General features: G+C 36.0%; 4 protein-coding genes across 4 annotated transcripts; 1 reads left to right on the top strand and 3 right to left on the bottom strand.

Moving 5' to 3' along the window:
* The first annotated feature begins 29,447 nt into the window (after positions 1-29,447).
* LOC132630068 (uncharacterized) lies at positions 29,448-36,814 on the top strand. Its single transcript, XM_060345587.1, has 8 exons — positions 29,448-29,745; positions 31,105-31,599; positions 32,826-33,000; positions 33,510-33,795; positions 34,605-34,677; positions 34,750-34,840; positions 35,504-35,583; positions 36,077-36,814. The coding sequence occupies exons 1-8, from the start codon at positions 29,647-29,649 to the stop codon at positions 36,326-36,328; spliced, it is 1,551 nt and encodes a 516-aa protein (XP_060201570.1). The 5' UTR covers positions 29,448-29,646; the 3' UTR covers positions 36,329-36,814.
* A 2,120-nt stretch (positions 36,815-38,934) lies between these two features.
* LOC132630069 (uncharacterized) lies at positions 38,935-49,378 on the bottom strand. Its single transcript, XM_060345588.1, has 11 exons — positions 48,819-49,378; positions 46,501-46,812; positions 46,311-46,419; positions 46,123-46,216; positions 44,583-44,670; positions 44,405-44,488; positions 42,696-42,789; positions 42,525-42,612; positions 41,286-41,391; positions 41,106-41,198; positions 38,935-39,832 (listed from the first exon to the last, which is right to left on the bottom strand). The coding sequence occupies exons 1-11, from the start codon at positions 48,999-49,001 to the stop codon at positions 39,449-39,451; spliced, it is 1,635 nt and encodes a 544-aa protein (XP_060201571.1). The 5' UTR covers positions 49,002-49,378; the 3' UTR covers positions 38,935-39,448.
* Positions 49,379-54,322: 4,944 nt separating this feature from the next.
* LOC132630070 (fasciclin-like arabinogalactan protein 12) lies at positions 54,323-55,310 on the bottom strand. Its single transcript, XM_060345590.1, has one exon. The coding sequence runs from the start codon at positions 55,235-55,237 to the stop codon at positions 54,503-54,505; it is 735 nt and encodes a 244-aa protein (XP_060201573.1). The 5' UTR covers positions 55,238-55,310; the 3' UTR covers positions 54,323-54,502.
* A 3,514-nt stretch (positions 55,311-58,824) lies between these two features.
* Positions 58,825-60,464, bottom strand: LOC132630073 (fasciclin-like arabinogalactan protein 12). Its single transcript, XM_060345593.1, has one exon. The coding sequence runs from the start codon at positions 59,856-59,858 to the stop codon at positions 59,115-59,117; it is 744 nt and encodes a 247-aa protein (XP_060201576.1). The 5' UTR covers positions 59,859-60,464; the 3' UTR covers positions 58,825-59,114.
* Between the last annotated feature and the right edge of the window lie 676 nt (positions 60,465-61,140).

Consider the following 61,140-nt stretch of genomic DNA (forward strand, 5'->3'; position numbering starts at 1 on the left):
CTGCGTGAATTTGTCAACCAATTCCAAAGGGAACGGATGGAGCTCCCCCCGGTTCCAGAAAAATGGGCTGCACAAGCTTTCACAAAGGGGCTCAATGTTCAGAGCTCAACGGCTTCGTTCAAATTGAACGATAGCCTGCTCGAGTACGAGGCTGTGACATGGGCTGATGTCCATAACCGATACGAGTCGAAGATTCGGGTGGAGGATGATCAATTCGAGCTTCCCCCGGGGCCAATAAATGTGAATAAAAGTTTTGAGAGACCAAGGAAGGGTTACGGAACGAAGGCTGAATCGTCGAGGGAAAGGTATCGGCCATACTCCCATTCGGAGAAGCAAAGCTTTAGGCCGGAGAAATCGAGGGTTAGCCCAAGCCATTTCTCCGGTCGAGGTAATAAACGGGTTGAGCGCCCGTCGAACAGTCGGGGTCTCTCATTCAGGAGCGATGCTGGAAGCCCTGCCTGCAGCAAGGACTTACCAAATATATCAGAGTACAACTTCAACGTCAGTACCTCGGGCCTCGTCTCGGCTATTGGTCGTGTCCCGAATGTAAGATGGCCAAGACCTATAAGGTCGGATCCGGGCCAACGGGACCCGAGCATGGTGTGTGAGTACCATGGAACCCACGGTCACAGAACCGAGGATTGTCGCCAGCTAAGAGAGGAGGTAGCTCGGTTACTGAAGAATGGTCACCTCCGAGAATTGCTGAGTGAACGTGCCAAAAGTCACTACAAGGAAAGGGAGGCTCACCGAAGGGCCGAGCCAGTAGAACCCCAGCATATAATCAACATGATAGTTGGAGGTACCGATGCCCCTCGAGGGCCGGTGATGAAACGGGCCAAGGTTTCTGTTGTTCGCGAAAAGCGCAACCGGGATTATTTACCCGAGGGCTCTATCTCTTTCAGCAACGAGGATGCAGAGGCATCATTCAACCGCACAATGATGCATTGGTAATTTCTGTACTTATCTTTAAAACTCAGGTTAAACATATTTTGATTGACCTAGGTAGTTCGGCCAACATCATCCGGTGGAGAGTGGTCGAACAGCTAGGGCTGCTCGATTAGATCATGCCAGTAGCCCGGGTACTCAGCGGGTTCAACATGGCGAGCGAAACCAAAAAAGGGGAGATCTCGTTGCCTGTGAACATCGATGGCACTATCCAGCAAACGGTGTTCTATGTAATTGAAGGGGACATGAAGTATAATGCATTGCTGGGTAGACCTTGGATACATAGCATGAGGGTCGTTCCCTCAACATTGCATCAGTTGCTGAAATTCCCAACCCCGGAAGGGATAAAAACCATCCGAGGTGAACAACCCGCTGTAAGGGAGATGTTCGCGGTCGAGGAAGCGACGCCTCGGCCTAAAGAATCGGTTCACAAGGAAGAAGATCTAATCGGAAAAGCGAACACCAAATAGCAATCAAAGTACACCGAGTCGGATCCGGGGTATGAAGAGGATGATTTCGATGTACCCAGATCATTTGTCATGCCGGATGACTCGGATGCAACCAAGTCGGCTGTCGAGGAGCTGGAGCAGATCATCTTGTTCGAGTAGCTACCGGACAAAAAGGTATACCTGGGCACGGGGTTAACCCCGGAGCTCAGGAACAAGTTAATCGAATTTCTTCGAGCTAACGCAGATTGCTTCGCATGGTCCCATATAGATATGACAGGTATATCACCAGAAGTAGCAGCTCACAAGCTTAGCTTGGACGGGAAGTTTCCCCCGGTGAATCAGAAGAGAAGGCCCGTGGCGGAAGCAAAACACGCCTTCGTAAAAGACGAGGTAACAAAGCTTTTAAAAATAGGTTCTATCCGGGAGGTAAAGTACCCGGATTGGCTAGCTAACGTGATAGTGGTGCCCAAGAAAGGTAATAAATTTCGAATGTGTGTTGATTACAAGGATTTAAATAAAGCATGCCCGAAGGATTCATTTCCGTTGCCTCACATTGATAGAATGATCGATGTAACGGCCGGGCATGAGATGTTAAGTTTTCTCGATGCTTACTCCGGGTATAACCAAATTCGGATGCACCTGGAGGATCAAGAGAAAACATCCTTCATTACCCGGTATGGGATTTACTGTTATAATGTCATGCCTTTTGGATTAAAAAATGCTGGTGCAACTTATCAACGCCTAGTTAATAAGATGTTCGAAGAACAAATAGGAAAAACAATAGAAGTTTATATTGACGACATGGTAGTCAAGTCCCTGGAAACAGAGGACCATTTAAAACATTTGCAGGAAACCTTCGACGTGCTCCGCAAGTATAACATGAAGCTCAACCCGAAAAAATGCGCCTTCGGGGTAAGGTCTGACAAATTTTCGGGTTTCATGGTGTCAAACCGGGGGATCGAAATCAACCCGGACAAGATCAAGGCCATCGAGGATATCGAGGTGGTGAATAACGTCAAAGGAGTACAGAGGCTCACCGGAAGGATAGTGGCGTTGAGTCGCTTCATATCGAGGTCCTCAGATAAGAGTCATCGTTTCTTCTCCTTACTAAGGAAGAAGAACGACTTCGTTTGGACACCGGAGTGCCAAAGAGCTTTGCAAGAGTTGAAGAGATACTTGTCCAGCCCACCGTTGTTACACACACCAAAAGCGGACGAGCAGCTTTTTCTCTACCTCGCTGTCTCCGAGGTAGCGGTAAGTAGCATTTTGGTCCGAGAAGAATCAGGTACGCAGTTCCCTATCTATTATGTAAGTAAAACTTTGGGGGATGCAGAGACCCGTTATCCCCACTTGAAAAAATTGGCATTGGCACTGGTAAGTGCTTCTAGAAAGCTCAAGCCCTATTTTCAATGCCATCCAATATGTGTAGTAACTACTTACCCCCTGAAAAACATCATGCATAAATTGGAATTATCGGGTAGACTAACTAAGTGAGCCGTCGAGATTAGCGGGTATGATATCGAGTACAAACCTCGAACGGCCATCAAGTCCCAGATTTTGGCCGACTTCGTGGCCGATTTTACCCCGACTATGGTCCCCGAGGTCGAGAGAGAACTTCTGCTGACCTCGGGGAAGGCCTCGGGTATTTGGTCGCTACATACGGACGGGGCCTCGAACCTCAAAGGTTCCGGGTTAGGAATCATCCTTAGAACTCCGGCCGGGGACGCTGTTCGACAGTGTATTAGAACTGCTAAATTGACTAACAATGAAGCCGAGTATGAGGCTATGATTGCAGGTTTGGAATTGGCCTGAAGTATGGGGGCCGAAATAATCGAGGCAAAGTGCGACTCGCTCTTGGTCGTAAACCAGGTGAACGGCGTCTTCTAGGTCAAGAATGAACGGATGCAGAGGTATCTTAAAAAAATCCGAGTGATACTACATCGATTTAAATAATGGACCATGCAGCACATACCGAGGGAGCAGAACAGCGAAGCCGATGCATTGGCAAATTTGGGATCCTCGGTCGAAGGGGAAGAAATCAACCCCGAGACTACGGTGCACTTGTTGAACACGGCGATAGAAAACGGATATGCCGAAATAAACACCATGGGTTTAACTTGGGATTGGCGCAACGAGTACATCGACTACTTGCGTGATGGGAAGCTCCCGAATGACCCAAAAGAATCACGATCTTTAAGGACCAAAGCTGTGCGTTTCTGCTTGGTAGACAGACAATTGTATCGACGCTCTTTCTTCGGCCCCTGGCTAAGTGTTTGGGTCCCGGAGAGACAGAATATGTGATGAGAGAGGTGCACGAAGGAAACTGCGGCAATCACTCCGGTGCTGATGCTCTGGTCCGAAAGATTATCAGGGCCGGTTATTATTGGAACCGGAGGGAGAAAGACTCAAGGAATTTTGTCCGACAATGTGACGGGTGTCAAAGACATGCTCCGATGATTCATCAGCCCAGGGAGTTGTTGCATTCGGTGGTGTCACCCTGGCCTTTCATGAAGTGGGGAATGGACATTGTCGGTCCGCTACCATGGGCACCAGGTAAAGCCCGTTTTATTTTGTTTATGACTGATTATTTCTCCAAATGGGTTGAAGCGCAGGCCTTTGAAAAAATCAGAGAGAAGGAAGTCATCGACTTCATATGGGACCACATCATCTGTCGTTTCGACATCTCTGCTGAGATAACTTGTGATAACGGACCCCAGTTCATGGGTGGAAAAGTCAAAAATTTCCTCGAAGGGTTGAAGATCAAGAAAATTGTATCAACTCCGTATCACCCGTGTGCGAACGGACAGGCGGAATCCACGAACAAGACGATAATCCAAAATCTGAGGAAAAGACTTGAAGCATCGAAGCATCATTGGAGAGAAATATTACCGGAGGTATTATGGGCTTACATAAACACATCGAAATCAAGCACGGGGGAAACTCCTTTCTCGTTGGTCTACGGGGCTGAAGCCCTTATTCCCGTGGAAGTTGGTGAACCGACCCTCCGGTTTCGATATACGACCGAGAAATCAAACGAGGAGGCCATGGCCGTAAAGCTCGACCTCACAGATGAACTTCGCGAAAATGCGTTAGTCCGTATTGCGGCCCAGAAACAGAGGGTGGAAAAGTACTACAATCAGAGAGCCAATTTTCGTCATTTCCAAGTTGGGGACTTGGTGCTTCGAAAAGTTACCTTGAACACCAAAAATCCTAACGAAGGAAAACTGGGTCCGAACTGGGAAGGACCATACAAGGTGACCGAGGTAACGGGTAAAGGATAATACCAGCTGGAGTCCATGGACGGGCAACGTTTGCGCAATAATTGGAATGTGGCTCATCTGAAAAGATACTACTGCTAAGGTATGAACTCCCCATTTTTTCTATTTGACCTATCTTTTTTGCAGGAAGCTGAGTACTGGGCAAAGAAAAGAAATCTAAATCTGAAAACACGTGTTGCACTCTTTTCCTTAGTGCGGTTTTGTCCCAAAATGGGTTTTCCGACAAGGTTTTTAATGAGGCAACAAGTACAACGTGTTACTCGAGGTCGCACAATGCGAGTGGGGACTCAATAGCACTCACCCGACCTTGCAGCTCGGATAAGCGCTAGGGGACTATAATACCCACTTCGAAGTTCGCCCCGGTTAGCGAAAATCGGAGGAGCACTCAAACAAAACCGGACCTAAAATATTAAGTTCCGAGGACCAAACGATCAAAATGAATCGTGTCCACGCAATATTTGCTACGGCAAAACAAATAACCGGACCTTCTGCACCAGGTTCCGATGTAAGGACCAAACGATCAGAATGAATCGTGTCCATTTAGTATTTGCTACGGCAAAGGCAGGCGGAAAAAGTTCAAGTTCATTCTCATGTATATAAATACTTGCAATACAAAAGTTATCGAAAGTTTGGATAACATTATCTCGAGATGTCTTACTGGTAAAGCACTTTACCCCGATGATAGTAAAGCACTCTACCTCGATGATTACTGCCGTATTTCGGCACCACTTCATTCAAATACCCGATACCGGGCGCTACGGTCGAAATTCGACAAAGGCAACAAGGTCATAACAATTCGAGCCAAAATTGTTAATGTAATATCCCATATTTAAGTGTAGGTATTTAAGTAATTAGCCAAAAAAAAAAACAAATTGATGTAAAGACCAAAAAGAAAAAAGAAAAAAAAGAATAAAAGTCAATGGGCTTAGCCCAAAAGAGGAGTCTGACGTGAAAAACGAAATAGGGGTAAAATTACCTCAAGTGAAATTCCCTCAAATTCAAAGATACAGAAGGTGCAGCAAAACCAAAAAAAAAAAAAAAAAGGGGTTTGGCAAAGAAAAATCAATGATTCACTTCCCAAGCTTCTTCAAAGTTTGTTAAAAAGTTCTGGCATCTACTTGGAATTGAACTACCACGATCAAAATTCAAGGTAACGATATGTTTTTTTTTTTCATGATTATCATTCTAAATGATGGATGATTGGGGTCGGATTAACGGATGTTGGTAGAACTAGAGCATAGACGGACTTCCAGTAATTTCCTTAAATTGGGTAAACAAAGAAAACAGAGAATGTTTGAGCTATAGGATCACTTCGGGTTTGGGTGTTCTAATCTAGTAATGACTTAGCCTAAATAGAAGGATTTAACACGAGATTGATATGATGTGATTATAGATTGATCGAAGGAAGTCATACGGGTTGCTCGAGGTGACGAGTTTGGTACTTCGACACGAGTACTGTGAGTAGTAATCTTACCACAATTTGTATTTTCATAACCTTCATGGTTTATACATGATTTTGAAAATAAAATGTGTTACTGATGCTTTGAAATTGCATGTGGGACAAGTCCTTTACTTGATATAGTACCGAACAGTTTACTTGAGATGGTTACCGGTTATTCTAATTATTTTCACCGTTACTAGATATGTTTTACCGTTACTTGAGATATGATTACCGTTTCTGAAATGAAATTACATGATTTGATAAGAATTGAAATGCCCTATATTGTTTGAAAATGCTTTCATATGAGTATTTATTATTTACACAGAAAAGTATTAATGGGAGAAGACTTTGAAGGATCCCGTAGCTAACGGCGGGTTCGTTAGACCTGGTGCACCTTGTATTTACAGGTTACAGTTACAGTCCTCTCTAGTGGGAAGGTAGAACTAGCATACATGCACAGTTTTCCCTCGAGTAGGGACCTACAGTTATATTTGACTTCTTTTACGAAGGGGTCCATATGATATAGATTACATGATCCTTTCTTGGAAACCTCCCAGATATAAGAGTTGATATGACAGTGTTTACTGAGTTTATTATTGAATTGTTAAATGATTTCTGCTTACATGAAAATAGAGAAGATTGGTTATTGCTACCGTTTTTACAAAAAGGGCATTTATTTCGTGATATTTTATGAATATTATATGAGCATGTTTTCTGACTTGTCCCCAATAAAAACGGTTGTGGTTAAGTGTTATTACTCACTGAGCAAGCGTCTCACTCCTCGCTATTTTTTTTACAGAGACCGCAGGTGACGTTGGTGAGGATTACGGTAACTAGAGAGCACGAGTTGAAAGTTCCTGGTGAGCCCCGCACTTGTCCGCGTGGGTGAAGAGTCCATTATTTATTATAGTATTTCTTTTGAACTCTTAGAGTTGCTCCACAGTCATTTGATTTATTCCATGAGTATTCTTTATTTATTATAGACTGGTGACCAGTATTAGACGTTTTTTTCGTGTTTCAGAGATGTTTTAGTATTATTACGTTGAAAACGGGTTGATTGAGGATGATTGCATTTAGTTTGGTTGAGATTGGATATTTTTGTTGTTGATTTTGAGACAGGAAAGTTTTGGATAGTCATAAAAACAGGGGAAACTCTGGCCGATTTTCTGTAAAATTTCCATTAAGACTTGCTTTGGGAATCCTACCCCATAGCGCCAGTCATGGTCCTAAATTGGGTCGTGACAGTTAACCCCACAAACGGGGACTTTTACATCAAAAACCGGCTAAGGCTGAGACTCAGGTGTCCGAAATATACCGGCCCTAAAAGATAAAAATAGCCGAGAAATTCCGGCCCTAAAAATGCCCGTCGTGATTCGGAGACGTCTGAATTCACAAAGCATAAGATAAGTCCCACGGGCAAAAACTCAATGGATTCTCGGACAAAATGCACCGGATGAAGTAAGAAGCCGATATTCAGGCATAGTCAGCAATAATGATTCTTTAAGGCAGACCGGCAATCCGGTCGGAAATCACAACAAACATTAGAACAAAGGCAAAGAGTTAAGGAAAACACATGTTATATTCATACGAAGGATTTTACATCAAGGATTCTTACAAAGGCAAAAAGAAAAATCAAAAAGGTCAAATACAGGCCCTAATCTATCCGGCATGACTGGATCCAGAGGCTTCGGACACTGTCCGCTCGGAGTCGTCAGACTCAGACCCGAGGGCACCCCTGGCCTCTTCCTCAACTCTTCTAGCCTCAAGAATCAGGGCCGGAAGATCCGCAAAGCCGTGCTCGGCTTGCTCAAGGGTGATCCTCCGAGATTTCCATTTCTCGTATTCAGCGGCAATGGTAGCATGAGCCTCGACGGCCTCCACGCTCTTCAAAGCCTCATTCAAATTGGCCTCGGCCTGGGCTAACTTTGCCGCCAGAGCATTCCGAGCCTCTCCGAGGACATTCTGCATTTGGATGGCCGACTCGAGCTCGGCCTTGAGGGCATCATTATCATCGGCCGTATCCCGGAGCTCGGTTCTCAGAGCATCGCATATTTGGCCCCTTTTCTCCTCTTTCTCCTCGAGCACCCTCATACGCTCTTTATCCCGGGCAATTTCAGATTCGAGCAGCCGATGCCTCTCGATCATGCTTGAAGCCTCGGACTTGGCAGTGTCTAACTCCTCCCGGAGTTGAGAAATGGCGGTTTCGAGCTCGCCGAGTTTTAAAGAGAGGCGATTGTTGTCTCAGGTAAGGCCTATCTTGTCCGCTTCAAGGCTCCGGTTATATTCGGCCATCGCGGCCAGCTCACCCTTTAACTGTTGGTTTTCGGCCTTTGTCGCATCGAGCTCGGGTCGGAGGTTGGAAAGAGAAACTGCTTGGTTCAACTCCTCCTCCCTGGATCTTTTTGTCCTTTGTAGGGGGTCTCCTCGGAGGAAGCGTCGCTTGAAATATCGATGAATTCAATCGACCTTAGAGGAGTTGGGAAATGAATTTCTTCCTCACCTTTGTACAATACGGGAGCCGAGGCTCCCTTCCCGATTGAAGGAAGGGGCGAAACAGTGACCACCGCTTCCAGAATAGGGGCCACGGAAGGGGCCTCACTGATCCTCCGAACGAGGAGCTCGGGCTCTGCTTCGTCCCTTAAGGTCCTAACGACGCTCCTCGCCCATTTCTTTGGTTTCTGCCCTTTGTCCGAGGGCCTTTTTCTCTTGGAAGCAGCAGCAGCGAGGATGCGAGATGCACCTGCTGAATCGAACTCCGGTGCCAATGTTGTGGGTTCAGCTGCCGACTCTGGTCTGGGATCAACCAAGCCCTTGGGCAAACCTGAAAAGCAAAGGCGCAATGAGTACGGGTAATGGAAGGCGCAGTGAACACGGGTAGAAGCGAAGTATTACCGTGGTTCTGGGCGACCCATCGGCCGCGTGACAGGTGGCTCCACGACCGGTTGTCGTGGACATGCTGGCTAAGGAGTGCAGTGACCTACTCATTCAGATTCCGAACGACCGGAGGAATCCATCCGTTGGCTATTATAAATAAGAAAATCAATGAGAAAGTAAGACTGAAGTGTGACAAAACATACAAAGGCAATTACTTAGAGTTCGGGCTTACGTTTGTTGTTCCACGTTTCCGGAAAAGGCATGTAATCGTCCGGAATGATGTCCGAGGTACGCACCCGGACGTATCGCTCCAACCAGCCCCGATCTCTGTCTTCATCCATTTTTGAGAAAAATGGATTCCAGCTACGCTTTGTGAGTTTTATTACGCCACCCCGGAACAACCTCGGGGAATATAAGCGTAACAGGTGGGCCAGCGTGAACTCCTTCTCGGCATTGTTGGCCAGCAACCGGAGGCATGCCACGACCCTCCAAACGATCGGACCAATCTGTGCCAAGGTCACGTTATAGGTCCGGCACATGTCCAAGATGACCGGATCGATCGGAGGATCGAGCTTGAGAGTGAAAGGGTACGTATAGACATATAAGAAGCCCTCCCGATGGTCGGTGACTGACTCGTCCGGCCCAGGGGCAAAAACTTGGACTGAGCGAGTGTCCCATCCACAGTCAGACCGGACCAGGTCAAGTTTATCCTTGGTAATGGGGGAGGGATATCATCTCACGTCATACCCTCTGTCGGATACCGAGGAAGGTTTTTCGACCTCAAAATCTTTGTTGAAGTTAGGCTTGGCCGGTATAATATCCAAGGCAGTGGGCTCGGGGGTGCTCTTTGCTTTAGTTGGAGAAGCAGGTTCGGTTCCTTGAGATGAAACCGAGGGAACATCATGGGAAGTGGTTTCAGACATTTGGAGATTACGAAGAGGGACTTGGCAAAATTCGAAAGGAAAGTTAACAAATGGAGTAGGAGAGCAGATGGTTCAAGAAATGACAGAATGAGAAGCAGCAACACTCAAACAAGAGCAGCTAGTGAAGATGTTGGCAAAGTTGTTTCCTTTCACGCGACATAAACGATGAATCAGCAACAAACTTGATTTAGAGGATAACCAGAAGTGGTGAAGATGAAGAAATGCAGTAGAGAGTGAAAATAAAAAGAAATGAGTCGTAAAAATGGGAGAATGAAGAAGTTGAAGACGTTTTATAGGTGTGGCCTTCAGGCGGTTACGGTTTCCGGCCAACCGGGGTGCGCCACGTGTCCCCATAATTAATGAGGAATGACTTGAAATGACGTGCGTACGGCGGTTGTCAGAGGGGACCATCCAAGATAGGACGCGTGGCCGATGGCAGAAGAACATGGCGCAACTGTTCCCACCAAAAATGAAAAGATGGCAACGGGTAAATGGAGTCACCGGTTTCGAGATTCATCCACTCCCCGTCACTCCGACAAATCTACGATCCGGGAAGTGTGGGGACTATCTGTATACGGTAAAAAACGGATATATGTTAAACCGATGAGACCAAAGACCGAAGGAAGAAAGGAACAAGAACGTGCGCGAAGGCTCCCGTTCTAAACCGGAGGAGTGTTTGGACCGAAGCAAAGGAAGGGCATCATTTGGTCCGGTTCCCCCATGAACGGGTTGATCGTTGTAGTTAGTCCGTTTGGTCTAGGCCGTTGGTCCGGGAGATCCGTTGCGCGGTTGCCACGCGTCGATAACGTCCTGCCATGTTCAACTGTCAATCGTACGAATGTCAGATCGTACGGTCAACCTAACCTAACCTACTCCAACTCAGAGCTCTCTCTTTATTATTTTATTTTTCATATTGTATGAAGCCCATGGGGCAGTACTATAAATAAATAAGGGGCATTGTCCTCCTTTTAGAGGGTTGGCTTCTACATTTTCAAGAATTCTTGTAATAGCAAAAACTATATAAAATCTCTCTCAAATAGCCGATTTTGGTCCTCAGTTGCAGTGTTCATCTCTTACACTTCTTAAATCAAATAACGCTTATATATTAGCGGATATACGAGTTTATAACAAACCATTGGTTATTAGTTGCTTTGTAACTATTTGAAGACATAAGTCGTTATGTTTTCTTTGAAAACCCTTCGGAATGCCAAAGTCCATTAAAGTGACATATGTAGAGATATATATATTTAAGGGTTAGTTGATTTAACTACATTACTGAGTCACCACATTGACTTGATAGAAAAGGATGTTTTGAGAGAGGCAATAATTGGTACGAAAGAATTGATATAATAATAATAATTAGTAAGTGAACAAAAAGAAAGAAAGAAAGAAAGAAAGAAAATAAAAGTGTAAACACAATAAAACAAAATGTGGTTGAAATCTAGTGCTATTATGAAATCGAAAGAATTAAATAAAGGATACGCAAATAGTTAAGTCTAGTATACAAAACCTTTTTTATTTAAATCCAAATTATGTATACTTGGGACCAAAGCTAAAATTTGTGGGAGTGGTGAGAAAAATTCTCTTTTTTCTCTTTTCCTATTACTATCTTTTTATCTCTTTTAGACTAATCTATATTATAATAAAAGGAGGGTAGTCTACCTTAATATTAAGTCAAGTGGCATAATATGAACAAGCCACTTGGCAACAAATTCTATTTGTATTAATTTAAAAAAGAAATTATTAATTGCAATTCAGATATTACCATATGAAGAATCATGTCATATAATTTAAAAAATATTCATATAATATTATTCCTTATATGAACTTTAGAATATTTGTCATTCAAAAATTTTCATATAAGAGATAATATTACATGACAAAGAATATGCAGACAATATTTTTCCTTATAAGGAAATTAGAACATTTTCAATTCATGTTATCATATAAGGAATACTAGGATATTATCAGCACAATATCTATATATCTATATTATAATAAAAGAAAGATAGTCTACCTTAATATTAAGCCAAGTGACATAATATGAACAAGCCACTTGACAACAAATTCTATTTGTATTAATTTTAAAAAGAAATTATTAATTGCAATTCAGATATTACCATATGAAGAATCATGTCATATAATTTAAAAAATATTCATATAATATTATTCCTTATATGAACTGTAGAATATTTGTCATTCAAAAATTTCCATATAAGAGATAATATTATATGACAAAGAATATGCAGACAATATTTTTCCTTATAAGGAAATTAGAATATTTTCAATTCATGTTATCATATAAGGAATACTAGGATATTATCAGCACAATATCAATATCTATATATATATATATATATATATAAGCAGAGTAGTCTAGCTTAATATTAAGCCAAGTGGCATAATATGAACAAGTCACTTGGCAACAAATTCTATTTGCATTAATTATAAAAGAAGTTATTAATTGTAGTTCAAAATATTACCTAATTTAATAATCTACTACTACTACTAATAATAATAATATATATATATATATATATATATATATATATATATATATATATATATATATATAAAACGAGAGTAGTCTAGCTTAATATTAAGCCAAATGGCATAATATGAACAAGCCACTTGGCAACAAATTCTATTTGCATTAATTATAAAAGAAGTTATTAATTGTAGTTCAAAATATTACCTAATTTAATAATCTACTACTACTACTACTAATAATATATATATATATATATATATATATATATATATATAAAAGGAGAGTAGTCTAGCTTAATATTAAGCCAAATGGCATAATATGAACAAGCCACTTGGCAACAAATTCTATTTGCATGAATTATAAATGAAGTTATTAATTGTAGTTAAAAATATTACCTAATTTAATAATCTACTAATAACAATAATTAATAATAATAATGCCTAATTTAATAATCTACTAATAACAATAATTAATAATAATAATAATAATAATAATAATAATGAACTCACGCAATATACTCATATGATATTATCAACACATAGTAGTTGTAGTTGTTAATAATAATAATGAACTCACCTAATATACTCATACGATATTATCAACACATAGTAGTAGAGTTGTTAATATAATAATAATAATAATTAAAAAAAAAGTTATTATTATTATAATAATGAACTCACGTAATATAGTCACACGATATTATCAACACATAGTAGTAGTAGTTGTTAACAATAATAATGAACTCACCTAATTTACTCATATGATATTATCAACACATAGTAGTAGAGTTGTTAATATAATAATAATAATAATAATAATAATAATAATAATAATAATCTATATCTATCTATCTATCTATCTATATATATATATATATATAAGGAGAGTAGTCTACCTTAATATTAAGCCAAGTGGCATAATATGAACAAGCCAGTTGGCAATAAATTCTATTTGCATTAATTATAAAAGAAGTTATTAATTGTAGTTCAAAATATTACCTAGTTTAATAATCTACTACTACTACTAATAATAATTATTAATATATATATATATATATATATATATATATAAAAGGAGAGTAGTCTAGCTTAATATTAAGTCAAGTGGCATAACATGAACAAGCCACTTGGTAACAAATTCTATTTGCATTAATTATAAAAGAAGTTATTAATTGTAGTTCAAAATATTACCTAATTTAATAATCTACTACTACTAATAATAATAATTAATCTATATCTATCTATCTATATATATATATAAAAAAAAAAGAGCAGTCTAGCTTAATATTAAGCCAAGTGGCAAATATCAAGAAGCCACTTGGCAACAAATTCTATTTGCATTAGTTATAAATGAAGTTATTAATTGTAGTTCAAAATATTACATAATTTAATAATCTACTACTACTACTACTACTACTAATAATAATAATAATAATAATAATAATAATAATAATAATAATAATAATAATAATAATAATAATAAACTCACGCAATATACTCATATGATATTATCAACACATAGTAGTTGTAGTTGTTAATAATAATAATGAACTCACCTAATATACTCATACGATACTATCAACACATAGTAGTAGAGTTGTTAATATAATAATAATAATAATTATTATTATTATTATTATTATTATTATTATTATAATAATAATGAACTCACGTAATATAGTCACACGATATTATCAACACATAGTAGTAGTAGTTGTTAACAATAATAATGAAAATAATAATGAACTCACCTAATTTACTCATACGATATTATCAACACATAGTAGTAGAGTTGTTATATTAATAATAATAATAATAATAACAATAATAATAATAATAATAATAATAATAATTTATATCTATATCTATCTATATTATAATAAAAAGAGGGTAGTCTCGCTTAATATTAAGCCAAGTGGTGTAATATAAACAAGTCACTTGGCAATAAATTCTATTTGTATCAATTTTAAAAAGAAATTAATTGACATTATTAAATGTACTTACCTAATTTGATAGATTTAATTAGAGAAATAAATAAAATCCCACTTTAAAAGGGATTGATTATCAATATATGTGACAAATAATCAGAGGAAGTTAGGCGACTGATTTTAAAGCAAAGGTGAAATGAAGTTAGAGATTAGATCCAATTAAATATTTACGTTGTTAATTTAGAGAAGTTAGGATTATTCAATTTAATTATTTTCCATTAATTAGCATGGGTTCAAATCATAAGTACTATTTAGAAAAGTTTGGGAACATTCAAATTCTTTTTTTCCCCTTAATTAGCGTGGGATCCTCATCAAATAATTAGGCTATTACATGCGAGGAAAAAACTGACGTAGTTATGATTTTCTTTATTATTTTATACAGATATAAAATATATACAACAACAACAACAACAACCCAGTGAAATCCCACATCATGGGGTCTGGGGAGGGTAGAGTGTACGCAGACCTTACTCCTACCAAGGTAGGACGGCTGTTTCCGAAAGACCCTCGGCTCAATAAAAGCATAAAAGCCTAAAAAGAAGTCAGATAAGGTTAAGAGAATCAAAGCGATATGAAATGAAATAATGCAAGCGACACAGATAACACAGGATAATCAAAGCACAGGAAATAACAGATAATAGCAGAAATCTGAGCAGAAGAAATTATATTGCGATAATGCAACTACTAATAAGAACGGAAAACGAGACTATCTACTAGCCTTCTACCCTAATTTGGGTCCTCCAAACCCTCCTATCTAAGGTCATGTCCTCAGTAAGCTGTAGTTGCGCCATGTCGTGTCTAATTACCTCTCCCCAATACTTCTTCGGCCTACCCCTACCTCATCTGAAACCATCCATGGCCAACCTCTCACACCTCTGCACTGGGGCATCTGTGTTTCTCCTCTTCACATGCCCAAACCATCTCAATCTCGCTTCTCGCATCTTGTCTTCCACCGAGGCCACCCCCACCTTATCCCGAATATGCTCATTCCTAATCCTGTCACTCCTGGTGTGGCCACACATCCATCTTAACATTCTCATCTCGGCAACTTTCATCTTTTGAACGTGAGAGATCTTAACTGGCCAACACTCCGCCCCATACAACATAGTCGGTCTAACCACCACTTTGTAGAACTTGCCCTTAAGTTTTGGTGGCACCTTCTTGTCACATAGCACTCCGGAAGCAAGCCTCCATTTCATCCACCCTGCCCCAATACGATGTGTGACATCATCGTCAATCTCCCCGCTGCTTTTCATAATAGACCCAAGGTACTTGAAACTACTTTTCTTCTGGATGGCCTGGGTACCAAATCTCACTTCCAAGCTAGCCTCCTGAGGTGCTTCACTGAACTTACACTCCAAGTACTCTGTCTTGGTCCTACTCAGCTTAAACCCTTTAGACTCCAGAGTATGTCTCCAACTCTCCAGCTTAGCGTTAACTCCGCTACGAGTCTCGTCGATCAGAACTATGTCGTCCGCGAACAACATACACCATGGCACCTCACCTTGAATTTGCCGTGTCAATTCATCCATCACCAAGGCAAATAAAAACGGACTAAGAGTTGATCCTTGATGCAACCCCATCACAACTGGAAAGTGCTCTGAGTCTCCTCCTACTGTCCTTACCCTGGTTTTGGCTCCCTCATACATGTCCTTGATCACCCTAATGTACGCCACAGGTACACTTTTAGCCTCCAAGCATTTCCATAGGATCTGTCTTGGAACTTTGTCATAAGCCTTTTCTAGGTCGATGAATACCATGTGTAAGTCCTTCTTCCTCTCCCTATACTGCTCCACCAACCTTCTCACAAGATGGATGGCTTCTGTAGTTGAGCGTCCCGGCATGAATCCGAACTGATTCTCTGAAATAGACACACCTCTCTTCACTCTCATCTCCACCACCCTTTCCCACACTTTCATAGTATGGCTTAGCAGCTTGATACCTCTATAGTTGTTGCAACTTTGGATATCTCCCTTATTCTTGTATAGAGGGATCATTACACTCGCCCTCCATTCTTCGGGCATCAATGCCGTCCTAAAGATGACATTAAACAACCTAGTCAGTCACTCCAAACCTGCCGGGCCCACGCTCTTCCAGAATTCCTCAGGAATCTCGTCAGGTCCGGTCGCTCTTCCCCTGCGCATCCTACGAACAGCACCCTTAACCTCGTCAGCCTTAATACTCCTGCAATACCCAAAATCGTGACGCCTTCCTGTATGTTCTAATTCTCCCAACACAATGTCTCTGTCCCCTTCTTCATTTAAGAGTTTGCAGAAGTATGACTGCCATCTCCGTCTAATGAGAGTCTCCTCTACCAATACTTTGCCATGCTCGTCCTTGATGCACTTTACTTGATCCACATCACGTGCCTTTCTCTCCCTCGCCTTGGCTAGCCTGAACAATTTCTGGTCCCCTCCTTTCTCTTCTAGTTCAGCATACATGCGTTCAAAAGCTGCCGTTTTTGCCGTCGAAACCGCCAACTTCGCCTCCTTCCTCGCCATCTTATAAAGTTTTGTATTCGTCCACTTCTCCACCTCATCCTTGCTTTCTATCAAATTCGCATACGCCACCTTCTTTGCTTCCACCTTCCCTTGAACTTCTCCATTCCACCACCAGTCCCCTCGATGCTGACCACGACTACCTGTCGAGACCCCCAACACTTCCCTTGCTACCACCCTAATGCAACTAGCTGTCTTATCCCACATACTGGTCGCATCCCCACTACTATCCCAGGCCCCCATATCCTTCAATTTCTCTCCCATCTCCAGGGCACTAATCGTGGTCAAACTCCCCCATTTGATCCTAGGTCGGTCCTCCACGACCCTCTTCTTCCTCGTCATCTTGATCGCTAAATCCATCACCAAGAGCTTATGTCGGGTTGTAAGATATTCGCTCAGAATGACCTTACAATCTTTGCACAAACCTTTATCATCCTTCCTAAGGAGTAAAAAGTCTATTTGAGTCTTAGCCACCGAACTACGGAAGGTTACCAAGTGTTCCTCCTTCTTTGGAAAACTCGAATTGGCTATCACCAACCCAGAAGCTCTTGCAAAATCCAAAAGTGAGACTCCTCCTCCATTCCTGTCCCCGAAGCCAAAGCCTCCATGCATATTGTTATATCCCGTATTTTTTAACGTCAGATTATTTGCTGAAGTGGGGCCCACACATCGAGATTTTTTTTGGGACATCTGAAAAGTCATATGAATCACATATGTGAAGTTAAACACAACTCAAGAAGGACCCTTGGGCCAAATCAAAGTGGAAGTCTTCCAAACGAATATTTTTAAGAAAACGTTTTCGGGTGATCTGACTTTTAGGGGCAAAAACGGTATTATAAGTTTGGAATTTGGAAAACTACCAAGAAATAGAAGTTGTAGATAATTGAATTAGCTTTCCAACCATAGGTCGTGGGTTCCCAGGTGACGTCGGTACAAGGAGATATGAACATTTTAAGGCAGAAAGGTCGAGATGAACAGTGAATTCGGCCCAACCCGACTTCAAATCGGGTCAGGCCCATTTCTATTGTCATTTAATGAAAATTTTCGGTCTTCTCTCCACATTTCAGACCAAAACACACCCATAAACATTTAGAATATTCTAGAGAGAGAAAGGGAGGAGAAACTTAGAGAAAAATCAATTTTGACCAAAATCTAAGCCCCGGATTGCGAAGTTCATGAAGAGAAAAACGTCGTACGTTGCGTTGCCTTCAATTTGAGCTAAATATTGGTCTTGGGGGATGAAATTTTCGTGGTGGAGCTGCTGCTAAGGTATTTATAAGATTCATTTTATTTTATTAAAGTGTTTATTTAGAGTTTTAACGAATTAGAACGGAGAAAACAACATTATAAACTCGTTTGTTGTTTTGTTGATATTTATGGATTAGGGGCTGTTTTAATTGAAATTGATGGACTGATTTGAATTAATATTTTGGTTGTTATAATCAAAGATTATGTGAGGAGAATGAAGGAATTTAATGGTTAGAGTTGGAGTTAAAATTGCTGTGGGTTGTTGTAAGGATTATAGAGATAATAATGTGGTTTTCTTGCATATGAGTAGATGATGTGGTGTCGTGTGGCTGCTGTTGTATTTCCCTGAAATTTGCTGAAAATATTGCATGAAATAAGGTATAAGAAGTGTATATGGGCTGCTTGGTGTATTGTAAGTGTTCGTTAGAATTTCGGGCATCGTTATGTTATAGTTGGGGGTTGTTTTGATATTGTTGTTGGTATGGTTGTTGATATTTGAGCCGAGTTAAATCTCGGGGATGTTGTATTTATAGGGGAGATGCTGCCCAAATTTTTGTAGACAAGTATTGGTTAAGATTGAAATCTTAAAGCCTTACAATTAACATTTGGTAATTGTGACCAAATTGTAGATTTTGGCGAATTTGAAATTTGATTTTGGAGACGTGTATGAAGCGGAAAAGGTATGTAAGGCTTCACCCTTCTTTCTATGGAATGTCTTAGACGTAATAAGTTGGGTACGAGCCTCGGGGACAATTCTATTCCCCGGAATTCGCACCTAAAGTTCCCCCTTTTTCATTCAGTAGAATTGAACTAGAAAGTGTGCGAAATGTTGGAAAAACCTCCTAAACCCCTAGAACTTGCATAAATGGGACCCGACTACCCTAAAACCCTCACAAGTAACGCCATGACATGTAACATATGAAAATCGTATACGCTACCTCATTCGGCCCGAGGTGGGCCCCATTGCTCTCGGATTTTCCTTATAGTTCTGTTTGACTTACTTTGAGGATCGAATCCAAAGAAAACCTTTGATCCTAATTTCGTTACCAAATGACAAGTACTATAACTACTCTAACGAGAATACTTCTATGACGATAATGATAACGACGATGTTAGAAAAGAGAATATGCCCATGACAAATATGACCAGAATGATTCCATGACTAAGATTTTTAAGCTAAGGATTCAATGTGAACTTGAGGGTGATAAACTAGTTCTTGAACCTTATTTCTATTTCCTAGTTGTGACACTATTTCCTAAGGATTCCAAAGCCTATGAGTTGACGTCTATGATGCCCATGATTTCATTCTATGTTTACTTCTAATGTTATTCTCCGTTGGTAGTCTCGCCTTAAAATACTTGTTCCTTCAAGGAGAGACAAAGCGATCACGATTGTTCCATAATGTAATCGGAGTTCACCGAACTTACGTCACTCCGATGGCTACATGATTTTTCTTTGGGCTCTCTTGCATGCCTATATGATATATGTATATAAGTTATGTAAATGTATATAAAATATGTATATGTATATAAGATATGTATATGAACATGGGATGGGGGGAAGGGATACATGGGGGAATGGGAAGGGAAACATGTTTCATTGCCACCTGGTCAGCTGGCTTATCATCCTGGACGCGGGATGCCCGGACGCGGGATATATGGGCGAGCTGGTATTTCGGCGCTATGTGGGCGAGCCGACATTGCTCGGTGCTATGCTATGACATGACATTCTATGCTATGACCTGATACGCTATGACATGCTATGCTATGATATGATACGCTATGACATGCTATGCTATGATATGATACGCTATGACACGCTATGCTATGACATGATACGCTATGACACGCTATGCTATGACATGATACGCTATGACACGCTATGCTATGACATGATATGCTACGACATGATATGATACGACACGCTATGAGATGATAGGATATAATATGATAAAACACGACATGATATAAACCTTATTTTCTATGCCTATGAAAAAGGAACGTTTTAAAAAGGGAAAGATAAGCATGCACGGTATCCGGCCTGAAAGGGGCGTTCCTACGTACAGGTCACTTTCTAGCCTCATTATATGTCCTACGACCTTATGATATTGTTAATCGTACTCTATGTTCCTGCTTGTATTATCTTTTATGCCTTACATACTCGGTACACTATTCGTACTGACGTCCCTTCTTGTGGACGCTGCGTTTCATGCCGCGCAGGTCAACAGACAGACGGGTTTAATCCCTAGGAGCTTCACCAGCTGTTCCTTGAGAGTGCTCCAGTTGATCCGGAGCTTCAGCCTATTGGTACTACTTTTGTGTATATAATCGGGCACGGCAGAACCCGGCCCTTCCTATGTATATATGCACTTTGTTTAGAGGCTCGTAGACAGATATGTACAGTTAGATGTGTTGTATTTTGGAATGTTCACGTCGTCGTATAACGTGATAGCAAAGTTTACTAGTCTATGTTTACGATGATGCTACTAATGTTAATGTTCAGTAACGAAAAAAATATATATGGCACAGTTCCTACGGCCCGCTGAGAAGTAAAGGTAAAACGATAGATAAGGGGTGCTCGGTACAAGTATCGGGTACTCGTCACGGCCCCTAGTTGGGTCGTGACACATATCATCATAACCTCCCGAAATAGGCCCGATGTGTCCATTGAAATCACCTCCCACAAATAGCTTCTCAGTAGGCGGTATGCCTCCCACTAATTCGTCCAAATCCTCCCAAAAGCGCCTTTTCTCCTCGTCGCCTAAGCCCGCTTGCGGCGCATATGCACTAATAATGTTCAAAGTGAGTCCTTCAACGACCACCTTAATCAAAACAAGTCGATTCCTACGTTTTTTAATTACTCGACATCATCCTATCAGTGGCTCTCCTAACCTCTACCACCTGATCCCTTAATTCACCATCTACTAAAATGCCCACCCCATTTCTATACTTCGACCTACCAGAGAACCACAGCTTATACCCGTCTACCTCCTTAGCTTTAGGACCTACCCATTTGGTCTCTTGGATACAAGCTATATTAATCTTCCTCTTCTTAAGAATCTTAACTAGCTCTATGGACTTCCCCGTTAACGTCCCAATGTTCCAAGATCCTACTCTCAACCTAGACGCTCCTCTAACCCACTTACCCCTCCTAACCCTCGCCCCCGTCCCCGAACGAGAACATGACCCTAGTTTACCATCACTAAGCAAAGCCACGAAAATGAGTATGAACTAATAAATTATTCAAAAGTCTAAAGTTAGCAAAATGTAACTACAAGTGTATGGACAAATAATGGATGTGGCAACCAGAGGTACCAACTCCAGTTGAACTGAACCTGGTCGCCGCCGGAAAACACTGTTCAACGTCCGAGTTACTGTTCACACTATTCACTGTTGAGTTACTGTTCACTGCCGGAATTCTGCTCACAGAGACCTGAAAAAGGAGAAGAGAGGGGGGGGGGGGGGGGGTGGAAAGAAAAAAGAACAAGAAAAGAAAAGGAAAAAAGGAGAGAGAGAGGGCTGGCCGGAAAATGGTGCCGGAAAAAGTCTCCGGCTGTGTTCTGGCAGCGGCAGAAGCAGCTAAAAAAAGGAAAAAAGGAGAAGAGAAGAAGAAGAAAAGGAAAGAGAGAAAAAAGTAGATCTGGCCGGAAAAAAGTAGATCTGGCCGGAAAAGTGGCCGGCGTTACCTGGTCGCCGGAGTTACCTGAATAGTGATGCGGTCTGGTCGCTTGACGGGGTGGCGGGTGGGGTGGGGTGGAGTGGCGGGTGGGGTGGAGAGTTGGAGGGCAGAGGAGAGAGTTGAAAATTTGGAGCTAACAAAATTTAAGGTAAGAAAAAAATCGTGTCAGTAAAAAAAAAAAAAAAGATTTAGTTTTGGGCTATTAAAGGAAAATTGGTGATCCATATGATTTCCTCATTAAATGTGACATTTAATAATTAGGTTATTAGATGTATGGAAAAAGGTTGTGATTATGATTTATTTCTCAAATTTAAAATGAGACTTGGTGGTTCCAGGCTTAACCTCCTATATATACCCTTCCGGCTTCCGGAAATACATAAGTCAAATTAGGTTTTCTCCTTAAAGTAACTCTTCTTACCACCACAGTTTCATTCAAAGTTATTTTTTCTTCTTCATCCCCGTTTTATAGAAGGATCTGCCATTATATATGTATATTGGTTAAAAGAGTCTTCAATTATATCAATTTGGTTTTTGATTTTCAAAGTGTTTTGATGTATAATGCCACAAATGTATCGAAAAGGATAAAGATATAATTTTTTTGTGTGAGGTGATTGAAGAATTTTGTTTAGTTCTGTTTTTAGATGAATGGTTTTATGTGGCTATATCATGTGACTTAATGTTTTATGATCTAATTTGCATTATTTCTCTATCATTTTGTTGCATAAGTTACTTTCATGTTTTTAACTTTTCATCTATATCTCCGGATCGTAAATTCTCTTCTTTGTAAATCTTTTATGTCAATGCAAGTCATATTACTTAACTATTTTTCCTATCATATTAGCAAAAAAGAAAAGAAAATTATTAAAAGAAAAAAAAACTTTATTATAAGCATTTAGTTTTTCTTAGTTGTTTTTTGGATTTTAGAAGCATCTCATAATACTTCGGATTATAGAAAGCATTAAACTTTTTTTAATAGCGCTTGAAACTTGGATGGAGGATAAGAAATGACAATGGTAGTGAAAAATTTGATAACAAATTTCTTACAAAATCAACAAATCATTGGTAACCTAATTTTTATCATAGTTTCACTTTCAAAGAAACTTATTGTGTCGGAATGTATTATGTTGCTTTTAATGGTTAACATTTTCTCCCTCTCCTTATATGCAGTTGTGCAGAAATGGTAAATCTATTATCTCTCCCTCTGTACGTCTATAAATAAATTTCCTCTATCAATCTTATAAATTATTTATTTATAAACACGACGACAATTAATATTATTTTCTTTTGTGTTTATAATTAATATTACATCTACTTTTCAGAGATATGATATATATCAATATCTCACAAATACGAAATGAATATTTGAAAAATAAACAAGTACAATGGAGAAAAGAAATATATAAAGGAGTTTTACCAAATTGTCAAGTTATATTTTCAAGCTTGATTTTTAACTTTTTTTTTTTTTGTTACAATTAACATCATCTATCTTTTGTTGTAGATGTAACTACAGAATCTGAAGTTTCCATAGATATGTTATATATAAATCTCTCAGAAATGCGAGATGAATATTTGAAAAATAAACAAGCACAGTGGAAAAACGAAATATATAAAGGAGTTTTGACCAAATTATCAAGGTATATTTTCATAATGTTGGATTTAAATTTAATATTATTATTTTGCTTTTGTTACGATTAACATTACATATATATGTTTTATCAGAGATGTAACTAAGGAGTCTGAAGTTTCCATAGATATGAAGTTTCCACAGATATGATGCATGTAACTAAGGAATGACTGAAGATATTATAAATGTACTAGAATTTCTTTTGGCATTATCACAATTTTAGGAGTACCGAGCAAATAAAAGCTTATGTTGTGTTATGTTATTTTGTTTGCTTTTATTTTTCTCTTTCGAATACTAACTTATATGTCCATTATGATTACACATATCTCTTTTTCCTTATTTATATATATATATATATATATATATATATATAGAGAGAGAGAGAGAGAGAGAGAGAGAGTAGCATTTAATAAATAATAAAGTTGTATCCATTGTTTTGGTACATGCAATCCAATTTAATAAATAAAAAGAGAAAAGGTAGATTGGAAACAACTGAAGATATTAAATCAAGTAACAAACTAATAAAAAGTCATTGACAATTTAATAGTATCAATTGGTGAAAAAGTAATAAAGAAAAATGGAGAACAGAAAAAAACTATTGGATGACTTTTTGATATATTTATTTACTTTAAACAAAATAAAAAATTAAACACTTTGTTTGAATATTATGATCTATTGTACTTTAAAATTATAACGTTTCAAAAAAGAAATCAGTTGTCAAATAGATTAAAAGAATTCCAACATTATGTATAATGCAGCTGTTAATGTAGGCACTTATGGTAAAAATTTATCCACACTTGGTGTATACACTAAATCATGCGAATTTACTTTGGTTAAGTTATAAATTAAAGAGGAAATGAAAATTATTTATTATTTGGTGATAAGAATGTATATATAAACATATGCCAAGTTTAAATTTTTACCATTTGTTTTTTATAATGTTTTATATAATTAAATTTTTATATCGACCGCGCATCGCGCGGGTACAAATACTAGTAAAATGTAATGAGCAAAAAGCTGATGAATCAATTTAACCGCCAAAAATTTAAAATATGTGCATCATTATCGAACCAGAAATCTATGTAAGGAAATTCCAAAAAAAAAAAAAAGGAAAATAGAATATCACACCTAGAATTTGAATTGTAACCTAATATAATTTTCAGTCCGTTTTATCATCACACTTAAATCTTTCGTTATGTTAAAAGAAGTTAATAGTTTATATATATAATTAAAATATCGTTTAACTTATTTATGCAATATAATTTTTTGACAAATGAACTCCTAATTGAACATTCTGTTCTAAGTAGCTTCGCTCCTGCCTGCTTGACCATAGATAGACGTTCCATTAAGAAATTTTCGGTGGTAAAGCTTTCATATACATTGAAATTATTATTAAGGGGTGATTTCAGATACATTGAAATTGTTATTATGGGATGACTAATTGATGGACACAGAGCATAACAACAAAACATATTTTAAGTAGGTTCAAATTCAACTACAATATTCAATGTGAGTATATCCGATCCCTCTATAAATTTGGCTGAATTAGTTGATGTGCAGGTATATTGACCTGATACATACATAACAATTTAACAAAAGGCTTTTTGCATAATTATTTTGCTTTTGACGTAAATTGTAAGTAGTAACAAATTAGGGTTCATTTGGTTTGTGGGATTATAGTTAACACTTCGCAGCTAAAATACGAAATTATTTTATTCCAATTTAATTGAACGTTTGATTTCGTAATTATTTATACCACAGTTCTAATATACTATTTTTGTACCACAGTTAACATGACCAATCATGAGATAAAATTTCAAAATAACAAAGATACCCTTCTCAAGGCTCTTCTCCCAAAGTTCTTTAAAAAAAGTCAAAGTTAGAATTGCAAACAAAAGTTTATCTCAGTAAAACATTCTTCCATCCATTCACTTTTACTTATTCATTATTTTAAAAATTTACTCGCCGCTTTTAGCATATCAAGATTAGATAATTTTTTATTCTATTTTACCCATAATTTTAAATACTCACTTTAAATCATTTTTCAAATTCAATAAAAATGTACACCAATTAATATTGATACATTGGTAAATTATGCACTTCATTTATTATTTCTTTATGGTGTGCATAGTCAAAAGTTGACAAGTAAAAATAAACGGGAGAGTACATACTTATTTTATAGGGAAAAGGTGTAAATATACCCTTCAACTTTGTGATTAGAGCAGATTTACCCCTCATTAATAAAGTGATGCATATATACCCCTACCGTTACACAAATGGTGCAAATATACCTTACAGATTTTTAATGAGAGATATATATGTTCTAAATCGCAAAATTGAAGGGTATATTTACACCTTTTCCCTATTTTATATTGAGAACAACAACAACATATCTAGTATAATCCACAAATGAGGTCCAGGAGAATAAATAATATACACAATGATACACTAATAAATTATTTTTACTTATGGTGAGAGGATTTTTTTTTTTTTTTTTTTTGGCTTACTTTGAGGTTTCAAACCCCACATATTAAATAGATTTATATGGCTGTCCTGTAAATATCATACCGACGACCTGATAGTGTAAAGTCTGATTTACATTGATAATGTCTAAAACTTGAAACTCTTTTTATAATAAATACTTATATTCTATTGCTAGCACAATAAATTATACATATATATTCCAAAAAAATAGTGGGGTTTTAACCCTTTAACAAACTTAATTTTAGTTTGATGTCCTTTTTATTTTACCAGAGATTCATTGAAAATATCTTTTTCTTCTATTTAATTTGCTTTCATTTCTTCAAGGAAAAAAAAGAGAGTAGATCTGTTAAGTAGTTTTATTATTATTTGCATAATACATAAATAGGCCTTCGAACTTGACCTCTGCCGGCAAGTATGTCCTCAAATTTTGGATGTGCACAAGCAAACACCTCAACTTGTATAAAGTTGAACACGTAAGCACAAATGCTGACGTGACACATAAATTTTGAAGGTATCTAGATGATCATTCTCTAAGTTGGAGTGTTCAACTGACAAAAATGAAGACAAATTGAAGTGTGTACTTGTGCACACCCAAAATCAAAAAATCAAAAATATACTTGCCGGCTGAAGACAAGTTTAAAGGTCCGTTTATATATTATGCCTATTATTAATCCAGTAGATAATGTAGACGTTACAATAGACTAGAGCTTGTAAACCAACCGAATGTCTCCTTATAGTAAAGTCAAAAAATTGTGCAAATTGCCCTTCTTTTAGGGTGGTCTTTAAATATTGTCCCTCATATTTGTGGTCTTTAAGTTTTGCCCTTTGCTTGAAAAATGGCCTTATAGTCTTATACCTGAGGTTTTGAGTTCGAACCCTCGCTCAGGCATAAATTAAAAAAAAAAAATCGCAAGGCAATGCTTGAGTCGCGTGTATGCCGGACCCGACATACACTTGTTAAGGAATAACCAAAGTTATGCCGGACCCGGCATACTTATGCCTTATGGGCAAACTTTTCCTTAAGAAATAGTTTAGTTATGCCTTATGGGCATACTTTTAGTTAAGGCATAACTTTTCCTTAAGGCAAATTGCCTTATAAGGCAAATTTTAGTTATGCCTTAAGGAAAAGTTCCGCCTTATGGGACATACTTTTAGTTATGCCTTATGGGGCAGACTTTTAGTTAAGGCATAACTAAAAGTATGCCCCTAAGGCGGAACTTTTCCTTATAAGGCGGGACTTATAGTTTTGCTGGGTCTGGCATAACTTTAGTTATTCCTGATCCGGCATAACTTTAGTTATTTCTTAAGAAGTGTATGCCGGGTCCGGCATACACGCGACCCAAGCCTTGTTTTGCAATTTTTTTTTTAAATTTATGTCTGAACGGAAGTTCGAACCCAGAAGCTTATGATTTCTATGCAAAGCTTAGAATTGCAACGTGAAGGGCAAAAATTAAAGACTAACATTTTGAGGGGCAAAAACTAAAAACCATCCCAAAGGAAGGGTGCGAATTGCCCTAGTATAAGTCAAGTACGAGAAGTAAGAAATAAACAGAAAACACAAAGAAACAACACTAATACTACTTATAGCCGTACGTTGTTTGTTAACCATAATTCCCAAAAGCAGTGCTTCCCCATTACTTTCTTGTCTCTCTTTCTTCACTATAATTCACTTCCCAAGATTTTCTTTAGGATTTTTAGTTCCTTTTTTTATTTTATTTTTTAATAGCCATTTTCCCTTAGAAATGTTATGCATACATTCATGGAGACTAATAACAAGAGATGTTTAGTTGAAGAGGATGATAAGAATAATTGTACTAATAACATCAACAACAGTGTTAATCCTTCTCTTACTATTGAAAAGGTTGCTTTTTTATTGCTTTCTTGAAAAGTGTCTATTTATGCAAATTTTTCTGCTCCCATTTCTCAATATGAGCTATGGTTTTTTCTTTTGTTGTTCTTGATTTCTTGTTATTTTGTGTGTGTTCAATAATTTGGGTACTGGTTGTTACCTGGTCAAAAAAATAAAAAAATCAAATTATGTGCTGTATATGGGTTTTAATTGTGCTAATTTTTCTGCTTTTACCCATTTCTCAATTTGAGCTATGTTTTTTTTTTCTTGATTAGTTGTTATTTTGTGTGTATTAACTAACTTGGGTGCTTTGTGTGTGTTATAATTCTGCTATTTTTTTCTGCTTTAACCCATTTCTTAGTTTGAGCTATGGATTTTTTTTATTTTTTATTTTTTGATTTCTTGTTATTTTGTGTGTTTTTACCAACTTGGGTGCTGTATATGGGTTCTATTTCTGCTACGCATTTCCTAATTTGAGCTATTTGGATAGTTGAAGGGTATTTTTGCGTAAAAGACACAACGGTGAGGGCATTTTTTAACAAAAAACGTAGCAAAGATAAACTTGACCATTTCAAATAGTTCATGAGTATTTTTGACCCTTTTCCCTATTATATAATCCGGACGTTACATTCCACTAGAACTTGTTATCCAACCAAACGTCCCCTAACACTCTTTTTTGATGGTCGTTACCTATGGTTTCATAATGTATTGTATCGTATCGTATTAGTGAATATAATATTTAGATAGACTTTATTGTTTGTTGTGGTTTAACAACATTTGGTTTGACAGAATGATATTGTATAATAACATGTAAGTTTATTAGAGTACCCTTAACAACTCTAACTATTAAAAATATCAATAATTACTAGGATAACCCTAATTAAAAGACAGAATAAGAACTGACCGACTAATAGCCTGTTTGGCCAAACTTATTTTCCCCCTAAAAGTATTTATTTTTTCAATAAGTTCTTATTTGAAAAAAAGTGAGGTGTTTGGTCAAGCTTTTGAGAGAAAATAAGTGCTTCTAGGAGTAGCAGAAGCAGTTTTCAGAAGCTAAAAAAACAGCTTTTGCCCAAAAGCATTTTTTTGAAAAGTAATTTTGAGGAAAATACAAATAGAAGCACTTTTTAAAAGCTTGATCAAACACTAATGACCGCTCAAAAGTACTTTTTTAATTAATTGGCCAAACACAAACTGTTTTTCATCAAAAGTGCTTTTTTGAAAAGTACTTTTTAAAAAAAGTATTTTTTTAAAATAAGCTGATTTTAGAAGCTTGGCCAAACAGGCTATAATCTTGACTTGTGACATTAGAAGGAGGCAAAATTGAATACACGCAATGGGTAAAATAGTTTATATATATTAACAAAACTAGGGTAAAGGATAAAATAGGAATTTTAAAAAATAAGTAGAGATGCAACGGGTAAATGAAATTAGTAACCACGCAAAAACCATCAAATCTGTAGTTAAAAAAGTTGAGTTTTTTCATAATTATATAACAACAGAGTTATAACAAGTTTACAATACCATACAATATAATTTTTTTTTTTTTTTTTAAGAACATTGGAAACAAATATGATATGAATGAAAACAATACAATAATGAATCACAAGAAACAAACATGCGGGGGTTAATAAGTATAGTCAAGGACTAGAAGAAAGAAAAAAACAGAAACACAAAGAAACAACACTACTTTTGCTATATTGTTTGTTAACTATAAATTCCCAAAAGCAGTGCTTCCCCATTATTTTCTTGTCTCTCTTTTTCCTCTCTCAAAAATCAAAGCTTTCAATTTTTATTTTTTTTTCATTAATTCACTTCTCAAGATTTTCTTTAAGATTTTTGTTCCTTTTTTTTTTCTTGTAAAATTTGTTACATTTATGGAGACTAGTAATAAGAGATGTTTAGCTGAAGATGATGGTAAAAATTGTACTAAAAATCTCAACAATAGTGTTGATCCACCTCTTCCTATTGAAAAGGTAGCTTTTTTATTGGTTTCTTGTTATATTCTGTTTGTTTACTAACTTGGCTGCCTTTTTTTAATGCTAATTTTTACTTCTTGATTTCTTGTTATTTTATGAGTGTTCACTAAGTTGGGTGTTTTGTATGTGTTATATTTCTATTATTTTTTCTGCTTTAACCCATTTCTCAATTTGAGCTATGTTTTTTTTTTTTTTTTTAAATTCTTGATTTATTGTTATTTTTTTTTTTGTGTTCACTAACTTGGGTGTTGTATATTGGTTCTACTACTGCTAATTTTTTCTGTTTTTACCCAATTCTTAATTTGAGCTATGGCATTATTTTTACTTCTTGATTTTTTGTTATTTTGTTTGTTTACCTAAGTTGCTCGGACTCTTCAAAAATGTTGTCGCACCCGTGTTGGATCCTCTAAGAATACACTATTTTTGAAGGATCCAGCACTCACCGATCGATATTTTTGAAGAGTCCGAGCAACACAGGTGGTTACTAACTTGGATGCTTTGTTTGTAAGAGTTATATTTTCTGCTTTTAGCCAATTCTTTATTTGAGCTATGGCCTTTTTTTTTTTTTTACCTTCTTCTTGATTTCTTGTTATTTTGTGAGTGTTCACTAAGTTGGTTGTTTTGTATGTGTTATATATCTACTATTTTTTCTGCTTTTACCCATTTCTCAATTTAAGCTATGGCTCTTTTGTTTCTTGATTTCTTGTTATTTTGTGTGTGTTTATCTAGTTGTATTCATCATTTTCTTGCTTGTTTGGGATTTTTGTGTTAGAATTCTTAAAAAAGTAGTAGTTTTTTTTGCATGGGTACTCTCAATTTCCTCTTTTTCATGGTTGAATTGTGATTTTCTTGGATTTTTGCTTTTGCAAATTATCTTTCTTAATAGTTTTTAGGGGCAAAGGGATTTATTTATGCTTTGTTTTTTTAAGATTTTGGATGTTTTAGGAATGTACAAGGACTTTTTAAAACTGGTTTAATTTGAGAAAACTGTGGATTTGGGTCTTCACCTACTTCTTTGTACTTGTTGGAACTAATTCTTGGCACTAGTGCCACATGCTAAATTTTGTATCAGAAAATTTGTTTCAAGATTATATTGGTTCAGTTATGTTTGTATGGTAAGAGACAAGAAGTTGAGTAGTAACTTTGGTATTTTGGTTCTTAATATCTTGGGGAAGTCACATATTTGGTCGATTGATAAAAAATAATTACATTCGCTAGCCAAATATACAAGAAATATACACTATTATGTATCAAAGATGTATGTTTTATGTTTATTATACATCAATATAAAAGCATACATTTGCTTGCTATTATTTTGGTGGACGGCTATTTATGTCAATTTTATCTATCTTTTAGGTTGGTGAATCAAGTGAAATAGTAGAGGAACTGCAACTTTCTGAGCGACAAATGCAGCAAAATTTACTTCTGGAAGTACCTGAAAGAACAATCGATGGACAAACAGAAGATTTTGTTAGGATAGACATGTCCCCATCACCAATTCAAACTCCCAAAAGAGTGCTGTTTTCACCGTCACCGAGCCCTAGCCATGTTAGAGTAAATGAATCTCCAGGTCCCTCGTTATCGAGGGCTAAATCGTCCATTAAGTCTCTCCTCCCTAAATTTAGTTTCAAATTCCGGAATCGGACGGCGGATATTGAAAAGGCTGCAATGTTAGCTCTTGGAGCCTCTCCTCCGACTCAGGACAAGTACTCAATTTTCAGGACTCTATCCGTTAAAAGAATTTTCAATCCGAAGATGAAAAGAACTTCATCATTGCCTGTAACTCCAATTGAACACTCTAATCCTGAATCAACACATGGTGACTACGGAAATGCAGCATTTGATTCATTTGTAAGTACTTATAATTGTTCCTATGGTTAATCGTGTGATTGAAATCTCTATCTTTTTGCTAACTGTAAAATTTACAGTGAGATTATGTTACATTTTGGGTAATAAATGGTTAAAAAAACTGCAACTTTGGGTAGCTCACAAAAAGAAAAGAGAAGGCAAGTTATGTATACCATATGTTTGCATCCTTAAACTTTTGAATATGCAAGCAAGGAAATGTGGACTCTTCTTTTGTTTTTTTCTTCATATTTTGTTGCTTCGTTCAGCCTGTCAATCATTTATTAGGATTCTAGTTGGAGGGGCATGCCATTTTCTCCCCCAGCGGAAGATCCCCAAACTGGTGGTTATATGATGGAAAATCACTAACCTGACCATTTTTTATTCTGAAATGATTTTTTATACAAATTAGAATTGTTGGACCTTCTCCGTAAATAATTCAAATAGATTAGGAGAATTATTAACAGCCTGTTTGCCCAAGCTTTTGGAAAGTCAAAAGTTCTTATTTTAGAAAGTTGAAATGTTTGCCCAAGCTTTTAGAGAAAAAGTAAGTGCTTTTGAGCAGTAGTAGAAGTTTTTCAGAAGCTAAAAGAAGTAGCTTCAAGCACTTTTGAAACATTGGCAAAAGTGTTTTTCAAATTGATTAGCCAAACACAAACTGCTACTCACCAAAAGTACTTTTCGGAAAATCACTTCTGACAGAAAGCACTTGCAGATTTTTGAAGCTTGGCCAAACATGCTATAAGAACCCCCTTAAATTTTTTATAGGAATCTCGAAAGAAAAACTTATCTTTATCTTCTTCATCTTTTCCTATTTAAGTGCTTGATGTTTTTACATGTGTCCTTTTATGTGCTCGTCGAAACAAAGATTTTGAGTTTGGAAAGACTTGCCATTTGATAACTCATAATTTGTCAGTACTGAGATCTTCAGATTTTAGCCAAAATTGAAAAATTATAGCTGCTGGAAGTGGACAGGTCTAGCGAAAAATGAGTGTAGTTAAAAAGGCAAGCATAATTATTCTGCTCCAATTACAGTTCTAAATGCATTATCTGGATGTATAATTATATACAAATCCTGGATTTTCTTGCTGGTTTGTTGGCATATCTATGAAGGTTTTGTTAGATTGAAGTCTTTGTGATTTCACTTAGCTTCAAGATTCCCTTTGCTCTCAATTCACTCTGGCCTTGTCATTTTCTCCAACTAAAATCGTACAAATTTCACCATTTTCTAGAAAGCAGGAGTGCATCCCATACCTCGCTCACATTCAGTGCCGGAACTGATCAAAGATGGGATGTTAAAACAGATGGATTACATAGGGAGTAGTATCTATCGTGTAGTCCCCTCTACTCCTCGCGTGACAAGACATGATGCATCATCATTAAATGCAAATCCAACTCTTAGCGCAGGTAATTTATGTCTCTAATCATGTTTCCTTCTTTTTTGTACAATAAAGGCTTGCTTCTGCAAACAGTGATTCTCTGTTAGTTAAGTCTTTGATGTTTTATTATGTCTGAATTTACAAATTTAGTAAAGAAGTAGCTGCATAAGGTTATAGTGGAGTGCTGTCTAAACTTATATTTAGAGAGCCATACAACCGAGGATTTCATACTACAGATAGTGATTTATAAAATGTTGGCTGCTTGGTGATCATGCTGATTATAGGAATATGTACGCCATTTCTGATAGACTGCAACTTTCGTGAAGTTGGATGTTGACTTTGAGCATTTGTATTCCATATAACCATTGTTTAAAATCTGGTAGCTTTGGGATATTGTACTTGATCTATATTTGGACAGAGAATATTCTTTAAAGCTGGAAGACATGACAGTACTCTTATGTAGCATTTACTGCCTGAACATTCTTTTTCACTCACTTGGGATAACTAACCTATACCTCTCTTAGTATTATGGTTCAGATGAAAACACTAATTTTGGTGAAGACATCACTCAAGAAGATGCTGTTTGCAGAATCTGCTTCGTTGAACTTGGTGAAGGTTCGGAAACTCTGAAGATGGAATGTAGCTGTAAAGGTGAACTAGCCTTAGCTCATCAAGAATGTGCTATAAAATGGTTTAGCATAAAAGGCAACAAGATTTGTGATGTCTGTAATGAAGAGGTTCGAAATTTACCTGTCACTCTTTTGCGGATTCAAAGTACTAATCATAGAGGAAACGAAGCTCAAGTTCAATCTGCCCGATACAGGTCCTTCTTTTACAATTATAAATATAAATAATTTCCCTATTGGACTTTTGTGGATGAATTCTTGAGATGAAAGACCTTAGACACCCTCTCCTACGAAAAAAATAAAATGGAAGAACGTATTTTTTTTCAAAGAGGATTGTAAATATTATTTTCAAAATGGTGTGGTCCACGGTCCACTTAAACCGAAAAAGAGATATATTTTTTCAAAGTAGTGTAGTCCTCCTAATCATTTGGACTATAGCTCAATACGCCCCAAAAAGAAGGTCAGATGATCCCTACAAAAAAGTTTTATTTCCTTTTTTTTGGGCGGGGGGGGGGGGGGGGGGGGGGGGGTGACACCGGGAGCTGTGGATTCTACTTAACTTCATTATGTGCCTGCACCTTTTAACGCTTTTGCAACAATCACTGGGAACTACTCCCTCAGTGGCTCAGTCCCAATTTATGTGATGCACTTCCCTTTTTAGCCTGTCTCAAAAAAAAAAATAAAAAAATGATACACTTACAAATTCAGAAATAATTCAACTTTAAGTGTTTCATTTACAAGTTTCAAAAGCCTTTCTTTCTTTCCTTTTTTTTCTTAAACTCCATGTCCAATCAAAGTGCATCACATAAATTGGGGCGTAGAAGGTACTATATTCTTCTTAGTTTAATATGATTTAATGACGAGCGACATTTCTTTGTTGAATGAACTTTGTTTCTCTCTATTATTTTCTTATGAGGAAATAGCTCACATGGTGCCTATCAAAACGAAGAACCGTTTAATTTAGAATTACATGGTATTTTACTCGACATTTGCAAACTGCTTACAGGGTTTGGCAGGATGTTCCTGTTCTAGTCATCGTCAGCATGCTTGCCTACTTTTGTTTTCTGGAGCAGCTTTTGGTGAGTAAAGACTAATACTGTAATATATTATCCTACTCCAGAGAAGGGTTCTCAATTGTGCTTGTTTTACAGGTTACGAGAATGGGGTCCAGCGCGATCGCTATATCTCTACCCTTTTCATGCATCTTGGGTCTCCTTGCATCCATGACAGCAACAACTATGGGTACATGAACTAAACACACTCCGGCTTACAAGCTTGAGAAAATGACAAAATTGGTACCTTACCTCTAGCAGTAGGCTTAAAGTAGTCCCTTATGTTACCATTGTCAAAAAAAAAAAAAAAAAAAAAGGTAGTCCCTTAAGTATTACCTGAGCAGTTTTGGTCCTTTAAATTTGTCAAAAATGAGCACTTTTGGTCTTTGTTAAATAAATCAAACTTTGATTGTTAAACATAACCGGAATTGTAAAAATAGAAAATATTTAACGAGAACTTATAGTTGCAGTTTATGTTATTTTCGGTCTATTTTTCTGAGTCTGGTTCAAATGTTTAAGCTGCAATTCAATTATTTTTTGTGTCTGGTGTATTTCGATGTTGCGGTTTCTGGGATTTTGATGGACTGGTGCTTTTGACTAATGTTTTTTTACGCTTCATGTTTAATTTAACAATTAGAGTTTAGTAAATATCTAACCGACTAAAACTGCTTAGGTGATACTTAAGGAACTACTTTGAACCTACTGCCAAAGATAATGGACAATTTTTGTCATTTTCTCTCACAAGCTTCTGTCAATTTAAGTTTGATAGTGTTGATTTCACTTTCACTTCTATTTGCTGCTATACATCATACAATACTATTAACATATAAACTTTCATGCTTTATTTGTTCAGTACAAAGGCAATTTGCTTGGGTTTATGCTGTTATTCAGTTTGCCTTGGTGGTTCTGTTTGCTCATTTGTTCTACTCACTGGTAAGTAATGCTTCAGCACAAATAAACAAAGGTTTTAATTGCATTTTCGGTCCTTCAATTATTGGTAATTATGATTTGGGTCCTTGTCATATCTGACTAAGCATATTTAACCTTCAAGTAATTGAAATATGCACTTTTAATCCATTTGCTAGTAAATATTCACAAATTTACCCTAATTATTATTGTTCTACTGCTTAATTACTCGTGTGTTATGATAAGTTTGTGGTGTTACTTCATATTTGATGATAATATAGTTCTAAAATAGTACAAATACGGCATATTTCTTACATAAAGGGGCTAAAATACGCATTTCAATTAATTAATGGTTAAATGTGTTTAGTCAAATATTATAAGGACCAAAAGAAGAATCTATCAATAACTGAAGGACTAAATGTGTTTAATCAGAAAGAAAAAAAAAGATTATCCGATTCTCTCAAATTGCCTCGAGCTCCATCTAATACTAAATCTCTGTATCTTATTCTCGGGGTTGTAGCTTCGAGTGCAGGCAGTTCTATCTGTTCTTCTTGCCACCTTTGCGGGTTTTGGAGGTGTAATGTGTGGGACTTCTATTCTTCTTGAGCTTTTTAAATGGAGGACGAGATGGAATTCTCGTTCGAATGAGCAACGCGATTCTGAAGAAGGGGCGCGGCCAAATCAATCATCAGAAGTTAGTCCTACGCCTCAGGTAGAAAGCCAATCGCATGGAGCTGAAGCTGGTACTTCTGGAGTTGCTCATGGAAATTGACATAGTATCAAGATCCAAAGGAGAATAATTTGTCTCTTGTAAGCAAATGATTGGAGTGTATAGCTGGTCGTTGCAAGTCATAACTGTACAGTTTTGAATTACATCAAAGCTCTCGTTCGAGCTTCAGAATTCTAAACAAGAACTCGAGACTTGAAATGAATCCAAGTGGAGGATCTTTCTCAGGGTTAAGGAATGGTAGGCAAAAGACAAGCCGTTCATTGTTCCATTAGATAGGCAGTGCATGAAAGGAAACTGAAATAATGTATGTACCAGGATGTTACAAGGATCTGTTCTCCTCCTCTTTTTCTGTTACAATATTTGATCTTGTATCTTTCCTCTTACTTTTCTGTTTAATTGCTTGCCACGTCTTTGTTCATATGTTACAGTTCACTGGTATTTTCCCTACTTATTATACATTAAGTACTCTGTAACACAAGGCAAGAAGCTACAATTTTGCCTACTCTTACTTTAAGAGAGTGTTTGGTAGGAGGGTTCTAATTTTTTCATGTTTTGCTGGTTTAAATGTTTTGGAAACATTTTTACTAGAAAAATAAGTTCTTAAAAATCGAAAAAATGACTTTTGGTGCAAATAGAGAAAACAGGTTTTATAAGTGGCATTCTATATTGATTGTCTTCTCACTCCCAACACACCATCCACCCCACACCGTTCGACCCTCACTGCTAAACCCTCAACTCGCCTTACCTCCACCTCCACCTTCACAGTGTTTGCCTAAATTATATATAAATGTTATTGGACATTATTTTCTATTAATAGCCTATTTGGCCAGATTCGCTTATCTTGGTAAGTGTTTTATCACAAGTGCTTTCCGACAAAATTATGCAGTTTGTGTTTAACTAATTTGAAAAGCACTTTAGCCAATATTAAAGCAGTAATTTATGAGCGGTCAAAGTTCCAAAAGTGATTCGGAGAAAAAACTAATTTTTTAGCTTCTAGAAATCAGATTTTTACTGTTACTACGCAAAAACACTAATTTTTTCCTTGAACAAGCACTTTTGATTTTCTCGGAGAACATTCTCTCTCTCTATATATATATATTACATTTTGCTTCATACCAAACACACCGTAAGTAATATTATCCTTACGTGTGATGCCTTCTCTTTGCATGAATCTGACTTCCAAACATCAAATTGAACTACAGCAAAGCCACATTTGGATCCAAATTTCAAAAGCCTTTAAAATGGGAATGATGTAAAGAAATGATATTACTGTCATGTGAAAAATTTAAATTTCTCTACAACAAAGATTTCTAGTCGACTTTTAAAAGGTCAATATGCAGAAACTTCAGGACAGAAAATACAAATGACCCATCAAAAGGAGACAACATTTAAAGGCAGCATAAACAGACCCTTAAACTTGACTCAACTGGCAAGTCTTTCGGTATGCACAAGTAGGGCACCTCAATTTGTCTCCACTTTATCGGTTGAACATTGCAACTGACAAAATGATAATCTAAACACTCCATAATTTATGTGTCACGTCAGCATTTATGTTTACATGTTCAACTTTATACAAGCTGAGGTGCCAAATTGTGCACACCCAAAGTTGTAGGGTATACTTGTCAGCTGAGGCCAAATTTGAGGGTCTGTTTATGTATTATGCCTTTAAAGGCAGTGTTCTTCTTTCAACATCCAAATAACTCTCCATGAGAAAGCTTTTCTTTCATCCTTATCTCACATCCCAACAAAATGTATCTAAGTCCTCAGAGTTGCATCCCACAAACAGCAATTTCAGGAACTAATTACTAGTGCAGAGCCTCAACAGAGAATGGATACAACGATAAGTACAAATTCAACTGAAAAATATACTACCACAATATTCACAAGTATCATAGTTTTTGCCCGTTTTCGATCAGCAAAAGGTACATTTCAAACTAGGGGTGGGCGTTCGGTTTTTCGGTTCGGTTTTATCAAACTTCAGTTTGGCTATTTCGGGTTCAGTTTTGAAGGTTGACACCAAACACCGAACCAAACTAGTTCGGTTCGATTTTTTCGGTTTCGATTTTTTAAAGTTCGGTTCGGTTTTTTCAATTCGATTTTTTGATATAATATTAGAAGCAATTCCATTGACACTAATTCATATTCTCAAAAGCAAAAAAACATAAAACTGATAAATTGAAATCAAAATCAAACAAACAGGATACACAAGAACAGAAAACTATAATCATGATAGAGTATTACTAGGTGTTGTATACATACCGTAAGAATAATTAAGAAAACACATAAAGGACATACATTAATCCTAAAAACACATTTTTTTGTTAAGGATATTTGATTTTCTCAATTGAAGTGAAAAATTAGGGATACAAATGCAAAAGAGGACTTATTACAATTGGATTTTTGTTTGCTTTAAACTTAATAGGTCTGGACTATTTTAATTTTTTTTGAGTAATGTATTAAATTTCGGTGCGCGTTCGGTTTTATCAAACTTCGGTTCGGCTATTTCGGTTTCGATTTTTTTACGGTGGACACCAAACACCGAACCAAACTATTCGGTTCGGTTTTTTCATTTTCGGTATTTATGCCCAACCCTATTTCAAACCTCATACTCAATTTGTGTTTCGCCCGACTTACTTGCATAAGAAAGATACCATGCAAAAAAATGCCTTCAATAAGCTTATCACCTCCATAAAGCCACAGCCAAAATGTTGGGCATGGCAAAACATGAGGTAAATTCGATGCAAATCAAATGTCAACCATTAGTTTCTAGGCAAAATTGGCTACAGAGAAAGAGAAACAAAGAACAAAAGGAAGAAAAAAAGGAGGGGCTGGGAGAGTTCTAGGAGGGTGTGGGAACTAGAAATTACACATCTCAAATACGACGCGAATTATTTCAGCCCATCAACTTCAATATTCTTGTCAACATTTCATACTTACAATCTAGGCATACACCGTTCTTTCTTCCAAACTTGTCTTGCTCCCAGCAGCATCTTCATTGTTCGCTATACAATTGGTCAGTTAAATCTCATCGTACAACCTCATATCATGTGCTTATTAGAAATGAGCAAACTAATCGAAGAGCAGCGAATAATGGTAGTATTTACGAAAAGGACCCCCATTTACTGCATCCTCCACTTTGCAACCCGTTGTATACTTGTTATGTCATTGCTTGTAACTCAAAGAAAAAGCCTTCTTCTCCTTTAGAGTAGTACTCAATAAAGAATCCGAGTTGCTTGATTGGCTTTCACCAAACCCCGGTCTCATCCAGATCTTAATGTGTCCTTCCCGGCAAACAGTAAGCACTGATTCATGAGTGAATATTAAACCAGAAAGCGGTTCAGTATGAACACGATGAGTAACCAAGGGGGATATTTTTGGAATATCTCTCATGCTTGGAGCAGGTTGTAAAGTACCCACTGGGCAAGCATTATCCCAATGTGACGACGATTGACTCCCGGTGCTGAAAGTTGGGGACCCACCAGGAGGACGGCGCATTGGTACTACAATTTCATCCATCTCCAGATCCCATAGAAGTAACTGTGTGTCCTGCAAAGACATGTCAAGTTTGTAGACAGTAAAGCAAGGAGAACCAAGAGCCATTTACAGTAATACCTTATCAATGAAATTATAAATTGACTTTTTTTTGCAAATTGCTAAGCACATGAAACTATGAAGGTTAGCTCAAACACCATAATTACTCTGACTGTTTTTCACCTACAGTAAAAAATAATTTGGAACCACATTTTCATTTTGCTTCATCTTAACCACCAAGTAACACAAAATTGCAAATCAAGCGGAGCCTTGACCATTTGCCAGCTGATCTGGAAAACGTTTGCCCATAACAGAATTATCAGATAAGCATACTAAAGAAGAGAAAAATCCTCCACTTAGCAGGCTGCATGTGGAGCTTATCCGCAATGCGCTACCAGCAAGGAAATACCAACTTCATGACACGTGCGAATAAAGATTTTTTTAAAATGTATTTTTTACAAATATCTTTAAAATAACAAAGGGAAAAAGGTCAAATTTGTGCCCATGTACTATCTGAAATTGAGCAACCATGCCACTTTTAGTCTAATTTACCCCGCCTTTAGGAATAAGTCTCATTTTTGCCCCTGACCCCAAACGGAGCTCCAACCTGAGGGTAGTTTTAAATCATAGTAAAAAATTGAAGGGTAAATTTGATCCTTTTCCCTTAAAGAATATGTGTATGTGGAGTCCACTCATTTCACGATGGAGCTTCATTAATGGCAAGGGAAAAGGCGAGATGATTTGCTAACGACAAGGGGATGAATGGACAAAAAGTGTAACGGAAGGCAAAATTGGGCAATTTCAGATAGTACAATGATAATTTGGACCTTTTCCCAATAACAAATTACAATTAGAAATTTCTTCTTTGAGATACATATAAAATTGAAAAAGGATAGATATGTTGGACATTAGAAAGCCACGAATTTCATATCTATCTACTCAAGGAGAATTAAATTTCATACAAATACATTTCAGATGGAGTAACTTATATTTCCAATAATTCAGGGAAACAAATTATTCGGTGTGATACAAAATTCAGTCTTCAGGCTTGATAAGAGGGATACATAGCTTACTAAAGAGTAAGCACCAATATATCATACTGCACAAGGGTTTGTAATGTTATGTTCAGTTCAGAGGGGAAAGAAGATCAGTTTTGATTTCAGTTCTTTCGTTGAACAAGATACAAAAATAAATTTAACTCAGATGAAGTGTTCATCTTGAATTATGCACATATGAATCTAGTTTTAATAGTGATTCATGCAGCCTTAGTGCTTCATTTAAACAATACCTGACCAACAGAACCAAAACGGTAGACAACACTTTCATCCGTGCCATCTGAATTTGGTGCTGACCAATATGAATCAAATGCCACTCCGCTTACCTATCAGATAAGAGACAAGACAATAAGGAAGACTTGAATGTCACAGAGAAGAAAAGGTAAGTTATACTTTTCTGCTAACAAACTCACCCAAGAGTTGTGTCCCTCACCCCATGCAACTACTTTACGTTCCTCCATGCTCCAAACCTGAACTAGGTCATCTTCTCCACCAGTTAAAATGTACTTCCCGTCCATACTGTCAAGTTCATGCACTCTCAGTAAAACTTTTCTAGTCAAAACAGTGACGACAACAATTTTTTTGTGTGTTTGTGGGATTTTGGGGCGGCAGGGGGGGGGGGGGGGGGGGGGATACTAAAGAGAAGGATCCTAATGGCCCGTTTGGCCATGCATTTAAGTTTGAAGTTTTGATTTGAAATTTGTGTGTTTATGACATTTGGACTTCAAGTTTGAAGTTTTGATTTGAAATTTGTGTGTTTTTGACATTTGAACAAAGCTTCAAATTCAGTTTGAAATTTTGATTTCAAATCCCAAATTCACCTAAAAGGTAGAATTTCAATTCCAAGTTTGGGATTTCAATTTTTTTAAAATTTAAAACTTGACCCATAAGTTTATATTTTGCAAAAAAAGCCCCACAATTTTAAAGTTTGCATAAAAAACCATGCTCGACGTGAAGAGATTGTCCATACCATGTGAGGATTAGATTAAAGAATAGCTAGTTACTACTATCGTTGATTTATTGGACCAATGAATCTTTGTAAAATTATGTGTATTTGAAAGTTTGTAATACTCCCTCCGGATCAAAAAAAGTGTCCACTTAGCCATTTGCACACCATAATAATTTCTAGACAAAAAGAGATAATTTGACTAAAGTACCCCTAATTAAATATGTATTGGGATTTGATCACATCACACTTAATAGGGGTAAATCTGGAAAAAAAAGATTAATTCTTTCTTGATTTAATAAGTGGACACTCTTTTTGACTCAAGAAAAAAAGGCTAAGTGGACACTCTTTTTGATCCGGAGGGAGTAGCATGTTGCAAGCATTTTTTTTATAACATGGAGATATGCGATTTGTTAATGCAACTTCTTAGAGATTCTGATACCTTGTTTATGAACTATGGTTCGCTCATTTGGTAAGATTGTAAGAATTAGAGAAGTTTTGATAATTTTCACAAATTGTGGGGTTTTCATATTTTTGAGAAAAGGTACAGCTTTCGAGATCCAAATTGCATGTCCAAACAAAATTTCAACTTCAAATCAACATGAATTTGGAATCATGGCCAAACAGGCCCCAAGTTTAAATGGAAAGGCAAAAGCAACTTCAAGACACAGATATATCTAGTACCTAAAACACCACACACACTCACCTCCATGCACAACACAATAGAGCACCATAGTAGCTTTTCCCACCACATACAAGCTGTTCATTTTTGTAGTCAAATACTCGCAGATAACCTGCATTTAACTAGCCATTATTAGCCGAGTAACAATCAAAAGGACCAAAAAAAGATTCAAAAGACATCAGATGAAGAAAATACCATCTCTCCCTACAGTTGCGATAAATGCCCCGTCATTTGAGATAGAAATGCTATTGATTGAACCTTGACAAATATGCCATCTAGCTACAGGATTCTGCATTAGGGAAAATCAAGAAAGAACTATAAATTCAAATGATAAAAGGTGAAAGGAATAAAATAAATTGCTTTTCACAGACTTTAGATTTAAAATGTCAAATATTCTACTGCAGAAGAGCTAAATGTAGCCAAAAGATGTTTTGTTTACTTTACTACAATGAGTAAGAAAACATGCTAATGTAGTTTGAAAAGTAATGGCTCATTAGGTAGTAGGACATCAAAACATTATAATATTTATATGGAAAGACTAAACAGAATACACAACCTTCCCACAAAAAAGAAATAGGAAAATCAGCTTGTAGCATATAAGGGAAAAGGTTCATTTTTGCTTTTAGAAGATGAAACAGGATACCACATTTTTGTTTTTTGCTAAATGTGGTGCTTCAATTCTCTATATGAAAAATGAACTAATTTACAGCATTTGACTACACTCATTAGAAGTATAACCCCACCATATCAAGAAAGTAAGAACAATTAAATGAATATATACCCTTCATCCATCATATTCATCAAACAGAAGGAACATGTGTGTGCTTTCTGATAATTATTCTAATTAAAAAGATTCAGAAGAACATAAAAGAAAAGCAATAAAATATTACCCCCTCCGTCCCAATTTATGTGAAGGTGTTTGACTGGGCTCGAAGCTTAAGAATGAACGGAAGACTTTTTTTTTTTTTTTTGAAACTGGTAAATTGTATTCCTCGGCATTTAGGATATGCTGGAGACTAAAACGGAAGACTTTTGAAACTTGTGGTCTAAAACAAGCCATAGATATTTGTGTGGCCATAAATCATCTCATTAAGGATTAAGGGTAAAATGAGTATTGTAAAGTTAAATTGTTACTAAATATAGAAACGTGTCATTCTTTTTTGGACGGACTAAAAAGGAAAGAGTGTCAAATAATTTGGGACGGAGGGAGTAGTAAAGTGTGACATCCATTAGTACTATGATGCAAATACAAATATTATCAGATTGCACAAGATATTTTTTTATACGGAGTAGAAATAATTAATCATATCAGACTGAGTAGACTTGAAATGGTTTAGTCATATCCTATATAGACCATCATATGCACCAGCATAGGTATGATGACCTAAGGTGATGAAAGAGGAATAAGGTGATGTAAAATACATAAATGGATGTTTAGTATACCTACAACCTCTCCAAAATCAATGCCTATTTAGCTAAAAACATGACGAAATGGAAATAAATAACACATATAGGCTATAGCAATTAGCAACTAGTTGAGATTTAAGGCTTCGTTATTGCTTTATGTCATGAGTCTTTTTATTCTTTTATTCAGGTAAGAGACTTGTATATTGGCATAGGATTAATTGTGAGATACAGAGAACCTCTACTATGCTTTACAAGTCATATTATTTAGTATTGAAATTAAATGAACCTAAATACCATAGTATGGATACACAAATCCATACAGCCGACCCCAAATAATTTGAGATTTAGGTGTGATTGATCTTTTGATCTCAAAAGATAAACAAAATTTGCAAATGATTGGAGACAAACAAGAGACAATTGTTGGCTTATTTCTTGGTAATTATATCTCTGGCGATTATTAAATCTGCAAAAAAGTACTATGTTCATAAGCACAGTACCTTATTATAGCGTGCATGGGAAACAGAAAATTGAGTTTGATCTTTGATGACTGGAAATGAAGGATCAGCGGAACCATCTTTGCTCTGAGAAACAACAAAAGGTGCACATTGGGTCTAACAGAAGTTGTAAATACGAGAATTGGAAATTAGTAACACACCATTTAGATTCAATATTTACCTTATCGTAGACATAAAAATTTCCATCCGCATGAGCAACAACAAAAGTCCCATCACTGTTAGGCACCCATGCGACACTAGTACAGCGACTGGCGTTGAATGCAAAGGAAATTGTTAAATTGGCAAAATAAATCATTCTCTTTTTGGTATATAAACCCTTAACGAAGACACATTACAAAGGGCGAGTGTAGAACATAAATATTTATACTATAGCAGTATTTCTCATGTCACCAAATTATTACTATGAATTGTCCCCATCTAACCAGCATAAACAAAAAACATTTTTGAACTACTCTAACAATTTTTATAAAGCATTTAACAATTTCTTATCTAGTTTTAACTTACTCATTTGAATGAGGAAGAGATGAATGGAGCTGAAGATTTTTGTTTATCCTAAATCTGTTCTGTCTAAATGAAGGTGCCTTCAAGATCTTACCCCTCTTGTTTTTCTTTTTCTTTTTCTGAGAAAGGTAACAAAGATCTTTCCCCTCTTCTTTTTTTTGTTCCTTATCTTATTTAGTTCTTTTCTTTATTCTCCTTCTTCAATTTTTTTTTTTTTTGGGGGGGTTACCTTTGCATCTCCTTAATGCCCTTTCTTATATATAGTGCCTATTTGTTTGTTCAAAAAGAAAATCTTTCTTTTCACCTTCAATAACTTTCAGATTACTTGTGAGGGTTCTAAAAAATAAAACTAATCATATTTTCATTTTATCCTTATACTTCATAGACTAATCTACTTATCCTCCCTCCACTTGGGGGAGGGGTGAGTTCGTGAAGTATGTCTAATAGTCCATAAGAGATGGACCTATAATTAATGATTGTTTTCTTAAAATGTTAATTTGAAACATGAGATGGAGTGCCTTAGAGAACATTCTGTAATCATAAAGGCCATTTAAATGTACTGCAAAAGCAGCATATTTTCTGGATGCCACAGCTATGATTACCAATTTAATATTTAATGGGAAATAACCAACTCAATGGCACTTATTTCAATGATGGTAGTATGCCAATCAGCAAATAAGGCTTCCATTTATAGAGAGTCAGCAAGAATAGTTAAAGAGAACATAATATTCCACCTCTATCAAAAGGGAAAGCTATCTACTATAAGGAAAATTTTAGGGAACTAACAACGTGTACTAGCCATCAAAATCATATATGACGCATGTCTGACTAAATATTCATCTATTTCAAAGTCAATTTAAAAAAAGATGTCAGGGAAGCCTAGGTGTATAAACATTATTCCCCAAAAGAAAAGATAAAGACAAGAAAGCATTTAGGATAATACTCCCTCCGTCCCAACTTATGTGACACTCTTTTAGTCAATCCCAAAAAGAATGACATCTTTCTATATTTAGTAACAATTTAACTTTAAAATAACTATTTTACCCTTAATGAGATGATTTATAACCACATAAATATCTATAGCTTATTTTAAACCACAAATTTTAAAGGTCTTTCCTTTATGTGTGCCTAGGCAAACACCTTCACATAAATAGGGACGAAGGGAATAACAATGACAGAGTTCTATTTGAGAGCTTTGCCTGTTGTTGACAGCACCATCCTTGTTGTAATGCTGTGCCCCAATAAGCTTCTTCCCAACATCTTGTAGTTGTTGCCGTAAAGATACTGAATAAACTGCAAGTGTGAAAACAGACATTGTGGTTGAAAAAAGAATCCTATTGGAAGGCTGTAAATCACATGTCACATAGACAGATAGAAGGAAATTTACCATCCCCAGAATTTAACCCAATGAGCAAGTCATGTCCTTCCTTTGCATCCGGATCAAATGCATGGCAAATGGGGTTTGAATTGCTGAAAGTTATAGACTTTATAGGGTCCTAGATTGGACAATAAATCTCTCATGATCCATAATCATCAAATCTGCCGACCCAGAGAGCAAAATATGTTGATGAGCTTACCTTATCTCGAGAATTCAAGTCGCTGATAAAAATTGCATCGCCCACATTGAACACTAAATAGGTTCCTTTGCCATCAAAATTTGAATTACCAACAGAATTACTTAAACTTGACACCCCAAATGATCCAACCCTGCCAGTCATGCCACTAATAGACTTACTTCCACCATTTCCTCGAACAAAACTAAGTGAGTTACTACCATTTCCACCTAAGAACCTTGCTGCAGCTGACCTAACACCACTGCTCACTCCAAACGTTGATGATGATTGGGGCTGCGCCTGCGTCGGCTTATCCTTGAGATGAGCAAGGGTTACCTGAAAATCAATATTATTTTAGTATTACTTCAATAATGGATATTCGATTAGGGGAAAAAAGACAGATAATGGATTCTTGATTTGGGGCGAAAAGACAGATAACGGATTCTCAATTTGGGGTGAAAAGACAGATAACAAATAACCAATTAACTGTAAAAATGAATTGCTCTAAAGTTCTAAGCACAACTAAGGGATTGTTTGGTTGCTGGTTAGAGTTATGCAGGTATTAGTAATGCAGAAATTAATTATGCAAGGATTAGTCATGCAGGGTTTAGTTATGTATGTATTAGTTATTCCACCTTCTACCCTACATAAAATAATGCATTAATTGACACATAACATAATTTATCTGCAGGATTGTAAACTGGTAACCAATACATAGCATCTAAATGCTACCAAACATGGTACTAGTTATGCTGGTTTTACTAAATGAATAATTCACGTCCTAACCAACAACCTCCCACCCCCACCCCTACCCCTTTTCTCCTAAAAAAGAAAAAAGAAAGAACCCACAAAAGAATTAAGAGGTAATCATTATAATACCTTAGTACCAGTCTTTCCATGAACATAATGAAGAAGCCCAGCAGGTGAGGTTTTTCATACTGAAGCTTATACCTTCCTTACGGGGTTTTAAAAAAACCCAGCATAACTAATCTCAGCATTACTAATACACCCTATTCAGTACTACTCTCATACACTCTACCAAACGACCCCGAAATGTTTGAAATTAACCATATTACCAAAAAACCCTTCCAAAACTCAGCTCAATAATCCAATCTTGAACATCTTACAAACCCCTAAAGCTAAAGTTAACATCAATATACCCAATCAAGAATGAAAAATTAACCATATTACCAAAACCCCTTCCTAAAAAGCAGCTCAAAAATCCAATTTTCAACATCATACACAATCAAGAATGCAAAAAAACAAGAACCCCACAAAAGCATTAAGAACTAACTCATTATAATACCTGAGTAACAGTCTTTCCATGAGCATAATAAGAAGCCCAGCAGGATGAGTCTTCTCATACTGAAGCTTATATCTTCCTTCTGGGGTCTTAATAATCCCAGCATAACTAATACACCCTATTCAGTACTATTCTTGTACAATCTACCAAACGACCCTTTAATGTTTGAAATTAACCATATTAGCCAAAAACCCTTGCTAAAACTCAGCTCAAAAATCCATTCTTGAACATCATATTAACAACAATAGACACAATCAAGAATGAAAAAAACAAGAACCCCCAAAAGCATTAAGAACTAATTCATTATAATACCCGAGTTACAGTTTTTCCATGAGCATAATGAAGAAGTCCAGCAGGATGAGTCTTTTCACACTGAAGCTTATACCTTCCTTTTGGGGTTTTAAAATAAGTCTTCAAACATGGTACTAGTTATGCTGGCTTTAATACGTGAATAATTCACTTCCTAACCAACGACCCCTAACTAGCAAAATGCTTGAAAATTTGGCAGAATGACAACCCCCCCAACACACACCACAAAAAAAAGAACCTTGTACTTGTAGTTAACCTTCCCTTCCCTTCTAAAACTCAGCTCAAAAAAACAATCTTTCACCATCATATAAACCCCTAAAAGCTAAAATTAACATCAACATACCCAATCAAAAATACCAAAAAAAAAAAACAAGAAGCCACCCACAAAAGCATAAGAGAGCTAATCCTTATAATACCTGAATTACAATCTAAGCCCAGCAGGATTCTTATAATAAGTCTTCAACTATAGGTGCAAGCTTCTTTTTTTTTTTTTTTTTTTTTTTGGGGGGGGGGGGGGGGGGGGGGGGCCGCTAAACTCCATTGATCCACTCTACTATATGACTATAGGGCATCACACTAAATGTTTCAAAATTAGTAAACCATATTACCCAAACCCCTTGTAAAACTCAGCTCAAAAATCCAATTTTGGACATCATACACAATCAAGAATGAAAAAAAAAAAAAAAAAAAAGAACCCCACAAAAGCATAAGAGCTAATTCATTATAATACCTGAGTAACAGTCTTTCCATGAGCATAATGAAGAAGACCAGGAGGATGAGTCTTTTCATATTGAAGCTTATACCTTCCTTCTGGAGTCTTGAAATATGTCTTCAAACCAGGTGATTGTGTGTTATTGTTATTCCCTGGTGACATTGAATTATTATTATTATTACTAACAACAGAATTCATCATTCTTGAAAAAAAAAAAAAACCCTTTTTTCTCTTCTTATCTACAATTCTAACATGTGGGGTTTATACTGAGATCATTTAAGAATTTGGGGTTTCTTGGAATACAGTTTTGTATATGTTGTAAATGAAATCTTGGGTTTCAAGTGTTTTGGGAAAGGGTGATATTGACGTTTTTGCAGCTATTTCTTCTTCTTGTTGCAATTCCTAATTTTTTGTTTTTATTTCTGTGTGTAATAGAGTTTGAGATTCAGTTGGATTTAAGTTTAAGGTTGTGTTTTATGTTTGTAATTTGGTTTTTTGGCCTTTGGGAGCTTGCAAAGAAAATAGACACAAAATTTCAAGGTGTGTCCCTTTTAAGAGCTGGGGTTTGATTTTGGTTCCTATTTTTAAAGGGCTTTTTATATAATTGGTCTTCGGGAAAATAATTATATCTGCAAGTCAATAATCAATATATATTAAAATATATACTAATTATGAATTAAAATATATATTTATTACTAACCCCAGAATTGATCATTTTTCACCAATCCAAAAAAAAAAAAAATGTTTTTCTCTTCTTATCTACAATTCTAACATATGGGGTTTATACTGAGATCATTTAAGCAATTGGGGTTTTTGGAATACAGTTTTGTTTAGGATGTTAATGAATTCTTGGGTGTCATGTCAATTGGCTTCTAGATCAAGTGCTTTGGGAAAGGGTGATATTGACTTTTTGCAGCTATTTCTTCTTTGCAGCAAGCCTGCAACTCCTTTTTTTTTTTTTTTTTTTTTGCCCTTTCTATTTGGCTGTGTTACACTTGGATTTAGGAACGTGTTTATGTCTAATTTGAGATTTTGGCCCTTGGGAGCTTTTAAAGAAATTACAAAAAAAAATCAATTTGACCCTTTTAAGAGCTGGGGATTTGAAGAAATTGCATGTTTTGTCCATTAGTAGTCGAACTTATGGCTAGCGAGCAATAAGTTCTTTAAGGACAAAAGTCATAATTTCTAGAATATCATGATGCAAAAATATAAATTTATGTCTGTAAAAAGTAGTATTTGTTATTAGGAGCAAAAATCAAAGACCAACACAAAATAGGGCATAAATGCCAACGATCTGTTTAATTTTGATCCCCTTTTATAAAACTGAAAATTAAATCAATGATTTTGAACTTTTGATCTCATTTGCCTTATGGATAAACTTTTAAGTTTAACAAGTTTTGACTTTTGACTTTAAAAATTTATCCATGGGACAAGCGGAGTCAAAAGTTCGAGACCATTCATTTTCATGGCCATTCTTGTAAATCACCATTTTGTATAAATATAAATTCAACCACGTTCATATTAGGCGTTTGGGTATAAATTGCGTAATATTTAAAAAAAATAGTATTTGAAGTTGAAGTTAAAAAATAATAACTTCTGAGGCCGGCGTGGAAGTAAAGATAGAGGCATTAGTCATACCCAAGAAGGGAGGTTTCAAGTATCTTAGGTTTATAATCCAAGGATATCGGGTGATTGATGATGATGTATCGCACACCGTATTGGAGGGGGATGGGTGAATGGAGGCTTGCCTCCAGGATATGTGCAAAAAGAATGTGTTGCCAAGGTTTAAAGGTTCTACATAGTAGTGGTTAGACCGACATTATTATATGGAGCAGAGTGCTGGCCAGTCAAGAATGCACACGTTCAGAAGATGAAGGTAGCATATATGAGGATGCTTAAATGGATGTGTGGGCTTACTCCAAGAGATATGATTGAGAATGAAGCTATACGGGACAAAAGTCTTTAATGTGCAATTTGTTGTTACATTTGTTTTATATCTTACTATTTTGTTGTCCTATTTTTATTTTGAGTCAAGAATCTATCGAATACAACCTCTCTACCCCACATAGATAAGAGTAAAGTCTGCGTATATCTTATTCTTTTCAGACTCTCACTTATGAAATTACATTGACTATATTGTTGTTGTAGTAAAGTAAAAGTCATGCATAGGGACTTTCATTTTATTTGGGGAAAAAAAGTTCAAGATTTGTGAGTTGAAAAAATACTTCACTTGAAAAAGTCATCTTTAAAACTAATCAAAAAATAATTTAAATGCATAACCAAACAGTGGTTTTCAAAGTAACATTTAAAAGGGAAAAGAGAAGAGAATTCATATTCTTGTTGGTTCAAATTATCCAACCTCATCTTCTTCCTTTTCCTCCTCATTCATGTATTGACTTAAAAGGTCAAATCATCCAAGGATAAGAAAGAAAAAAGCCACAATAATGTCGTTGATAAGATTGTTATAGTATTCTTCTTTAGATCTCTCCATTTTTACTCCCACCACTAAATTCTTTTCAGTAGCTGACCTTAGCATAAATTCTTTCACCAACTTGTATATTTAATACTACAAATAATTTATTAAATTAATGGTTTTATGAAGAAAGATGTGGAATCAAGATACTCCCTCTGTCCAATTTTATATGGCACAGTTTGAATTTCGAGAGTCAAACAATTTAATTTTGATTGAAATTCAAGCATGAAATTTTTTAAGTTTTTTGAAATAAAATTTTCATATTTGAAAACTACGTAAAAGTACCATAAATTTCAATAATTGACAATTCAAAATATATATATGAAAGAATCACGATAAAAACAAGACTAGTTTGAATCTCGAAATTCGAAAGATGCCACATAAAGTGGGACGAGGGAGTAATAACTAATGAAAATAAGGCAGTCGTTATAACTTAAAAGTTTGCAATTAAATAATTAAGTTTGAACAATTAAATAATTATTGATAAATTTTGCTAATTTGTCAAGACTGGCGGATAATTTGACAAGATATGGATAAAAAAGATAGTACCGAATCTTAACAAAACTTGTGAACAATTGAACTAACACAAACAAATTCTTCCAATTCATCAGACTCGTGTGCAATATAACAAGATAGATAAGTATTAAGTAGTGTCAGTCCGACGGAACTAGTGAACAATTGAACCATCTATGTCTAGGCTTCATTTACTCGAGTAAAGTGAATAATATGATTGGTCGAAACATAATACTGGTCTTTCCTATTAATATTAAAAAACTACCCTTTTAGTGTAATGAAAGGCTACACATTATAGAAGTTTATTTTGACAGCATTACTCTTATAAGTCTCATCCATCTCTATTAGACGCTATTTTTTTTTATACATGTATTATGTTTTGTTCCTTAAGAGTGTGAAGGGACAAAAAGATAGAGATGATCTTGCAAAAGATTTCCTCTATAGTCAATCCCAAAGTTACATTTATCGGGGCAGGGCTACAACATATTATGTACAGATTCGGATGAATTGGTAACTTTTACTTTAACTTTTTATTTGTATTAATTAAATATGTAGATTTAGTTGCGAACCTAATAATCAAAACAAGTAATAAGTTTGTTGACAAGTTCATAACTCACAGACTTCAAATTCTGCTTCCACCTGCACACTCAAGAAAACTTGAATTTACTATATATGTATATGGGTGACATGGTGTTATTTATATATTCTTACATTATACAAGGATACTATATATGATAAATTGAAAATGAAATCAAGCAAACTTTACGAACAATTGATATGATATGAAGAGTATAGCCAATATGATTACTGAAAAATCTATGAGCTATTTTCTGTCCTACATACTAAAACAAATATTATTACGTCTAAATTTCAAACAAGAAGGGGTCGAATTATAGGAATCCCCGATATTTCTGTCATTATGTTTCAACTCGTCTATTTTCTGTTCTTGGTCTTGGTCACTACCCAGTGTAATCCCACAATAGTGGGGTCTGGGGAGGGTAAGATGTACGCAGCCTTATCCCTACCTGGGTAGGGAGGCTGTTTCCGATTAACCCTCGGCAACCCTCCTCCTTTATCCGGGCTTGGAACCGGCAATGTGAGCGAGCTCACACAGGCGGAGTTGTCTATTTTCTGTTCTATGAAACTAAAATAGTAACTATTGTTACGTCTAAATTTCAAGCAAGTAGGAGTCAGGTTATAGAAATTCTCGATGTTTATGAGCCCGTTTGGATGGGCTTATGCCTATAAGCTGCAAACAGCTTATAAGTCAAAAAAAAAAAAGTTGGCGAGCTAAGTCAAATGGGCCCAATTATTTTTTTGAGCTTATTTTAAACACAAAATGACTTTAAGTTGGCCAGTCAAACACTCAAAAAAGCTGAAAACAGCTTATAAGCAACTTATAAACCAATCTAAACGGACTCTATGTCAGTTCCATTTAAACTCATATACTTTGAATTTGATGTACTTGACAAAATATCTCACTATGGATAGAGAAAAAAAAAACCAGAATAAGAAAAAAGGTAAAATTAAACATAAAATAAAGTAGGAAAAAACAAGGTACTTTTTTGGGGGCCTATATATGTGGTTCCTTTAATATTCTTTAGTGGAGGTTGCACAATAAACAATAAAAGATACAAATATATATGATAAGAAATACGTGAAGATCAATCTGTCTATTTTTCACAAAAATAGTGTGGACAACAACAAGTGGAATTGAAGCTGAATTATCTCTTCCCCAAAATATCAATGGAGGTTGATCTTTTTGCCTCAGCATTGATGTTTCCTTATGGGAACCAAATTCACAATTTTCAGTAGCCAGAATTTTTACTAAGAAAATTCAAAATATAAAAGAATAAATATATGATGAAATCAAGATAATTTAACATCTATTATTTATTATATATAAATCAATAAAAAATGACCTTATATATACAATTAATTTTTTGACGAATGAGATCCAGATGAACTTTTTATGCTCCTAGCTCGGCTACAAACGTGCACTTAACTTGTGCATGCAACCGCTTCATTAATATGTACATGTTATACATAAAGGTAGGTTGGTTATATACTCTTATGCGCCTTCATCGGGCTTCTTGTTGTGTTTCCTCGTGCGAATAAAGTAAGATTATAGAACTTGAGCAAAGCATAATATATATTGTAGATGATATATGTAAATCACTTTCAATTAATTTGAAATTGAGGTGCAATTAATCCCCCATACTTGTTTTGTCCCTTTCTTCATGTATTTTCACATTGGATATTACTATACAGGTAGGAGTCACGGTCAAATCCTCACCACAGCAGTAACTTTTTACTAAACACCAATGGAGTCATCCACTTATAAGTTTATCCTCAAAAAAATTAGGTTGCGATCCCATAAATTGATAGTCAATTCCAAAAATTCTCATATTTTATTGATGCTACTTTGGAAATAATTACAAGTTTACACCTTGATATTTAATTAGTAAGATCTGTAATATGAATACCCTTATGTTGTGCAGCGATATAAGGTGCCTTGATCTTTATTCAGGCCCGATGAAGAATAATCCACTGTATTTTTTATATACCTCTTGAATACAAATACCAACTAATAACCAAGATGAAGCCTTCAAAAAAACAAATAATAGCAAGACCATTTTAACACTCAAAATTCAATCCCAAATAAATGTAGGTAAAGAATCACAACCATACATGCATACAAATACTAACATCATACTTATATACTCCAAGAAAATGCAGCAGAAAAGAAGAAAAGGAAAATTCCCCCTTTGTAGATCACCCCTTTATACATTTCTTGAAACATAGAAGTAGCAGAGGAAGAATCTTGTTTAGATGAAGAACCAGAGGATCCTGCTTTCTTTTTCGGCGTTATAGGCGTAGGTGCTGGTGCTGGAGCTGGAGAAACAAAGAATTTTAAAGGAAGAAGAACTTTGTCCACTTGATATATAGCCAGGTGGTCATCAGTATATATAGTACTTGAAGCACTTGCATTCACAACCCCGGTTGTAATGTTAATTGAATTCCCCGTCGTTGTTATATTTATAGGAAATTCTCTGTTGCTTGTTCCTCCAGCTTGTGTCCTTAAAGGGTTGCTAGCAGTTTGGAATTGAGTGGGTGAATAGTATGTAGGGAGAATATGGAATTGGATAAGTTCAGCTTTTTGTTGATCATTGAAAGAGTTCAATGTTCCTGCTTTCATGGTCAAGAATGCATTATCTGTTGGCACAAACATAGTGATTCCATTGTTTGAATTGTTGAGTTGTGAGGTGATTTCATTGAGTTGTGTTGTGGTCTGAAGTAGACGGATAAATGTCGAGCACTGGCCTGCTTTTTCGAGGATCTTTGTCACGTTTAGCGGAGGTGGTGGACCTGGAGCTGGAGCAGGAGCTTGAGCCAAAATGCCAATGCATTTCAAGAAGAAAAGGAACAAGATCAAGAATATATGTTTCATTTTTTTGCTTTTTTTTGGAGGGTTTTTTTTGGTTCAATTTGGTAGGTGTTGTGGAGGGAGAGTTGTAGAACGTGTTATTTATATGTTGAGAGGATGGATTTCTTGATTTGAAAACAATGAAAGGAAAAGATTTGTGGGGTATTTTGATGGAAGAAAATGAGTGTAAAGTTAGGTGAAAGAGTGCAATTTAAGGTGAGATGGAACATCATTAAGTTTTTGATAATCTCAGAGCAGCTGCTAGTTTGCTTACGAAGGGAGGAAAAACAACCTGGAAATAGTGGAGGTAAGTTTGTATTTTTTGTGGATATTGTTCAGTTTTTTGTTTTTGCGTTAGCTACTGAACGACGGTGAGCCTTGGAGTAACGGTAAAATGATATCTATTGGACCTGTTGGCTATGTTTCTCGGATCTTTCAAAAAAAGGTTGCCGGATGCATGTCGGATCCACTCCAAAGGTAGTATTCCCTTTGTGATTCATTTTGTGTATCCTAGTTACTGTTTGGAGAGTCAAATGATGCTTTCTTTTATCACAATTTTTTTCAATATATTGAAGTGTTAATTATTGTGACTTATAATACTTACGTAGTTTCTAAATTTGTAAATTTAATTTCAGAAAGACTAGAGATTCTACGTCCTAAGTCACGAAAATTAGTTAGTTTGACTGTCGTACTTTGAATCAGGTCAAATAATTTGAAACGGAGGGAGTATAATTTTCGAGGATTAGACACAAGTGTGGCAATATTTTGGAGAGTCCTAACAACATAGCTTATAGGTCTCAGGTTCAAGCTGTGATACCCCAGCTTAGGAGGAAAGTCCGACATCGGCATAACAAAGGAGAGGTATTGGGTATATAAATAAGCATGTCTTATCTCCTAGTGATGCGTTTTAAGGCCGTGCGGGCCAAGGATCAAAGCGAACAATATCACTAGCGGGCTAGGCTGCTACACAAGACATAGAATCAACCGCTGATACTTGTGTGAGGATATATGCAATATATTTACAGGACAATTGTCACAATGGTTATGGTGGACTAGAGGGCTAATTAAGATGTAATTTCAACAATCACAAGAGACAACATATTGGTACAACTGATGAGATTATTAATGTAAGATAACTACTTGTAATCAATCAGACAATTACTTTATTGGTTATAAGCTGTGTTTTGCAATTTAAATTCATGATAAAACAGTATAACCAAAATTTAGCAGTTCACTGAAGATTTTAGGAAACCTCCATTGGTATTAATCAACTCTGATTATTTTGGGCTGTGCTTGTTAGATAGTTAAATGAGGATCATTTTCCCTCCCTTAATCCATAGTTACGTGAAAAAAAGAATCATAACTTCATACGACATCTTCATTATATTAAATGGTTAGGTTACTTAGAAACAACATTGCATGGATACGCGTACGTACACACAGGGGCAGACCCACCTGTATCCGAGGTTGTCATCCGACACCCCTTGGTTGGGAACTTTTTTTATTTATTTATGAATAACACTTTGCAAAAATAATAAATATAAAGAGATGCCAAGCAGTATAGCTTCGGTAGCCCATCGGTGAGGATCATCAATAGCAATCTTGAGGTTCATGTGTTCGACCCCATTTTACAGCTTTTTTTTTTTTTTTTTTTTTTTTTTTTGCTTGTTCTAAAAATAAAGAAGCCTAAAAGACTTGAACCCGTAACGCTTGTATAAATGAGAGAAAGCCATCCGCCTGAGCCAACTTCATTCTATGTAAAAGATTTAGCATTATTATGTTTTTCCAGCTTGGCTCTTTACCTAAATAATATCTAAACTGAGCTGGAACCCGCGACTCTTTACCTAACAAGGGGTATATGATCGTAGTCGTCAATAAATAATTTAATAATATTGTGAAATTGGATTACTCAAGCAATTTAAAACTCTAACTTTGAAAAATTTACTCATTTTTCTTTTATACTTTGTAATTTTTGGAGATTAAAGTTGCTTTGCAATTTTTGGTGTTGTGTGTTGCTCTTTCAAATTTAAGTTCTTTTAATTTTTTATTTTTCCATTTTTATTTCTAGTTGAAATTTCTTGAAAACATTCATCATTTTCTTTTGGAGTTGAATTCTTTGAAATTATCTAAAATCTATCTGAATTGATATTTTAAGTTGTAATTCAGCTTAAATTTATTTTTCTAAGATATGATGCCATCATAGTAATTTTATTTTTTTTACTTCTTTAAATATCAACACTGCTTATGAAAAATTCTACGTACACATAGTACCTAGTATCCATCTTATACGGCTAGGACTATAAGAGTAACCTAACTAGCGATTTCCGACAAATTTCTGAACTGCAAGAGCAAGAATTGGAATTAGAAGAAAACTTTCTTTACCATAAGATCAACAAGTTGATTTAAAATTTCGGTATCAACCTCTTGGCTTTAAAAGTACTATCTTTCTCGAATAAAGTCGATTAATTAGGATAAAATAAAATGTAAATGCTAAGTGTGGAATGAGGGAAGGTATTCTTCTTATCCACAAAGCTTTTCTGGTCTACAAAATTCCCTTTTTTTTTTTTTTTAATGATGCTTCTTAATTGTTAATTAATGAAATTGTAATGATGATTCTTAATGGTTAATTGACGAAATTGTAATGAGCAATAATTGAGTAGATACTTTTATTGTAACACTAACAAAGTAACAATTCCTAGTTCGTCTAAAAAATCAATTACATGAGAAAGGTGGAGGAAAAAAGAGGAGACAAGTACTCCACTCGTTTGAATTGGATAATCAGTAGGAGAATGATTGGCTCTCATTTACCACATTGTGAAAGAACCTCAACACTTCATCTGAAAATTCAGTTTGATGATTAACGTTGAGTGTAGGATGTTTTGCTAATCATAGGAGTAATTGTACTATTTGCAAGTTAAACAAATTCAGGTTTTCTCTCTTTAAACGAAATCAGAGAATGGTTAGCCAGAAAATGACAAAATTACTTGTAGTTACCTGAGTCATTGCTATACAGTGCATACTGAACACAAAATTAAGAATCAAATCAGCACGTGAGAGGACGAGTTGAAGAAAAAATTAAGTAAATAAAAGTATGATCACTCTAACAATTTAAGCTTTAAATAAGACGGACTCCATAATAACGGGTTTAAAGCTATAGGGAAACTTTGTCATCCATATTTTCACTTGTATATGCTTCAGGATTAGCAGAAACCTAACTTTGATAGAAACAGTTAAAGATGAAAACATAAATTGGAAGGGCTTTAGTTATATACATTGACATTGTCAATTTTTTTTTTTTTTCGTTTTAAACTATTAAATGTAGTTTAACAAGTGATAAATGACTAATTATCATTTTTACCATGTAGTCAGTAATGATTATTGTAAAACTTAACCTTTTTATTACCTTGTAAATAATTTGATTATGTATATTTACACCTCAAGGGGATGATAGACAAGTCTTTTTAGGATACAATATAACGCAAATTTACTGAACCACTTTCCAGTGCAGGCTTGAATTTATAGAGTTGAAAGAAGGATGGTCAGAATAATCATCTTTAGAATTCGTTTAAATTTAAAACTTATACATCTAAATTTTAAATTCAAACTTTAAATAAAGCTGGAAAAAACTATAATATATAAAGCCTTTAAACTCATTTTACCCTTCCGATATGAGACAATCCCACTTCATAAATTATAACATACTATTAAAAAGCAAGAAAGTTCTTACTGAAAATCAGGTAGAGTAAAGCAAAACAAAATCTAAATGGCAGAAAACCAAAATTACAGTTAAGTGAAATCACAACAATGCATGCATGCAAGCACGAGAATTCATGGCAATAGCCAAACTTACAATTAAATGAAATCACAACAATGCATGCATAATAACAGTAACTTCAACTTATTAGCTCAAATATACAAAAGAAAACAAAGCCAAGAAGAAGAGAAGGCCGTGGGCCAAGTTGATTGCACCAGAAGATACAGAGGAAGCAGAGTCAGAATCCGACGAATCATCTTTCTTTTTCGAGTTAGGTGGTGAAGGAGCGGGTGTCGGTGCTGGTGGTACAAAGAATTGCAATGGGAGAAGAACCTTGTCCACTTGATAAATAGCTAGTTGGCTATCAATGTAAATTGTATTAGAGATACTTGCATTGACAATTCCAGTTGTTATATTCACTGAAGTCCCATTTGTTGTTATGTTGATAGGGAATTCGCGGTTACTGGTTCCACCGGCTTGTGTCTGGACCGGGTTGCTAGCAGTTTGGAACTGGGAAAGTGAGAAGTATTGAGGGAGAATGTGGAATTTGATCAGTTCTGATTTCTGTTGAGCATCAAAGGAATTCAAAGTCCCAGCTTTCATGCTCAAAAATGCATTATCTGGTGGCACAAAGATAGTGATGCTGTTGGAATTGTTGAGTAATGAGGTAATTTGGCTGATTTCTTCAGTGGTTTGTAACAACCGAATAAACGTCGAACATTGTCCTGCCTTTTCTAGGATCTTTGTCACATTAGTCGGGCCAGGTGGTCCTGGAGCAGGAGCGGAAGCTTGAGCAGGTGGTGGAATTGGAGATGGAGATGGACCTTGAGCCAAAATGCCAATGCATTGGAGAAACAAGAAGAGAAAGGGTGACACTAAGTTGTGTTTCATTTTTGTGCTTTTCTTTTTTGGTTAAGCTTAATTTGAAGTTGTTCTGGTGGTGGCAAAAGGAGACTGCACCATTTATATAATGGGGGTGTAAACTTCTTGCTCTAAAGCAATTAAGAAAACTACAAAAGGGAAAAGGATAGAGAAAAAGTTAGTGGGGTATTGGGATGAAAGGAAATGAATTGAGAATCACGAGGTTTCAAGTACAAATTCTAGCGGTAGTAAAAATACTAGGTGATTTTTTCCCATCTATCCAAGCCTTGGTGGACAGTTACTCGGTACTTATGTTGGTGAGAGGTAACACATATCCCACGCAATTAGTCAAAGTGCGCGCAAGGTGGCCCAGACACCACTGGTATAAAAAAAAAAAGAGGCGAAAGGGATGGAAAAACGTTAGTGGGCTATTGGGATGAAAGCAAAGGAGGGTGATGTTTGGTGAAAGGTTTACATATAAGGTGAGCAAGTGGATAATAGTTTTTGATGATATTATAGCAGCTGCTGGTTTGCTTGTGATTGAAGGAAAAACAGATGGGAAAAGTTTAAATTATTTTGAAGTTGTGAATCCCATTCAGTTCTCTATTGTAATTTCTGCTGGGGTACAATCTTTCTAGTTGGAATATGTACTCAACTGCTAAAATATTACAGGGGAAAAATCATCATCAATCATCATTGACCCAAATGGTGGGACAAGAAGGCTAGTACTGTTGCAAGTTGCTACTTGATTGGTCACAATCCAGAATATATTGGTACAGCTAATGATAATGTAATGCAACACAAGAAAGATTATACTCGTACATCAATTTGTTGGTTATTAGGTATGATTTTGCAATATCAATGCATGACAAAGATAATATAACAAAAGTTTAGCGGCTAAGAGTAAACATTCAAGTCCCAAATAAGTTGAGGGCTACATAAATCCTCACTAACTATGTTTCTCCATTTAAATTCATCCAAACTCAGAGTCTAGACAAGATAGTGCTAGATTTAGTATATTATTACTTAAAAGAAGCACATGATGATCATGCATTAGTTGCAAAAGATTATCCTTCAACAATAGTTGAACATTTTAGTGAAGAAATTCAAGTTGTCACCCTCAAGTCTTGAGTTACTTGGCATGAAGAACTTCACTCTACCTTGTTTCTGGTGTCAGATAGCATAGAATTGACCATGTGTACCAGTATGCATCACTCAATTAACTACGCGTTTATCTCAAATTAGCCAGCATAAAATGAGAAAGTAATTAAAATCAGTATCAGAAGAACTACTATATTTGATAATGTTAACT

The sequence above is a fragment of the Lycium barbarum genome, chromosome 3 (genome assembly GCF_019175385.1).
Source record: "Lycium barbarum isolate Lr01 chromosome 3, ASM1917538v2, whole genome shotgun sequence".
Taxonomy (NCBI): domain Eukaryota; kingdom Viridiplantae; phylum Streptophyta; class Magnoliopsida; order Solanales; family Solanaceae; genus Lycium; species Lycium barbarum.

What these genes read in the sequence shown, in the direction of transcription:
- LOC132630073 (XM_060345593.1), bottom strand. Translation starts at nt 59,858, where the DNA reads ATGAAACACAACTTAGTGTCACCCTTTCTCTTCTTGTTTCTCCAATGC.
- LOC132630069 (XM_060345588.1), bottom strand. Translation starts at nt 49,001, where the DNA reads ATGATGAATTCTGTTGTTAGTAATAATAATAATAATTCAATGTCACCA. An exon ending in CTATTGTGTTGTGCATGGAG is followed by an intron (nt 41,392 to 42,524) that starts GTGAGTGTGTGT and finishes TGAACTTGACAG; the next exon opens with TATGGACGGGAAGTACATTT. An exon ending in GTGAGGGACACAACTCTTGG is followed by an intron (nt 41,199 to 41,285) that starts GTGAGTTTGTTA and finishes CTTATCTGATAG; the next exon opens with GTAAGCGGAGTGGCATTTGA.
- LOC132630068 (XM_060345587.1), top strand. Translation starts at nt 29,647, where the DNA reads ATGGAGACTAGTAATAAGAGATGTTTAGCTGAAGATGATGGTAAAAAT. An exon ending in AAATCCAACTCTTAGCGCAG is followed by an intron (nt 33,001 to 33,509) that starts GTAATTTATGTC and finishes ATTATGGTTCAG; the next exon opens with ATGAAAACACTAATTTTGGT. An exon ending in CATGACAGCAACAACTATGG is followed by an intron (nt 34,841 to 35,503) that starts GTACATGAACTA and finishes TTATTTGTTCAG; the next exon opens with TACAAAGGCAATTTGCTTGG.
- LOC132630070 (XM_060345590.1), bottom strand. Translation starts at nt 55,237, where the DNA reads ATGAAACATATATTCTTGATCTTGTTCCTTTTCTTCTTGAAATGCATT.